Below are 64562 nucleotides of genomic sequence, written 5' to 3'. Positions count from 1 at the left end.
GTTTCCAGGACAGGAGTGGCAGCAACAACAGATAGGTGTTGGGAACAGTTGCTCCTGTTAGACAGATTTGTGGTAGGTGTCTGTGTTGTCCTTTCTCTGTTTTGTCTGTGTGGTGACACAGTTAGGAGTGTTATAATTGTAAGGCTAAGTCTGCTAAAGTACAGATGCAGGTGCTCCTGCAAGTGGCCTCATGTGACCCAGTTTGAATCTGAAAGCAGAGCAGTGGTAGCAATGTCACGAGTGCCTTGGCCAGGTAAACCTTATGGCTTAATTTAGAGTTTCCTCAAGGAAAATGCAATTTGTGCAGCCTTTACACAATTGACTGGGCTGCCAGGAGGCACCTGTGACAAACTGGATGTCGGGAAGCAGCAAGCACAGGGCTACTCCACAAGGGAGGAGGAGCTGGGAGCTGGGGCGGACAATATAAGGAGATAAACCACATGAAGGGCCTATCCAGGAGGCTCAGCAGAACATGGGGTCAGAGACAGGGATAGGATCAGGCACAGCTGTGGTGTCACTGGGGCAGGGACTAATGACCTGTGCTGAGCTGGAACGGTGTCCTGGGCCATGGGCTAGTGTGGGGTGAGGCCCCAGGGGAGGCTCGGCAGGGACAGTCAAGGCTAACAGTGCCCTCAGGGCCATGGTCCTGGGGTTCACAGAAGTTCTCTCTCAAGGTAGGAATCCAACAACCTGCGTTTCAAACAGAGCAATGTTTTAGTCCAGTAAGTAAAGTATATAAGCAGCCTTCATTGCAGAGATCAAAATACCAAGTACTGGAGCAGAAAATCATGTTTTTCTTCTCTCAGGGTATTTGACACTCTTTTCTGTGTGCATCTCATTTCTTCTACCTTGTAGGAGGTATATGGTAGCTGTCACATTAGTTAGATCATCCAGTCAGTCATGCATTCGATCCTGCATTTCTGACATTCTTGTAGCTGAACAAGAACAGAAGAAAATACTACATGAGAAGCCAATTCTGATTATTATCAAGATATAGAGATAGTCACTCCAGCTGTTAACTGAAAGACATTTTTGTGGCCATAGAAGCCAAACAGTGAGTATCTCATTCAGTTGTTGTTTTGGTGAAACCTACAAGTGAAAACACAGTGAAGACTCCAAGATCCAACCTATAGATGGTCACAGAGAAGCCTGGCATACGTAAATCATAAGGGAGCTTATAGCAGTTGAGCACATTTGCTTCTTTTGTACATAACCAAAAGTCTATAGGGTAACTCGGGTAAGAGACAGAAATAACCCAGATAATTGTACTGTCAGAACAGCAACTATATCCATCTTTGGGAAAACTTGCATACAGACATCTGTGGAGCAGGGAAGCCTTTTAAAATCAATGGCTAGTGCAGGACCTCCTGGGAGGCGCATATGCTTTGCGTTATAAATTGGGCTGAGGCCAAGGGTAAAGCAGGGTTCACAACCCACATATCCCTACCTGGCTATAGGTACTACCTTTTATGGTATAAACAGAAACACCCAGTAAAACTAGATTTAGCTGTGCATCACCATACAGCCTTCCGTCATTAAGATTAAAATTGTTATTAGAGGCTTGCATCTGTCTTCATGTCAGGACTTAAATTTGGATTGAGGTGTTCCAGTAGTGACTTATAAAAGTCATTATTTTAGGATTTTATCAACACTGTTTATGTGCTTTGCCTACAAATCTGTGAAAAAGCACCTCATGTCTGCCTATGCTATTGCAATCGAGTTTTGAAATTAATGTGGCTGGTATTTACGTTGATGAGGAGAATGAGATCCACTGCACATAGAAAGTTTTACATATGTCTTACACTGGCATCTTTGCTTTTCCCCAGAATAAATGACTCTATAACTGGGTGAATAAACACCGAATTAGTCTCAAATTACATTTTAGATATTCGGTCTAAAAATTCCTGTAAGTGAATAATAATTGTATGAATTTTGTCAAAATGGCATTGCATGGTAAAAAACAAAATGTTACTACAAAAATGCTTTCGGGGTAAACGGACTTGGAGGAGGCTCCATGTACAGGAAGCAGCATCAAATTCGCTTCGCCCCGCTACAGGGGAAATGAGGTTTCGCCACCAACCTGAGCAAACTGCTCCCTCTCGTGGTGTGAGGTCGGAGATAGAGCAATAGGCGGAGGCCGAGGCGGGGACAGGCTGCCCCCGAGCAGATGCAGCCCAAGTGGGTAGGAATGGGGAGCCCTGAGCTGGTTGTTACGGAGTATGGGTTTGCTGTTGGCTCGTTCTGACGGTGAGCGCGAGGAAGGAGGCGTTCCTCTTGCTAGGCTGATTCTGAAAGAGTAAAATGAAAAGGCCCCTACTTCCCCAGAGTTGGTGCTCCTCATTGATACTGGCTTCTCCTCAGGAAGAAGACCAAACAGCGATCAGACGCAGACATGGAGGTGCTGGGCGATAGGGACAGAGGGATGTTGGTAGGGTGGGAGAAGAGGGGAGGTGGCTGTCTGAGGACTTCAGACTTGCACCATGATAATGCTGAGTTAAGATCTGTGGCTTGTGGCTCTGTTGTCAGATATAACATAATCACAGAGCAAAGAGTTGATTATTAATCAGAAGAACAAACTGAACACGAATTAAAGAGGAAAATGAAAAAAAAACAAAAGAATTTATGATTGGATTTGTTCCCTAAGGGGGAAGATGGAATTATGACAACGGGTGAGACCTGAAAGACAGACAGGGTTAAGCAATGTTGGGACTGAAAGGCTGAAGTTGGAGGGAAAGGCACTGAGATGGAGTAACAGGCAGGAGGTGATAAGAGGGGCTGGCTAAGAAGAGGGAGGTAGCTTGGGTGTTTGTCACAGCAGAATAACAGTGTGGATGTCAGAAAAGCAGTGAACTGTTACATGACACAGAAAGGCCCAAGCGTACTGACATTTCCACAACAGACCTGATTCTCCATATTTTCACAGACATCCCTGTGCAGTGCTCTTTCTTCTTCCTGACAACAACCTTTTCTTTCAAGTCCTTCAACATATGAGGAAAAGGTGGGGATACTTTACACACCCTTTGTTATGACAAAGTTGTTCAAAGGCTGCATAGAATCCCCATTTGGATAAGTGTATCACATTTATCAAACGAGATATCCAGATATGTATGATATCTTGATGCAGCAAAGTAACTAAAGGGAGCATTTGATGAATTCTGAATTTGAGGGGTGTTGTTAGGAGATGCATAATTTAGCATGTAGGTGTATTTGAAAGAATACCAGCTGGTAAACCATGGTTATCATCTCAGCCCTCTAGCTGGTGACAACAGTAAAAGGATCAACATCCTTCTCAAACTGATAGTGGCAATGATTATTTCTGTGCCACTTTTCATTTTACAGGCTTTCTCAAGAAAATGATTCAATAGACACCCAGGAATTCTATTTCTTTGATATACTGGGAGCCTTGTGTAACTTGTCTTTCCTCCATCAAGTCCTCCATCAAGTGCTTGGCTCCATGCAGGCAAACATTCATGGCCTGAGCACACCTTCAAATACAGGCTTAAATACTGGCCTTTCTATTTCTGTCTCTTTCATACTGGTTCTGTAGTGGTTGAGCAATTTTACAGAACAGTCTTGACAATCCAAATGTCATAGCCCTGCAGGCACTGCTAGCCTGGACTGTCCCTGCCCAGCCTAATCTGGAGCTTCCCCAGAACTTTCCCCATGGTCCAGGACCCATTTATGCCCTCAGACCCTGGCTGAGCTATTCTGTGGCCAGGATGCTGTGCTTCGCATGTCTCTCCCTTAATTCCTGCCTGGATTTTGGACCCATCTTGCCTGTCACAGAATCATAGTCACAGAATCACAGAATGAACTATATCGGAAAAGACCTTTAAGATCATCAAGTTCAACCATTACCCTGGGACTGCCAAGACCACCGCTGAACCCTGTCACTGTCAGCCTCACCTATGCGGTTTTTGAACACTTCCAGGGACGGTGACTCCATCACTGCCCTGGGCAGCCTGCTCCAATGCCTGAACACCCTCCCTGTGAAGGAATTTTTCCTAATATCAATCTAAACTTCCCCTGGTGCAGCTTGAGGCTGTTACCTCTTGTTCTATTGCTTGTTACTTGGGAGAAGAGACTGACTCCCACCTCACTATAACCTCCTTTCAGGTAGTTGTAGAGAGCGATAAGGTCCCCCCTGAGCCTTCTCCTCTCCAGACTAAACAACCCCACTTCCTTCAACTGTTCCTCATAAGAGTTGTTCTCCAGAACCTTCACCATCTCTGTTGCCCTTCTCTGGACCCACTCCAGCACCTCAGTGCCTCTCTTGCAGTGAAAGGCCCAGAACTGAACAGAGTGCTCGAGGTGCGGCCTCACCAGCGCAGAGTACAGGGGGTGATCACTGCCCTGGGCCTGCTGGCTGTGCTATTTGTGATACAGGTCAAGGTGCTGTTGATCTTCTTGGCTGCCTGTGCACAAGCTGGCTCATGTTCAATGGCTGTCAGTCAGCACCCCAGGTCCTTTTCTACCAAGCAGCTTTCCAGCCACTCCTCCCTAAGCCTGTAACTTTGTACGGAGTTGTTGTGGTCCAAATGCAGGACCAGGCACTTTACCCTGTTGAACCTCATACCACTGGTGACAGCCCATCCATCCAGCCTGTCCTCATCCCTTTGCAAAGCCCTCCTACCCTCCAGCAGATCAACACTCCTACGCAAATTGGTGTCGACCACAAATTTACTGAGGTTGCACCCAATCCCCTCGCTCCTCTCCAGCCCTGCCTCACAAATACGCGTGGCTCAGGAACAAAAAAAAAAATGGAATGAGGGATTTTCCTCCCTGCACCTTGCAGCAGGCCACCGACGGGCAGCGCCGGTGCTACTGCTCCCTCTGCAGGGTCGCTCCCGGGAAAACGAGAGGATAGACAGCAACTAGCCCAGGCTGCGCTCGGAGCGGGAGGCTGGGCTGGGCGGGTTGGGGGGATGCTCCTCGGCCTCTTCTTTTTAACTCGATTACGCAATTTAACAGTAAACCGCTGCTTGGCTCACAGTCGCACTCGCACCCATCAGCCCATTACCGTGATGCGCAGGGGTGTGGCGGTAGGGCTCCGGGGGGGGGGTCCCGCCTGCTCTCCCTCCCTTCCCCGGCTGCGGCAGGGTTCAGCCAGCCGCGCCCCGCGCCTGAAAAGGGGGTGTGTGATGCTGCATTTAGGCAGGTGTTGCACGGCGAGCTGCTGCGCCCCACAGCTGCAGAGCGAGGTTAAACCGCCGCGGAAACAACGGAGATGCGGAGGATAATTTAGGGGAGGGGGCGAAGGAGAGGAAAAGGCTGAAGTAAAGGCTGGCATGTGAAGGTTTGCACGAAAACATGGGGAATCGTCCCTACAGTGGCTTGAGGAACCCGCCATGCCCAAGCTCTCCCCTTCCTCTCTCCCTCCCTCCACGACCGGGGCTTTTTTGTGACCGTGGGGGAGGACAGCGGGGGCTCCCGCCGCACTGCCCTCGGGTCCTCGAACCCCAAGTCTCCGAGGCGGAGGCTGGATTCTCGGGGCGGCCACGGCTGCATGCTGTTGTGCGCGGAACACAGAAATCCCACATGCGTTTTATTGCCCGACAGTTTTCCTACATGGGAATGTATGGGAAGCGTAACTCCTCGCCCCGCACACGCCGTCCCTGCAGCAAGACATCCTCGCCTCCGCTGCCGCGCCCACCCTCTCCACATGCCCTGAGCCCTTTTCGCTCGGTCTCTGTCGAAAATGCAACCCGGGGTTATCCTTATCACGGGCCAGCCATGCATCTCTCACTCGGTCCTTGTCCTCAAATGAATAGGATATAGCTTTCATTGTCCCTGCTGAAAGATAGGGCTGCTGGCTCTGAAGCCGCGGCGCAGCCCCACCGCGCTCCTGAGCGTCCCCGAGGAGATGCCAGCGGGTCCCTTCCACCGGCCTCCCCTGGCAGTGGGGCCAAGGGGGGCGGTCGTCCGCCCGGGAGCAGTGGCCGGCCCGGCCGAGCAACCGCTGCAGCCCGGGAGCAGAGGGCGCCCCAGCCCCGCGCACCGCCAGGCTCCCGCAGCCAGAGCGGCGGGCTGGGCTATGCCCGGCAGCGGAGCTTTAAAACGAGGGAGGTGAGAAGGTGCGGACGGTGCCCTGCGTTGTGGCGGAGGTGCGGGGGTGCTGTGGCCGGCCCCAGGGAGGCTTTTGGACGGGGTGTAGTGGGCTGGAGGGATACCAGACCTGAAGCCCCCAGCGACGTTCAAGCCAGCTCTTCAGCTGCAGGAGAGCCTGAGAAAGATCCGTTCTCTTCGAAAACGAGTTGCTTCCCTCTATTTCATTTTCCTTTTGTGTTTAACGTGCAGACGGTCTCCTTAAGCGTGCCCAAAGCATAAACATCTGGGATTTTTCAATCCCTTCCGCCCATGCAGCCCCCCTCGGGCGGTGAAGCGGGCTCCCGCGCCCCCCGAAAGGGCTGCACCTGTAGACAAGCGGCTCTACTTGCCCGTTCCTTCCGCCGCGCAGCTTCCAAGCTCGACCGGGACCGAACCCGCCGCCGCCCCACGGGACACGGCCCTGCCGCGGAGAGGAGGGTGGCGGAGTGCCCGCTCCCCTCGGGACGGGGAGGCTGTCTTTCCCTTTCCCGGTCCCCATCCTCTCCTCGCCGGCATCCTCCCTGAGAGTGTTTTTAAGGGGGGGGGGGGGAGGGCAAGGTGCGTTCGCGGGCCTGGGGGCGATTCTCTCCCTCCCACCCCCCAATATTTAAAGGCCAATATTTAAAACCTCGGGTCCGTGCGCCCCCTAAGCGCGAGCGCGGAGCAGCGCATCCCCCGCCCGCGGGCCCGGGAAAGGGAAAAAAAATAAATAAATAAGTGCGTGTGGCTTTTGAACTGCCCACAGACTGTCACAGGGAAGGGGGGAGGGAGGGAAAGAGGGAGGGGGAGAGAGCGAGAAATGCAGAGGCAGCAGCCGCGGCAGCGGCGGCATTGCTCCAGCAGGCACTAGTCACTCCGGTCCCGGCGAGCGAGCGGGGGAGCGGCGCGGCGCCGAGAGCAAGCGGAGCGGGCTCCGGGGTGCCTGGGACTCTCTTGGTGATAGCCCAGCGCGCAGACACACAGAGCGGGGGCACAGGAGAACCACAGCGAGGTAAGCAGCGGTGTATCTATCGCACTTGTGGCATTTTACGCAGCAGACCCCGAGAGCTGCGCGATTTTTCTCATTTCTACTCCTTCTCCCCTTGGTGTCCCGGGTGTGGGGGAAGAAGCCTTGCGTTTGAACCTGAGAATGGGGAGAGCGGAGCGAGAGGAGCCGCCTGTCCGGGCATGCTGCTGCAGGGATATCACTGCGAGGAGCTGGATTCCTCGAGAGGGAAGGAGGAAGGGAGGGAGGGATGGAGGGAGCCCGCCCGGGAGAGACTTCGAGGCACAGATCGGGCTGACGGCTCTGCCTTGGGATTTAAATGCCCGACGAAGCTTTCCTGGGGGAGAGGACGTGGGGCAGCGGGGGGGTGTGCTGGGAATAACCTTGGGTTATATGCCCCGTTTCTTTTCGGCGCCTCGACTCTGTTTCCAAAGGGAGGCTGCTTAAAAAATAAATTAAAAAAGGAAAATAAAAATAGAATACCCCCCCCAACCTCGCAACGAAAGGAAGCGCTCGGAGGATGCAACGCACCACGCGAGGAAGATGGCAGGGCGGCTGGCTGGGGGCAGTGGTGGGGCTGGGCTCGGTGGGGCGGGCGCCCCGCTGCCGGGAGAGCGGTGGTGCAGTGCAGGGAGCCCGGCGGGCGGGACGCGGTGCGCGGAGGCGCGCAGCCCGCGGTGGGGACGAGGCGAGGCGCGGGGCGGCGTGTGCCCATTGTGGCTGGCAACAATAGGATTGTTCTCGGCGGGGCGGAGGGGAAGGAGCAGCCCTGACCGCGCCGTAAACGCGTGTGCCCGTTTTAATCCCTGCTCTCGGCGGGGCGTTAGGGCACTGTTCTAGGGGTAGGGGCTGCCGACCGGCAGCCACTGCCTACCCCCCCCCCCAGTCTCCCCCGCCCCTCCGCCGGTGCCGCTGCGCTCGTAGCGCCCGGTGCTCCAGTTCATGAATATTCATCGAATGCCGCCCCCCTCTTACCACGGCTCCCCCCGTTTTGTCTCCCCACCACCGAAACGAGCTGCACCTCCCCGCGGCCTTTTTGCCTTCCTCCTCCCGCCCCGCCTCCGCTGTGCCTCCTCTCCCCACGCACACGCGTGTCTTTGGAGCACGGCTCTCGCCGGGAACTTCCCCGTGCCTCGGCTGGGCGCGGCGCCTCACACGGGGGAACGAGAACGACCGGGGGGGAGGTACGGAGGAACACACACGACACGCAGCAAACACACACCCACCCTCCCGCCACACGCGGGTGGAGCCGCTGCCCGCGCCTTTGTCTGTGCCCGGCGCATGCGTGAAGGCGGGGATGGGGCTGGCGGCGGAACAAAGGCGATGCGCTGCGGCGCGCTGTGATTCTCAGCTCGGCCCCTCCCGCAACCTCCCCTTAACCTCCCCTTAGGCTTTGCCGGGGCTTCAGCCGGCCCCGGTGCGGGAAATCGGTCTCTACGCTGAGCCCGGTTTAACTTTGGCACTGAGACCGTGCGCGACGGCAGAGGGGACTCCGACGCCCCCTCGCAGCGCAACCCCCACCTCGCCGAGACAAAAATCCGTCATTTTTGAAGAGGAAAAGGACGGCGGTGCTGCCGCCCCGCCCGCAGTCAGATTTCGCTCGAGGTGCTCTGCGTGTCCGGGCCGCCTCCTCCTGGAGCATCCCCCTCTGCCGAGGAGGAGCAGCCCTCCAAGAGAAAGATTCATTTATTTATTTATTTAGTGTGTGCGTTAGTGCGACATCTTGAAATCTCTTTTGTTCGAATCGTTGCATCTCGATGCCGGTTGGCACCGGCGCTCGTTCCTCCTCCTCCCCTTTTTCCTTCCCAGCAGATGCTGTTGTTCAAAATTAGGCTATATGTTTCTCTTTTAGGGTGTTCATGCATAAGCCGTTTGGAAACGGGTAATTTTGCGAGCTAACGACTTGTTAGTTTCAGAGCAGAGTCAACTGGTGTATTTGTGAAGCTGAGGTTAAAGATGACAAAAGAATAATGAAGGAGGGCAATGGGTGCAGTGGGCTGTGGGGATGCAGTGGATGCAATGGGAGCAGAGGATAGCAATAGGGTTTATTGTTTCCCCTCTAGCGTGATGAGCACTCGTTGGAAAGCATACCCCTCCAAGGCCCCTCCGTGCATGGCGATTACTTGATATTTTGAGTGTTTTCAATTAAAGTCCCTTCTGAAGAAGCGCTGCCATCAGAGCCCTAAAATTTGGCTTAATATCCCCTCTCTTCTTGCCAGATGCTTGCCAGGCACCACCTAGACCTGTGGCCAGGCTTCAAACGCTGAGGGATTTTTCCTGGTGTAGCTGTTCCCCGTTACAGCAGTGAGGGCGTGGGGTGGGAGTGCCAGACCAGGGCAAGATGCAGCATCTGTTGCTGCTGCTGTCTCCAGATACCTTGACCCACACAATCCTTTTGTATTCAGTGGGATTCTGAGAATTTTGGGCAGACCATCAAAGCTTTAGGGGCGAGGGAACAGGAAGAAGTAAGGACATGACCGAAGGTTTTTCACTTGCTTCTCTCCGCTCGTATGAGAGAGAAGCTTTGCTTTGTGATCTTCCTATCTGCTTATTTGGATGCAGTGCATATTTTCTTTTTGTCCGGCTCTTTTAGTTTTAGTGGAGACCACCAGCTCTGGTCTGTGAACAAAATAAACCCAAAGCATTGGGAAACTCGTGGTGGCTCTGTCTGTTCTTGTACGCTTCATGTATGAAATAGCTGATTGTGTAATTTAGGAAAATGGTATGTAGCTTCCAAAAAGCAATCAAAAAGCAATCATGCAGCAGTTTTTGCTGTTGATACAACCTCTGAGCATATCCAATTAAAATAAAATCAACATTAAAAGGTAAAACTGGTAAAATTACCCTTCCAGTTATTGCATGAAGCAATGATCAGGTGCTTTTTCTCTTCTTCCCCCCACCCCCTCCCTTTCCAGGCTTCTTTGCGTATGAAATGCAACACCCACTGAAATAACCTGCTAATAAAAGATTGATTTATTTCAGAGAGTGTCATGCCTTCAGAGCATGCCCTTTCACTGAGATTATAGATTGTGCACACTCCATAATTTCAGAACCATCCCTAGAGCAATCTCTAGTCTTAATTATTTGTGTGTTTCGATCTCTCTGGAATAAAATCTTGTGTTTGTGCTGCATTCTGCTGGTGGATTTGCCCCATGCAGTGAACCATGAAGTCCTTCAGCAGAGCCTCCTGTGTACAGGGCAGCTTCCATCTGAGCAATGCTGAATTCTTTTCTTGTGCAGGCATCCACCCATGCCCCGACAGGATACATGCTGAGGGACAGAAGCTGGTTGCAGGGCAGAAACAGGCCTTCCCGTGAAGTCTTGGGAGAGCTCTGTGTGGCTACATTTTCAGGCATCCAGCTACCATTGAGCTACTAATTGTTCAGACAATTGCCATTAAAAGCTAATTTTTCATTTATTTTGGAAAGAAGAACTTCAGAATACTTATTATTTCTCCTCCTCCTGCAAGAAGAGGGTGCTACATGCATATGTACACATTTGTGCCCGAATCCCAGGTCTTGATATAGGTCTGTAGGTGTAAATGAAGTGTCCTTGGGTACACTGTGAATTTAAAGGTCAAAATCTGATTTCTTCAAGTCAGAAAACTGGATGCTATTCAAACATCATGAAGAGCTGTCAACCAATATTCATGTCCCTTCATTACTACAAGGGTAGTGAAGGGCAGGCCATTTTGGTGTACTGTACAGATGCACAAAGACAGCTTCATAAGCAAAGAAAGAAAACTTAGGAGGGGCTTGAGTTGCTGCTTTTGTGTCAATCAGGAATGATAAGAATGAGGTAAGAACTAGAGCAACTGAATGCATTAGAGACTTCAAAATAGAAACCATATGCAGCATAATAGAGTTTTTATGCATTAGTAGGAAACACTTTCAAGATTAAAAAATGCAGGGGGAAGAAGGGGGGAAACACTCCATGCAGAATGGAAAGGACTAAAATCTTTTCTACAGCATCTTGTATCTCACAGCTGTCTTTCTTAAAAGCGTGATGCCAGCTAAGCTTTTTACTACAAGATGGAGAGGTGCGGTTAGTATAAAAATGTAGCTGTTGGTTATTTGATATGAAAATTCATAAGTTTAAAATAGAAACCGATTGATAGCAACATGATTCCTCAAACATGAAAGATTCCTGACTTGCCAGAATCTGAAAACAAAATCCTTTGACTTTCTTCAGCATACCAATAAATGTAAAGAGATACTGATTCGTAACACATGTGGAATGGTCAGGTTTTGCCTGGGAGCAAGATGTGTAGTAATTCCTTCTTAAGTATAGTTAATGGAATTTAACTCCAAGGAAACAGTTTTCTTAATAAAAACCTTCTGTCTAAGGATATAAATCAGAGTCTGATCTCTTTTGATGTGTTTGGTATTGTGTTCTGCAGAATAGAAATTAAGTAGGCTGTATAGCTGATCTGACTTGTTGGGTGTAGGCTGCCAAGAGCCTCACCAGTGCTGTAGCATTGGGAAAGCCACATGCCTTTTAGTCACATGTTGCATAGTTTAGATTTTAGCTCGGTAAGTAGTGGAACATATGATAATGATCTGCTGATTGAGGGATTTTTTATTTTTTAAGTATTCTTTTTTTTTTTTTTTTTTTTACTCTGTAGGAATTTGAATGTCTTTTCAAAAAGTTTAAATTTATGTACACTGCCCTAGCTATTGTTCAGATAGTATGCAGTGGGTGCTTAACGTAAACCATAGGACTGAAGGTAGGAGCTTCTTTTTGATTAGAGACTTGCTCTCCTTACAAAGGATATAACACTGAATATGTACTAAGGTTGGGCCTTAACCACCTACCTTTTGCTACTTATAAAAGTATGTTGATGAATGCTTGCTAATGATTGGCATGAAGGAGATGTGAACGCAGTGTTGAAGCACAACTTGTTACTCTAGACAAAAGCCTAGTAACTGTAATGGCAAAGCTTCCTATAGGACTAATTTTAATAACAGAAATCTGTGCCGTTATGACTTTACATGCAAAATGGAAGCCACTTCTGTTCAAAAAGAAAACAAGGGAGCTGCTGGCCGTCTCCTGTTTCAATAGTCCTTAAACACTCTATGGGATGTAGAGCATAACCCCTGCAAAAGAACAGGATCTGGTTGTAGCTTGTGAATTTACTGTCTTCTATTACTGTTTTCTTTATGTGATTGCTTGGTGAAGGAGGGGCTCATATTCAAAATTACAGCTTGACCTTATTAACTGTTTTAGGATGGAGTAAAAAATGGTCACATAGCAGGATGCTATAGAAGTGTATCTGCTAGACAAATTTAAGATGATTGCTGAGCTATGAAGAAGAAATGATGCAAAGTTAGACAAAACAAAGTATGGATCAACAATAATAGAACTAATAAATGACTCTCTCATTTAACTACCTTAGAAAAGCACATACAGAACAAATGCAAATAAGGATGTAGAAAGCAGTGAAACCCAGTTGCAAACACATAATCAACACAGAAGAGTGAAACCATGAGAAACACTTTGGTACATCTGTTTGTCCAAGATAGGCTGGAGCTTAGAATTGCTACATCAGTTTCCTGCAATCGTCCTTCCTCAAAGCAGTGAAACGCGTCATTCAGGGAGAAAGAAAATAAAACCAAAAACAGGTTAGAAGTGGTATAAAACTAGGAGTTTGAAAAAGGATAGGGTGAAACCTGTCACTACGAGATGTGGTACTCAGATGGTTTTAGAATTCCCCATTCATACATAAAGTTGCCCGTTACTTGTATTTTGGCCAGCACTGGTAAGTGCATGGTTGACTTCTGCAACTGACTGCTGAGCTGGTGGGAGGAAGCACATTCAGTAAGCTCTGAGGTGGTGAAAACAGCCCTTCTGAGTTTCTTGCCGTCACCACAAAAGCCGAGGCAAATGGGGGAGATGTGCTAGCTGCACTAACCAACAGGTTTTGGAACCAGATGGGCTGAGAAAGTAGTGCTCATTATCCTCCAGCAGTACTGCTCAGCCCTGTGTGTGAACTCTTCGCCGCTGAATATACAGCCTGCTCTGGGAATAGATGCTTTCACTGAAGAGTGGGTGAAAGCTGCCTGTTGACGATCGCTCTCCTTTTCAGGTCTACAAGCCCTGTGAAGCAAGGGAGATAACTGTTCCCTAGAGCGTAAAAATGAAATCTGGCCAGATTTTCCAGGCTCTTCCATTCCATACTTTGCTTGGGATGGGGGAGAGCATACTGTTGGTTTGTTACTTTCTTCTGCTAGGAACTTTCACCAGGACCGTATGAGGCCTCTGTAGTGTAACTGTGTTCAGGATAGACCCTGGGCCTTTAATTCAAATGCCTAAATTAGCAGACTAAAGCAAATGTGGAAATGTGGAAGATCTTTCCTTGTTTGCAGTCCATACATGCTCTGCATAAATCCATCATTCATAGCTAAGAGCATCCTGATGCCTCTAGAAAGCTGCATGTGGTATGTGAGAATTCAAGGAGAGTGACAAGTTGTCCATGCAGACAATTTTTTCTGATGGATCTGGTGTCATTCGCAGGGAAGGATTTTGGTAAGAAGGGTTTATCCATTCTCTGTCCCTGTATGCTGTTCTCTTTTCTCATTTCCTGCCTTCAGGGGTCTTCACCTTGAAGAAAACCATCCTACAGTGCAGAGGTGTAAGCAGAGCCCTTTTAAGCTGCTTGTGGCCATCTGATATTCCACCAGTAATGTACATTTTCATAATTTTGTCAGTGCTGGTTTCCTGATGCTTTCTGCATAGTGGCCCATCCTTTACATCCAGTTGCCTTGAACTGATAACATTGTCCTAATAAATAATAAGAATCAAGCCAAGTAAGAGCTGCCACATGCACTGAAAAATGATAACTCACCTGAGTGTACTCTTTTGCCATGCGTGTAATATTGAGTAAAAGCTTCTTCAGAGCTCAAAAAGACTAATATTACAGTATTTTTTTATAAGCACTAGAATAATTATTGGGTCATTGAAAGTTCAGCTGTCATCCTCTTGTGTGGATGACTCAGTGACTGACAGATTCATGAACAAATTGTTGGTGGTAATGGCGGGAGAAATGTGGCACTCCTTATGGTGTCTCATTCCTGACAGAACAATACACTGTATTGACAGTTCACTACATCACAATGTCTTGAAAGCGACCTTCAGTGCTGAGGTAGGTTCTCTTACCAAGGGTTCAAATGATACTGCAAATCACCCACAGGTGTTTTTTGTAAACATCTCTTAAAGCAACACTGTTACCAAGGCATTATGGAGAAAAGCAACCATATCAGTCAACAGATGACAAATAGAATGGATCCCCCTTGCCTGAAGCAGGATAAATATTGTGTCTTTAAATACTTGCCATCTCTGTTCTAACTTGGGGTTGATATATAGAGGATGGCGTTGAGGGAGATGGACTGGCTTTGCATGCCCTCCCAACAGCCATTGTCTGTGTGAGGCGAGAGACTGAACATCTGAGCGCCTCACCATTGGAAACACAGAGGCCATAAGGAGTGAAGGAAGTTCTGCACTGTCAGATTTGTGGTTCAGAAAAAATGTCTGTCCAGGAGTTTGCTGTGAAACAATGACATTAAATTTACAGTCTGAGAATAGAAATATTTCTCTCAACAGCTTTTATTTCATTTCTATTTAAACCCCTAAGTTGTTTGGCACATTTTCCCCTAGTTTAAGCCATTCAGTGTGCTTCTTGGTAGAAACTTTGTATTCTAACATGTTGAGATATACCTTATTATCTCTGTGAATGCGTCACAGTTTAAAAACTTTCAGTGTCTTCAAGCTAGTACTTACATTTTTTTTCAGCTAGCTTTGGCTCTGTATTCTTCCTTGCCATGTTCCTGTAGGTTATTTATCTGTATTTTGAGTAAATTATCCCAGTGACTGTGTTGCCTTTTCCCTTGGTTATTTTTTCCAGAAGTCCGTATTTTTTGCCTATTTCAAAGAACACCTTGTGAATCACACAGTAACATGTGATGTGTGCATTAGCAGATATGCAGAACACAGTAAGATCTGTGTCATAAGCTCAAGAGTGTGCTGTCATTCCTGTGTGATAGACTAAGATATGAGAACAGAACCACTTATTGCAAAGCTTTAAAAACTCTCAGAATTGCAAAGCTTTAAAAACTCTCAGACTACTAGACCCCAACCGTTTGCATGGCTGTGAACATCTAGATATTCACTAAAGTGAGATCATAATCACCATGAGAACTTGGTCTTAAAAGTTTTATGCAAATACTGTACAATATGGAAATCTTGGAGCTCTGCCAAACAAAAGCTTTCAACACTTTCAACTTCTTATCACTTGAAGAAATATTAATGTGATTTCTTCTCCCGCTGACTGAAAGGGAATAGATTCTTTTCTTTTTTACATGTTGTTTTTAAGCAAAACTGGCTTTTGAATAAATGAAAAAAAAATCAACAAAACCCAAAAAAAACAAACCCCCATGAATGTGATAGCTTACATTGTCGGTCTTCTTTTCAAGAAGAACTAGATCTGTCTGATTCCTGTAGAACATAAACCAAATTGCTGCAAAATCATAATTAAACTACATTAGTGAGTTGCAAAACCTTCCAAAATGTACTTTTAGGGAAAACATTTGCTATTATATTAGACAAAGCTTGTCTGTTAAGCTGTGGCTTTGCTGGCCTGCCTATTGCATAAAGGCCAGTAGCTGTCACAGTCATACTGGCATGAGTTTCTTTCATATAGAAACCCTTCTTTGGACCCACTTCTAATTGCTTGAGATTTTAATTGTGTTCAGATAAAGCATAACATCTATAAATAATGGAGACAACAACATGATTGCTGTGCAAATTCACTATGAATGCCGTCAAGGTGAGGGCCATGTTCAGGCCAAATGAGTTCATGATGGCAACTATGTATGCCTTTTTTGCTGAAGTATAACTTTGTGGCAACAGAGTGAAGGCAAAATAGCCTTTGGTCACTGTGGAGGTTCACCAAGTAGGGGGCCAGAAAACAGTGGATTGATTTAGGTCATCTCCTGTACATTTTGCTCCCAGAGGAGACCAAAAAACTCAAAGAATGTTATTTTCATTAGAATTACAACTAGTCATCTCAGTTAATTAACCTCTTAAATAGAGAAAACTTACAGCAATAAGAGAAGCAAAATAATAGATGAAGGTTTTATTCACAGCCTGATCTCTGCCCATGAGCCCTTGCAAGTTTTGAATACTAATGCTGGTTTCGAGTACACAGTGGTTTTTTGCATTGAAACAAACTTCCACAGTCATCCCTGGTCCCCAGCTTCCTTTTCAACACCTCTGGGGTGCGACTGGGGGCTGCTACATGCTCCTCACAGCAATTTTATAGTTTTGTTTCCGAGCTGCACATTCCTGGCTTGAATCTTTTGCCCGTCTCACCCTGCCATCTTTGGAAGCCTTCCCTCCTCTGAGCAGACTCAAAGACTTCTCCAGGGAAGGAGCTCTTCTGGACACTGGGTCTTCTTCTTAAAACAAACAAATAAAATGAGGCTGTCCGCTGGAGCCTTCTGTGTTGTCTTGCAAATACAGTGGCTTTGGTGGGACTGCATCCATGGGGCGTATGTGGTCTGTAGTGCCAGTCATCGGCTGTTGCGCTGATGATGTTTGTTGACTCCCTGCACTGGAAAGGAGACCAAATAGCTAACTTAATTATTACAAATGCCCTGTTTTATCTTAATTAATCTAGACATATGAGTCTGGTTCCCTGATCTAATTATCTAGGGAGATAGTTATATATAACTTCATGTATCTAGGCACATTCAGCTATTTGTGGTTAAATCTGCTCATGGTTCCTAAGAGACTATATATTCAAAGTTATGGAGTCACAGACAGGAATACCTTCCAGCTGCCCTTCATCTGCAATAAAAAATACAGAGAGTTCTTCTTAATTAACATGGTTGAATATTTTTTTTTTATGTTAGAAGTACACCTCATAACTTATAATCACATTAAAGTCTTCCATGGAAACAAGGAGGCATCTTTCTCTGTTGTGCCACTAAGGACTAGCAAGTAACTGGGTCTCACACAAGAAATGGGATTTCCACTGTCGGAATAGATAAACATAACTTTAGACTGTGTTTGGAAAATATCTGCCCTTTGCTCTGTAACAGATCAGGTCAGTAACTTGAGTAAAAATAATTTGAATGATTTGAAATTAATAAATCAGATTAAAAATTCCCTGTCTGTGAAATTATTTCAAATAAAGATGAAATGTGGTAGCCATAAAGAATGTGATCAGAATTACCATAAAGAAGATTATGTTCACCAGAAAGGGACAAGAAGAATAACAGAGGTCCACTCCATAGTCTGCAAATGAAATACATTGCCTTTTAACTGTCCTAAAATGGACATCTAAAAATTTTCTTTCATATACTATGCATTGAACATACAAAGATAATACGTCCATGGGTCATGTGCCACATAAAAGAGAGGTACCATTCAAGTGGATTTACCTGTAAACAATAAGAGGGATCAAACAGGATCTATGAAGGGGAAAAAGGAATACATTGATTCTCTGCAGTGTAAAGAATAGAATTATTATTTTAAGAAGAGATAAGAAAATAACCAGCGAGAGATCACTCAAATGTAACTCAAGAAGAGTTACAAGAAGAGAGACTACCTAGACTTCTCTTGAGGTTTCTTCCAGCCCTGTGGTTTGTGGGACCGGGCATATGGAGATCCTTTGGAGCAAGCTTGTTCATGAGTGCAGAGATTAGTTCAGTTGAAGCAAAATCATTCCCAAGCATGCTAATTTATTAGCAGTATGTATGAGTTCGATTAAAACAGAGACCAAAAGATAAACTGTCTGCTGAGATGCTTTATGGACATGGTGTATGTTAGAAATAAATATAAAAATAAGGTTTTTCTAGAGCTGGCAAAAGGAGATTAAATTTATTGATCCTGAACAGCATATGTTGTTCATCAGAGATTTCTCATACCACTTTTGACAGAATTCCTGAAATATGCTGTAAGTTTGAGGCTATTCTTCACATTTGGGCTAATGTGCAAGAAGAAGCTTACTAAAATGGTTGAGGCTTTTCAGCTCCTAAAGTTTGTTTCAAGACGGTGATGTGTGATCATGGGGGTGTATTTGAAAATTATAGTCTGTAAGCACAGGATGAAATTCTGTGACTGCATCTGAAGACAGCTGTGTAATTCTGATTAATATGACACTAGGATGTCTTTTGTTACTTAATCCATAGGCTGCAGAGACGTTTGCTGGGTTGTTCTGCAGATGAGTTGAGAATCTTAACTGTGTAGCAAAGGCTATACACACGTTTTCAACACATGGTTGCTCAAACTTAATGGCAAAATAACAATAGCTTTGAAGGTTAAGCCTGATATAAATTAGGCTAATTTCTAAAGAAATCCTTGGTATGTATTCATAAATAGGTTTGAATAGACTTAATGTTTAGCTGAACAAATATCTTTGTGCAGTCTATCTTTTTGTGTGCAGGTGGGCAGCTGCCATTGAAGCTCCTGGTTCAATACTAGGGGCTATCCATGCTGTGGCTGCTGTGGATTACGTGTTTGAAATCAGTCAACACTTCTGTACTTGAGGACAACCTGATATTTATGCACATATTCCATATGCGCTTACTGGAAATAATGTTGTGCCCTTAAGAAGCACTTGTAGAATTTGTAGGTTTCTGTTTAATGGAACAGATTATTGGCTAGCTGCCCAAATATTGGTATTATTAGAGATGAGGGAATGCTCACCTTCGTTTAGCTGTTAATTGTTAGATTATTCAGCAATGTATGGATTTTGAGCCATGCACAGTGGTGTTTTGGCATTTTATAAGGTGAACCTTTCAATGTGGGATGCATGTTTGGGAACAGAGCTAGAGCTGTGGGCTTTATTCCAGTTTTATTCATGTTGTTGATCAGTAAGTATTTGCTTTGGATCTAATTAAGTTGTACTAATAAAGTCAGAGTTGTGAGCCACTAGAATTCCACAGTAATTTGGATGATTAGGTGGGCAGCACTGATTGGGTCTGATGCTCGTATGTGATATAACAGTGCTTGTGTTTGCAATCATTAATACACACTGCTTTACCAAAACGTTAAATCCTGGTGTTGTCATCTGTTTGCTTTTGTTCCTGTCTTCCTCCTTGGTTCATTTGGGAAACCAGTGGTAGGCTAATTTGGATAGTATCGATATTGCAGGTGAGTTTCATACTGCCTGAAGAGGAAGAAGGATTATCTTTTTAAACTGTAAAAGGTAAGTGTGTGCAGTTTTCATGTTGAGTAGATAGGTCAGAAAAAAAATATGCCTTAGGTTAGGATTATTTTGATCAGAGACAAAATCCCTGGCATTAGGTCTTATTAGTAGGCTCATATAAACTGGCACAAAGCACTGCAGTATAGTCTGTAGAGCAGAGAATATTTTTTTGTTTCTAGTATATGGGCCTATAGATGAGAAACAGCAGACCTAGTGATTACGGCAGTGAGGGAAGGGAGTGTGTCCTACATATGCTGGGCTATGCAAGCGCATATTACTGTGCAGTAGTATATACTAGGGTAGGTAAGGAGTGTGTACTAGTCTATATACAGGCAGTACCCTCTTTTCTGCAGTAGATCTCTGTGTGGGAGCTATTGAATGAGGGTGCTGGGTTAGGGTGGTTTTGGGGCTTTCACTGCTTGTCACCGGTTTGAGTCAACATTCTGCATCAGAACTGGCTTCAGCTGTGTTTTGGTGATGAATCTGGTTTCGGTAAAAACTATCCACAAGTGATCTAACCAAGCCTGTTTCATCAGCTGCCTTATGGAGCTGTGCGTCACAAGCTGTGGGTAAGCAACATGGAGTACTAAAAATGACCATGCTGGAACTTCATTCATGGGTTGATATGCTCTAGAAAATCGTTTTTATCTTCAAGTACTATGTGCATGCTGATGTTTGAACTCCAGAGATGAGTGGATTTGTCATAGAGAAATATTTGACATGTATAAACTGAACATGGCTGGCATAATTAGTCTGCTTCTACAAAAACCTTTTTTACTTAAAAGACAGGCCAATGAAAATAAACATGAACTTTAAAATCAACCCTCAAGTTTATATTACAGGATTACAGTACGCTTTTGAGACTACTATGTGCAATAGTAGGATAGTAGAAACATTTCCATTTTTTACCATAAAGTAACTAGCTACTTAATAAAAAGTGCAGTTCGAAGAGTTTTGAAGTTTAAGACCTAAAACATGCAATAGCGTACAAACCCTATGGACTAATGAGTGTTAATTAAAGAAGAGCATACATCACATGCCTATTGGTAAAGCACCCCAAGGACGTGCAGCAATAAGAAAATTTGTTGCAAAATCAATAATGTGAATTACTTGAAATCTGAACATATTTTAATAGATTTTACAGCTTCCTGTGTAGTGCCACATCCTTTACATTTTTCCATCAAATGGTAAGTGTAATACTGATAAGAGGAAAAAATGAAATAAAATGCAGCAGCAGTTTCTAGTCGAGTGAAGAGTACTTTTGACTTTATAATTTTTATTTTCTTTTACTTTTTTAAAAAGATTGTCTCAAAAAGGTATGTGATTTGGCCATGACAATGGAGCTGTCTGGGAGTCTTTCAATGAGATGTTTTCTACTGAGATGTTTTCTACTGGAAAACATCTGAGTATTTGTAGCTCAAATTGAAGTTTTTATTTCTAGCTGAAAGAAAAAACATGAGACTTACCAACTTTGAGCTAGCTAATCATTTCATGTGTGAGAAACCCATGTGGACAACCAAGATTCAAATTTTCACTCTTGCTGGGGTATTAGAGTTGTCTCCTGTAAAACAAATGAGTAACATATTCAGCAGACTCTTGTCCAGTTTTGGTGAGGTCGGTCTCAGTCTCTACTAATGGAGTTGGTTCCATGCTATGTAAACAACCAATTGGCGAGAGAACATCTCGGTTCAGAGCACTCACAGAGGTATTGAAAGCTGAGCTTCAGGTAGGAACTGGACAGAGATGAGCTGAAACATGCATTTTTAATAGTTAAAGTAACTCTCTTTAAGAAAAGGTTTTAAATCTATGGTTAATTTTTTGCTTGTCTGACTCCAGAAGCTGATATAAAAATGCGATAAATACCAATATTTTGGGAGACTGGACAGCTTTTTATCATGTAGCTCTAGTATAATGTCAATGTCTTTGTTTGGAGTCACAAATTAAATATCTACCCCTTCTGCCATTTTGCAGTATATTATTTGTAGGAGTTTCTGGGAAGATGTTCAAGTCCCCACTGCCAATTAAGTGCCTGGCATGAATCTTAACCACGGAGCTGGTCTCGCTTCCTTATGCTAGAGGCAAATTACATAGCATCAAAATTTTAAATTTATGTTATGAGTGGGATTTTTTCCTTATTTGAGAACTAATCCCATCTATGGTGTTTGATACTTAAGGGTGCAGATAGGACAGCTGAACTGAATCAGCAGCTCCTCAGGGTGGGCTGGCTGCATGCTCTCCCTTTTGCTTTGTTGGATTTTTTTGCTGGCTGGGCTCCTTTTCTCCCAGCTCAGTGAGCTGAATCACCTCGCCCAGGGCTCAGCTGAGAGCCAGACCAGCTGCAAAAGAAGAAGAGTGGGCGGTGGGCCCATCCCACTTGAAAAAGCAAGCTATTTAATTTCCCTTTGTTCTATCACCTAAATACACCTTAATTTCAAGATTTTAATGATTTTTAATGCTATTCCTCTAAGCATTTCTTTTTTTCATCTAAATCCATGTGTTTAAGACTATCCATCTTATTACTAGAACATGAAGACGTTGCATTATGGAATTAAAAAAAAAAAAAAAAAAACAAAAAATTGCACAAACTTTTGCAGATTAAAACCAATTGTGAAGTCTTCCAGTAAAATGCTTTTTGGTTTTAAATCTAGTAGGTAAACTGCCTCAGTGCCAAAGGGCTAAATCTGCCCAAAGATCACTCTATGTCTGAACTGACAAGGGAGTTTCAGTGTGGGAAATCAGAAGTGAGTTAACTCAAACTGACCTGTAATGACCATCTACATCTCTTAACATCTGTATCTATTTTGAGTAAATGAAGACTGACTCAAATCTCGAGCTTCCTTTTTTTTTTGTCTTTTTTTAAGCTGGTTCGGTTCCTGTAAAAGCAAGCAAGAACCCTTCTGGTTTACGATGCAATCCTTTTGTTTACATTTGAATGGAGATGCATGTGTAAAACTCAGGTGTGAGTAAAGTGGTATGCTAGTAAAGGGACGCCTCAGCCTATTCGACACTTCTGTGCCTTGGGTGGGAGCCAGACCTCTCAAGGGATGTTGTGATCTGGCACTGCAGGACAGCTGCAGAAGGCTTAGAAAATTGTTACTTTAATGTTGTCTTTTAATTTGAATATTAAAAATAGTGAGTAGGTTGTTATGATGAAACTGTTACATTGGACTGGAAACTTGGCTTCATACTTTCAAGTGTTTCTTAAAGTTCATTTAATGCTGACTTGGGAGAGTTGGGGGATTTCCATCAATTTTAATCTAGGAGACTACATTTTAATTCCTAATACATATTTATGATCTCTTCAAAGGATTTTTTTTCTTTTCATTAATGTAAGAGACACTCATAGTTTGCTTCAAAAGATAAAGGATATTTTAGTTCAGCTAGTTCATCTTTAATTCCTGATTCCCACTTCAAAACAGCTTGTTGAGACTACAGGTTGTGATCCTTGATAGAATTAGATCAGTAAAGCAGCAGTGAAAATGTGTTGCATGTAACAAATTGCTACACCAATGCTGAAATCCTTTGTAAAGAGGAACTCAGCACTTGTTGTGAAATGTCTTATGCTGTAGATAGCTCAGCATAATTTATGAATATGTGTAGTTTTCTCACTCTGTACTTATAAGATGGCTATAAAACTGAGCGTCATTTTGTACAGGTTTTTCATATCTATGTCTACTGTGTCAGCCATTTGGCTGCAGGAAAACGGTACCACTTGCTCGTGGGAGGGGAAGTTAGCACTGTAGGAGACAGTTTGTCAGGACAGCGAGGCAAGTGTGCTGTTCTTACGTAAAGCTGTATTTTATGAGGTGAGCCCAGCTATCATACTGGTTTTTCATACAGTAACTCATTGGGTACTTCCTGCCTACCGAAACTTGCTGAGAAGTCTTGTTTTTACCATGTCCTGAGGCAATGCAGTATAAAAGAAAGGACTGTTGATGGGATTTTCTAGAAACCAAGCTGCAAGTAAATTTCTGATCTTATCTGGAAGTGAAGAAGAGTTGGACCAATCCTAATTCATCAGATCTACAGCTATAGATCCACAATTTTCTGCTCATTTATACTGCTGCTGTAAAAGTGGGAATATGTCCGTAGTGCATTTAGTAGCTTTAGAAATGTGGGAGTTAGCTATGTTCCCAGCAGCACCATAACCACATTCATGAGGAAGTTCTGTGGAAGCTAATTTTGTCCTTCTGAGAAGGTTTAGACACTTCCTGCAGAATTTCACATGTATTTTACTCTACTGCTTCCACTAACATGGGCGCCAGTATCTTACTGTGCCCCATGGTTTTGCCTTCCAGTTGTTTCAGTACTAGTTTCAGTGTTGCATTGCCTGGAGCAGTAGGTATCCATTTTTCTCAATAGAATTAAATTGAATAAAAATGGCATTAAAAAAAAAAAAAAGTGTTAAATATATCAGTTTTATCTTTCTTAATAAATCTTTTTTGTGCACATAGCTCTTCAGAAATGCTTATAAAATCCAACAGTCCCTCTTCAACCTTAAATGACTGAATAATTACAAAATGGCAACATGAGATATGACAGTAATGGTGGCAATCCTGCTACCTTATATTTGCACATGTCTACAAATGAATGGCACTGTAAAGACTGAATCTGTCATACAAAACATTAATGGGTCCAATGTCATTCCTTCAGCACAGATAGTTAGCATATACATCATCTATAGCAGACTGACGTCTTTCTGTTACAGGGAACAGGACATCAACTCCTGTTTTCTGGTGCTTTTGCATCTGTAAAACAAGCTCACATTGAACAAAATAATTTAAGCCTTTAAAAATGCAATGTAATTTATACTCAGATAAAAAGTATATGGCTAAATGTATAAATTCTGGTATAAATATTAAAAGCCATCAAGGAGAACAGGCTGGAAAAAGTACTTTGTGATTTGGAGTGAAACTGTGATCCCATGAAGCTTCCTGGTTGACCATTCCTGGGTGATACCATGTGCCTTCTTAGTGGTGAAGCTACCCAGCCTTGGGAGCATGAGGGCTCACCTGCTCTCCCTGCCAGGCAAACTCCACAACTGCACTGCTGAATTGAAAGCTGGTGCATTCTCCTTCTGCCTGTGAATTTTATGGCACATTTATACTGCTGGTGCTGCTGTGATGGCTTTGTGGTACGCCACATGCACCACTTGAGCTAGCTCAATTCATGTGCTAGAGTTTCATGGCAGCATGGAATGGAGCTCAGCAACCTGCAGAAACCATGCAAGCAGCAGAGTGAATACACAAATAGTTGGCCGACGCTGTGCTTTGAAGGAATGGCCACACAACTACCAGCACCTGCTGCAGCTGGTGTTAAAGCTAAGTAGCATGCATCTGTGCTGCAGATGGTCTTATATGAACCTGTGCCCAATGAGGTGTCAGAGCACTTCAGCTTCTCACCTAATGCAGGTCTGATTGAAAATCCATTTGCTAAAAAGACTTTACTGTCTATAAAGGTTACTGCCTTTGAGAGGAAGAAAGGTGACACCTTGAGAAGAACTTCTTGAAACAACGAAGAAATTATATTAAATTTGAGCTGAAACTCAAGTGCAAATAATACCTAATCACTGCAGAAATCTAATCTAAATATTAACAGCCCCCTGTGCCCTTCTGCAAGGACAAACATTTCTTTCTAAATCTCAACAAGGCAAGCTTCTTATGTGGGTCAAATGGAAATCCTGTTTATTAAAAAGCTGTTAAAGACAACTAGATTTTTAATTTCAATAGAAGAGGCTTCTCTGTGACCCTTGAAGGCATGCCAGTGGACTCTTCCAGCAGATGCCTCAGTAAACAACAAATGAATCACTGAGGTGCTCTAACAAGGACTGATGTGTCCACCCAATTAGAGGGATATAAAGAGTGCTCCCTTGAAATTCTGGGTTCATTTGGGTTGCTCTGCTATTTCCGCAATCTAGCGCTGAAGCACTGCTTCAGGGGTATTGTTGGCCTCAGCAACTTGCTTGTGTGCATTGTCCCAGCTAACAAGTCCAGATTTCGTACAAATACTTCTATGAAGACTCAAACATCAAAATAAAAAAAAAGCTCTCAATATCTAAGTCAAATCAGTCACTGGTGTCTTTTTAAGCTAAGAGCAAGATCTTCAAACTTAGCACTGCTATAAGCATGATTGACAAGAATCTTTGAACACCTGTTTTCAGAGGCTTGCAATTCCTCAATTTCACATGGGTTTAATTTTCTCATGCCTAAAATATGTGCAGTTTTGAGAGGTGAGAAGGTGTAATGAATCTTGTATGGTGTGATTTGTACAACTGGTCAGATGGAGCAATGCATGGAAAATTCATTAAGTATTTTGAGACTGTTTCCTCTTTCTCTTGGAACAATGTTTCCATTTTCCATTTCAACTGTACATGTAACTTGCACTGCTTCAGAACGAATTTCCTCACGTCATCTTAAAAGAAAATTAAAAATTAGACCATTTTCTCGCTATACAGAATATTTATATTCCCAGACAAATAGTTCAATTGTTTGCACAGAACAACACATAAAGTAGCCAAAAGAAGGACATCATGCAGATCAACAACAGAGCAAAGATCAGAGTATGTTTTGTTTTTCAACCAGCTGCTGCATCAACAATCATGGAGCTCTTCAAGACATTAAAGGGTATGTTGCAGGTACTATTTATTTAAGGATTCTCTCTGACAAGTATGGTGGCAACTTGAAATTCCCTGACCATGCTTCCAGGAAAACTGTATCAGTTATTATATCTTAAGACAGTTAGATACGGGCACCTGAAATTTCATTTCCTTGACCACAAACAAAACCCCAGTGCTTTTAACAAATTGCCTAGGCCAAGCAACAAATCATACAGTACAGCTGATTAAGATATTCAGCTAACTGTTATAAAGGATGTTTTAACTCCTGCCTTCTTATTGCTTGTTTTTATCCATTTGATGTGATCTGGGTCTTAACAGTGAATTTGAACTTATCTGTGGTTAGCAGGTGTTTGAATTCAACTATAGTTATTTGCCTGGTTGTATGACGATTTGAAGCCTTAGTTACCATGTGTGAAGTTCCTTACAACAAAGGACTAGTAGTGCTCTGAAATACATCATTATTATTACTTTAAAGATTTTGCTCTGTTCTGTAGCTTTTATAAAAATTGATAACGTGGTGTTGCAGTTCTCACTGAGTAGCTTAAGAAACAAACTTGAATGCCTAAATTAAAAGCCTTGACATCTACCACTGGTGGAGAAAGCCAAGTTCCTCAGTTCTCCTAATTAGCTCCTGGAGATAATTAGCTGACTGTACTTGGATGTGGTTATCGTACCTCAGGTATGACAGAGTTTAAAACAATCGGAGGATTTCTTTGAAACAAAGATGAGAAATGTGAGTTAGAAACAGATTCTGTCAGGTACTGCCTTTCCTCTTTGTGTGCCCGGAGTCCTAACACACCATATGTTCAGTGAAGCTGTGGATGATATTTCAAAAAAGTTATAGATATTGAAGATTGATTTAAGCCAAGTATACTGGAGACAGTAACTTCAAACTCAGGTCTGTGCTGTCTTTTAAGCCAGGGAACCTTCCTAGCTTGTCTTTTGCCAACTCCTGATTTTTCATGCCCAACAAGGCTTTATTTAAATAATAGGTTGGCTGTGTTGGGGATGATTTGATCTCTTATTTCCACTGTTTATGTAATCAAGTCACTGACCCACCATGGAATTCAGGAGCAGGCAGCTGTCATTCAGTGTATGTGCCTTATGTCACTGGCCTTCGTGTCCATAAACTTAAAAGTTGCTGCCTTGCCATGACTCTGCTGCTTGCCAAATCTGCCTGCTTGCCAAATCCTTGAGGACATAAAAGAATTGACCTTTTTTTTTTTTTTTTTTTTTTTTTCTGTGAGGCTTTCCCATTAGAATGGAAAAACAGAAAAAAAATCAGCACAGTAAAAATATTCTGGAACAACTTCAAAAAATATCTCACTACAGTAGTGAGTGAGGCCTCTGTATTTAAAATAATCTTAATAGAATTAAATACTAAAGTGAATGGAAAAACAGAAATCCTGTGCTTGTATTTAATCCATTTCTGTCTGCCAACATGTCAGGGTTTTTTTTGCAGTACTGGAGACTGTTTCACCTCTGTTCCCTTTGGGCAACTGCTTTGGGGCTGGACCAACATAATGAACAATTCTTCATTAGCTCAGATAATGGGAAAGGGGAAAAAAATAGTTAAGGGGGGCTTTGTAGAGGGAAGTTTGATTGTAAAAAACTCCTTGATTTTAACTCCTGTTCAGTGCTAGACCTAATCCAGCTGCCTGCAAGCCATCCTGTATCTTGACACAACCTTTTTCAGCCCTTTGGGAGGCAGCATGCAGGTGCAGACACTTACTCTTCCTCGCTAAGAGGATTGGAACAGAGACCATAATCTGTTTGCATGAATTAAGGATGGCCTTGCTGCCTTGAACAATCTCCTGCCTCTTTTATCTTCCTCCCTCCTGAGCCCCTCAACCCCCCAAACTCCAAACCAACATGAGGTAGTAAAGACTGTTTTGTGCGGGAGGCTGTCAACACACCATGTAATGTCTTCCAGTTCTGAGCAGGGTGATTTTCCCCTGTCTGGCACTTCTGTTTTGTTGCTGTGGGGACATTGCCCTTGCAGTTTGGCATGATTGTCCTACCTCTTATCACGCAACGGCTTCTTTCAAAGATGTTGATTTCATATGCTGAGCCCTCTCTACTTAATTATTGGCACAGACATCTCTGCCATGGGAATCCCTCTTGAGTGGTTTCCTCATCCTTCCCCCAAGACCTTCATGTCTTTGGATCTCAGACCTTTCTTGTAATCAGTTCCCATCCCAGTTCTACTTCTTGTAGTCCCATATGGTGTGAGATAGTCCCTGCCTGACTATAGGCTCCCCTTCATGCTCAGCTCCTCACCTTCACCCCTTTGCCGTGTGTTCACTCCTGCTTTGTCATAGCTAGGTGAGAGACTGCCTGGTGCTGCCAGGGTTCATCGAAAATATACTTCCAATAGACACAGCAAAGCTTGCAAAACCCTTGTGCCAGGGCACAGGATAGTTTGTTCTGGCAGGCTATCTGTCCCATAGTCTGCCAGCTGGCAATGATTCTTTTGTGTACTTGTAGTATTTCTAGAAGTACTGGTCCTTCCTTACTTTTGGTTTATTTTGAGTCCTTGCTTACTCATCCTAAACTTTATCACATCATTTTTTCCATTAAGGGCTCTAGCAATGAATGGAGCCTGGTAGGCATGCACCACATACTGTAACAAGTGCAGCACGTCTTTGAGCAAGGAGTTCATTTTGTTCATTGACCATTAGCCACTTCTTCAGTTGCACTGAGTTGAAATTCTCCCATGGGTTAAAAAATTCTCTGGGATAGTTCACTCCACTCCCACCAGGACAATTGCAAGTGAGTGCCTCAAACTGCAAACACTTTCATTTAAATATTAAAGTTTTCTATGTGCTTAGTATGTTGAAAGTAGTAAATAATTAAGCATGTAAAATGGAAACAAATTACATAACAGTTTCACGGGCATGTGGGGAGACCTGAATTTGCTCAATCCTGCTCTGCTGCCTAAAGATCCTTTTTTACCTTGCAAATGCAGATGGAAACATAGAAGTGTATAAGACCATTCATCTCTTGGCAACTTCTAGATCTGTTACAAACTTTTGCTATTGTCTTAAGACATTTTTCGTTCTTAAGTGAACATTTTCAGCTGCTGCTTTTGGTTGGGTTTTCTTTTGCTTTTTTGGATACATTCTTAGAAACAAATGACTTCGCCCATATCAGGAACTCCTAATTCTTTTCCCTCCTATTCCTGGATCACCTCACTGTGGCCACTGTCAATGTTGAGTAATAATGAGTTTTCCTGCAGTCATTTCAGGTCATTCACTATAAACAGCTTCTGTTCACATCGATTTGGCTCTTTAAGGACTTTCTATTCCAATCTGTAGGTACACACACACACACACATAAAAAAACACAATAAAAAAAAAAAAAAAGATGGAGCTGTCTGACTATATTTCTGTCCTATCAAGATGGCGTGGCTGATTCCTTCAAGGTAATACTGATTAACTATTGTCCACATCACTTTTTAAATTTTACTTTTCTTTACTGAAGACGCAATAGAGCTGCGTCACTTAAAATTGCAGACTTCTTTTAAACTATGTCAGGGCTACTGAGATGAGTATTTCTGGGATGAACTTCCATGCTGCCTCTCTCATTTGCAGATTCCATATCAAAATACCAGTTAGGACTAATTCTCTCGCTGAGTGCTATTTTTACTGGATGAGTGCAGACCACCTGCTGTTTATGCTTGAATTTTCATTACTGTCTATGTAAGCTTCATTCTGACACAGTAATCAGAAGGTGACAGTTGCTTGCTTGAAAATACTTATCAAATAACTCTATGGAACTGATGTCTTTGCATGTAAAACACCTTTCTTATAGCATAGGTGGACAAGACCATGTTACTTAATTTCTCCCCATAAATGCAGGATGGAAGTCATAAGATTTACCATGTCTGTGAGGTGCTACTTTCTCTTTCAGCTTGTTGTGTTGAGCCTCTGTTGATGCACTGGGAGTCCATTGCATTACTTTGAGAAAGCACTGCTTATGTTGAATGCACTGGAATGTAATTCAGATGCGTGGAAGGTCTTTTTCAAGTTACTCCAAGGATCAGAGTATAAAAATTAAGGAGTCAATTTAATGAAGAACAGAGGAAATGTAATTCTGGATCTCTCATTTTTATTGTGTACAGTGGAGTAAACACCATAACTGTTTTTAGTAATAAGACCAGTGCTTCTATGATAGAGTGGCAGTTCATTTTAGGTTCTTTTGAACTTGGAGGATTTCTTTTTCTAAATATATTTTATATTTCACAGTGTATGATTTATTCCCTATTGCTAGTCTTCATACTGCCTTTCTGGCATTGTAATCCAATTCACCAAGGTAATTTCCATCTCTCCTTCAGGAAGAAGTAGCAATGGCACTCCTTTATTTTAGCATGCCTGGGACAAATTATTTTCCAGCTTCGTACTTCACTTTTACAGGGTTTATTACTAATATTGAAATGGTCATATTCATTTGGAGTTTCTGTCTTTATCCCTTTGCAATGGTCAGCATGTAGGAGGGAAGCTTATGTTTCTTTGGAACCTGGGGGTTTCTCTGTCATCTGGGGACGCTTAATTTCAAAGTCTTTTCAAGTCAATAGAGCAATCTAAATCCAGATGAGGCAGGGCTAACTTCTTATAACATTTAGTTGTTAGTTTCACAGAATGGACACAGCTTGAAGAAGAGGCAGTTCTGATCCCCCAGCTCATTCATTCTTGCAGGATCTGATGTTAAACCTGATGTTAAAATTGAGGTTTGAACCAGTTTACGTCAGGAAGCAGCACACATGCCCTCTGGATCCTCTTTTCTTGCTCAGGCTTGTACCAGCCGTATTTCAGACTACTCTGGTATGCAGGTGGAATTTTGTATGTTGAAAGATGAAATGTTGATGATTTCCTACACTTATTACTTTTCACCTCAGAACTGTTACATGCAGGGTGATGGCAAAGACTTCTGTGCAGCCTTTAGGTAGCTTTTCCTGGTTCTGATTCAAATTCCAGTGGTGCCTGTGCGGCTGCTTGTATGGAGAGTTTGTATGGAACAGCCAATCTGCTTTTCTGCTGTTAATTCATCCAGAGCTTACAATCATCCCAAATTTGCAGATATTGAGGCCTCTAGCAGTGCAACCTGATAGCTGGCCTTAGATGTTTAAATGAGTTCTGCTGCAGTACTTTAAAGGTGTTCCAACACCAAGGTTAATGATGACCTGGTGACCTACCAAACTCCTATTTTCTTAGATTGCCCAGTGCTGATAGAGATCTTTAGATAAAATGTAGATTGGCTTAAAAGAACTTAATACACATGAAATGTCAAGCTGTTTAGGTACTCATAAAGCGATTTTTAAAAATGTCAGTTCTTTACTGTGCATTTTTCTGTCTCATACTATGTTGCATGAACCCTATCTACTTTTCTTCCACTTTTCGGTTAGCTTGTATCTATATTCAGCTCTGTTATTTGAAAACTTTCGAATTTACCATGGTTTCATTTCCTGCACAATTCCTGTCATCCCAGGCCGGTGTGCAGTATGCATGCCTGCTCTGCTGATGCTGTGTTGTGAAACTTTCCTTTCAGAAGCTGTGCCTTGGGAAGTGGGAAAGATAGGCTGTTATACTGGGAGGTTAAAAAAAAGCCAAGCCAGCCTCCTCTATAAAGTGGTTGTTTCTCAGAACCGGTGTGGTCATCTTCTCCTCTGAAAAAGGTGAAACCTGGGCTGTGTTGGTATCCTTTCTTCACTTACTTTTTAGTGGAACACTCTTGTCTAATGCCACATGCTGAAGGAGTAACTGCATATGTGCTACCTGTGCTGTACCTTTCCTGGATAGAAAAAAAATTATCCCAACATTAACCGATAGTCTCTGCAAGCCTTAGCAATTGTGACCTGACAAAAAGACAGGGTCTGGAAAGACAGTTCTCTGCAATATTTACTTGAGCCTTCCTTCTGTTCACACAAACCAAAATTAGCAATGTCAATGTAGACGACATTGGGTAGTTATGGCACAAATGGAGTAACGGGCTTTCATAAACATCTTGCTATTAAAACTTCAAATATTTACCCTGAGATTCCACTGCCTTCTGGACTCTCATGAGCACTGAGTTGTTTTTTTTTTTTAATTGAGAATATTCTAGGATTGGCATTTTAACATAAAACTCCCTCAGTGTTTTTCTAATCGATGGTTACAGATTAATTTACATTGCTTAATCCTTTTATAGTTTTAGCAAAGACTGACCATTTGGGTACAATTATGTAGCTTTGAAAAAGGAAGTTTGAAATAGGACATTGAAGCAAAATTAGGTAGAGCTCAGGGTGTTGGCTTTTTCTGATATCTCCATGTTTGGATTCTGCAACAATAGGGCATATTTCTGTGTGGGGCCCTTAGGAAATCAAGGCTTGTGCTGACTGTTCCTCTTACGGGCCCAGTATAAATTTCCCTAAGTGTGACTCCTATTGGTTTTGGTGAGACTTGAATTGGGGCATTAAGGCAGAAATCATTATAGTAGGTTAAACTTTAAAGTTTTTTTTTCTGTTTAGCCTTACATGCATATAACAAAACATGCCCTCGGCTTGCCAAACATTATCCAGTTGACAATCACCTGGCAAACAACATGCTGAAGATTAAAAGACTCTGTTTTAAACAACACTTTCCATGCTTGATGCAGTATTTCCCTTTTAATTATGTAGGAAATTAGCACTGTTAAGTAGAGGCAAATAATTGCCATGTAAATGTGCAGATTTTCTGAGTAGAGGTATTCCTTTAAAATATTAGTGGGGTAGAAATGGTGGGTGGTGGGAAATAAGAAGCAAATGAGTATCCTGATGGAAGGACTGGCTTATAAACAACTGGGTGCTACACTTGAATATGGTGGGACCTGGATGAGCCACATAGTGCCAAACATCACTTGCGTAATGCAATGACAGCTCTTTTTAGCACAGCAGCAGTGGCCCAGTCAGTGTGGAGAGGGGGATCATGGAATGATGCAACTTGTGCCAGGAAAGCAAAATTATAGCTCTAGTTGTCTGCAGTGGATCTTTTAATTTTAATATTTTTAGTATAATTTCAATTCGTTCAAAGAACAAGCTAACCTAACCCTATCTTTTCCCTCTTTCAGAAATTTGGAGGGAGGTAAAAGAAGAATTAAGTAATGACCTAGGAATTTTACAGTGAACATAGATGTTGGCTCTGTTGCTGTAGCTACATCGTCCATCTCAACGTACAGTAGCTATGGGAACAGAGCTATTGGGCCTTGCAAAAGGAATGCAAACATTTCACTTCTGGTTTGCCATTTGTCAGAGTCCTTTTTTCAGAAGTCTTAACATAATTTCCATTCTGGTCTTAGCTTGCTCAAGCTTAAAACTCTTAGCTGTGGCATCTCCCTCCTACAGAGTCATTCTCAAGGCAAACAGGTCTCTTTTCTCCACATTCTTACAAGTCTTTCTATTGAATTCTACTTTGTTGACCTAGTTTTCTTGGGATTTCTTCCTCCTTGACTGAGCAAGGACACTGAGTATAATATAGCTATAGACAACAGAGGAAACCAAATGGCCAAACCAAAATGAATAGTTTCTCTAGCATCACAAATAGCTTCGCTGCTTGGGACACACCTGTAGTTGGGCTGCTTAGTCACAGTATTGCATGTGTGCTGCTAGCACAAATGCTCTGTTTATCCTGGATCTCAGAGAACATGGTGCTGGTGAACAATTAAAAAATGCTTGATGTAATAAGAATAGCTTGTTAAAATAAAAAGTAATAATAAACTTACTGTGTTTCAGAAAATGTAGCAATCAGCTGCAAGGAATAAGGGCCTATATATATATATAAATTCTTAAAAATAATGTAATTTAAGTTAAAACAAATGAAAGTTATAACTGTTCAGTGTTTTTTTTTTTTTTGCACAGCATCCTGACCTATGCCGCAAAATTCTTGTATTTTCCTGGCTGAAAGATTTACAAAATTAGGTATATGTTATAGGTATATTAGGCTACTTTACCTGAGCACTATTAAACATCTGTAGCCTCAGGAAAGAATAGAAGTACCATAAATATTGTTCTCTCAGAAAGCTACAGGAAAAGAAGTAGGGCAGTTGAAGCAAGATCTTAAGTTGATAAAATTAATGTTCATAGCATGACACTGTCAAAACTTGGCCTAATACATTGTAAGCAATTTACCAAAGAGAACTATTATATTCAAGATAAAGACAGCCGCAATGTCCTGGTTTCTGAGAGCAGGATCTAGTTGAATTTGAACCCCAAGAACTTGATCCAGGCTTACAATTTTGGCTCCAAATCGAAACAGTAACATCCTACTTCCTAGGAGATGAATTAAATAAATCACCCGTGAAGCCTTATTCTGTTTCTCGCTTCTATCTATCCTACTGCAACTAAGATTTCTTATTAAAATCACCATGGATACATGATCCTTATAATCCTGTGAATTTTTTTCTGATTGTCTGCCTAGCTGCCGAAAGTGAACTAACTCTGTGCCTAAGAGAAATGAGCTGCTGCCCCTCTCCCAGAATACCAAATCAAGGCAGCTCACTTTTGAATCAACCGTGGGCATTTTGACCCAGTTCCACCATGACAGATGCATTTCACAGTACTTCATGTCTATCCCAGTGGCATCTGGGGTATGTGCTCTGTCCTGCATGGTGTTTTGCAGTAGCAGAGAAACAAAAAATGGTGTGGGAAGTGGCTTAGGCTTCTTTGGAAAGACTGAAGTAAGGATTCAGAAGCAATTCCCCTGACTCAGCTCTTTCACAGAGACCTGTCCATACTTCAGCAAAAAAACCCAACAAACCCCATTATTCAAACAGTATGATTGCTATGGATCAGTTGATTTACTGCTAAAATCAGTTCCTGCTGTGAAAACACGAATGTGTAGCCTCTGATTTCCTACCCTGTTGCTTATATGCATGAATTCAAGGCCCTTAAGCTTGGTGACATACAGTACATTGGGCAACTCAGGCAATGTTGAAAGCATCTCCTGGGCTGCCCACAGCCAGCTGCTGGACAGGCAACAATCAGGAAAAAAGGGCAAGGACTGAAGATCCCTTTCTAAGTAACTGGAGCAGTATTTTGTACATCACCGTACTGCTGTCATTACCTTCTACTGGTATGGGCTTTTTGTGAAAATTAGCATAAATGACTTATGCTGTATGTGTCCTTTCATGGTTCCTCCTTAGCAGCACAGATGCCGTGTCATTACGTGCTTCTCAGTGGAAGGGACTGCATTAAAAATGACTTCTCTTACTGCTTAATGTACTGCAACAAATGCTGTGTAGATCTGTAAATTGAGACATTTGTTCTTCATTTTTAGCAATGCCCTTTCCCTGAACTCGTTTAGTGAGACAGAGTTGTAAGATGTTTGTATGTTATCCAGCTGGACTGGGCTCATGATTTTTGAACTCTGACTCTTACTACATTCTCATTTTAAAGTGTCCTGTGTCAACAGACAGTGGCAGCTACACTCAAGGCAGCCTTGTTTCACATAATACCACTCTAATGTTGTAAGACAGCAAAATGCCTGAGACTGGGAGAATTTGGGAATTTCTTTGTAACTGAAGTCCTTGACAGCTGTGTTTCATGAAAGTGATGGGGCACTGTAAGTGAAGGGGGAGGGTAATCTATGAAAAGTAGTTTATGAACGGAAATGTGACATGCAGCAGAAGGTGACAGTGAAGAACAGAAGGCTGTGCAATTTATTATCCCTGTTTGTCACAGAAAACATGACCAGAAATCAGTTCCAGCATATAAATGCAGTTTATGTAATTATAGCAATATGAACAGTTATAAAAGTAGAGATGTATAGATTATTGCCTCAGATATCTGTTAAAATAATAAGAATAAAAAGTATGTTGCTGAGTGACCAAACCATTTTCTGTCTGCTCTAGATTAAACTCAAAGTGAGAGTTTGTTAACTCTTAGCAACTTTTATGCCCCTTTCCTGCTGAATGTAGTGACAAATACAGATTGCTCAAATTCGTAGGTCAGCTATACATCTCAACTCAATTACACTGAATAACAATTTATCAAGATTAAGTATGCTGCTTTTTTCTGAATACTTTGCTGTTAAATTTCATTTGATATCTTGCTGGGCCTAATCTTTTACACTCAGACTGTGCCACTGTCTCAGGGACACCAGGCGCTTTGAGCAAGCCAGGCTTGTGTCCAAGCAGATGCAGAGATCCAGTTCTGGAGTTGATACCACTGGTCTAGAGAGCTTTTGTTTGCTGTTTTGCTGTTTTGTTTTGGTGTTTTGCTAATGCTGTACCTTTCTTACCTCATCCTAGACAATGTCTTACACCTTTGTACAATGTCAAATGTAATGGTACATTATCTGACTTACAGCTGTAGGTGGGGAATGCTTTTTGTTTGCAAGGACCCCATGGAAAATAAGGTGAAGGGTGGTCTTGTGGCAGAATATTCTTGTTCTTTTTGAACATGAGAAAGATAGATTTCCTATATATCATTTTATCTAGTTATGTATTCTCTCTTCTGACCCTCTCCTCAATCTCATTCTCTGAGTGTTTTCATCTAGTAACTCCAGCTTCTTCTGTGGGGTCTTTTGCTTCATGCCAGTGCAAATGAAGCAGGAAGATGATGTTAACTGGTACCAGGAAGAGGAGAACCAGGCACTTTTCATGCTGAACGTGCATAGGACAGTTTGGAGCAAAGGTACTCTGTCATGGTAATAGAGAGCTAAGCAACAATACAGGCCATCCTTACCCTATATATAAGCTGCTTTGGGTCCTTAGTTATAACAAAGGACCTCTTGTCTTCTTTGTGTGATGGTCCACACTACTCTGCATGTGAGGATAATTTCCTGGATATTCCTTCAGTGAGTGACACAGCAAAAAAAGGAGGAAAGACAGTGGAAGGGAGGTGATATCCCATGTTCCAGTATCTGCTGTAGAAGCAGATGAAACATCCTTTCTAAAGGGAAAGGATCACTCTTTTGTCCTTTCCCCTTCTCTTGCAGACTCTGTTGGACATAAGAATAGTTTCACTCTTTAACGTTTACATATATTAACCTCAGAAAATAATCAGTGGCATCCTAAAATGACTTCTAATCCTGGAGGTTGCAGAGATGTCTACCATTTGTCAGATACTTACACAGCATTTGAATAATCAGAAAAGCATAGGAAAAAATTAGTAACCTTTTCCTGGCATTGCTTGTTACGTATTTTCTGTTAGACCATGCTTAGTATGGACAATTGCAGTGATTAACTTTATTTTTTCTGAATTATAGTATTTCCTTGTGCTTCAGTACCTGATGTTCTGGCTATTGGTTTCAGTTTAAATGTGTATTTTAACTTTCCTTAGTACCTTCAGCTCTCAGATTCTACACATCAGACTTCCTTGACAGCTATGCTTGTAATGTCAGGATTGATTCCCTAATACCTCAATATTTCTGAGATCTAAAACACTGATTAGAAAAGAATTAAGGCATAGCTAGAATGAAAGAACTATTTCACAATTTTTATGCCCCTTTTTTATGGAATGTATTCGCAAGTATAGATTGTTCAGACTCCGAGGTCTGCTATGCGCTGTGATCCAATGATACTGAATAGTTATTTACAGCTCAGATGCAAAATACTGTAGCTTCTCAGGGAAAAAGAAACAAAAAGGAAGGATTGCTTGCCTTTTTTATTATTATTATTATTTTCTTTTTGCATTTAAAGTAGTGTTAAATTTTTTCATTTTGGGAGGATTTAGGTAGATAGGAATAATAACTTTCATGAACCTATTGTACCAATTCTATGCTAGCATCTGATCAGAGAATAGTCTTCTTAGCGCTATAGAAACTTCCCAGCAGCATTATACTCCAAGAACAAAAGTACACCTTGGAAGTGTTCACACAATAATTCTGTGGCAGTATCTCCATCTAGATGCCAATGGTCAGGCTGGGACTGATTGCTCAGCCCACAGTGTCTATAAATCTGCACAGTGTCCTTGAGTGCTGGTTGTCTCTCAAATATTAGCAAGATCAGCAATGGAGCAGGAAGCCATTCAGAGCTCTAAGACTGCTGATCTTTCTAGGTGGACTGTTAAATTGGAAATAATCAACTCTGTGATGCATTCCCATTTTCTGTGGGTAAACATTTTTGGGTTTTGATTAGTTTAGAATGTGTATGTGCACAAAGTTGCTCTCTTGTCGCTCTCTTCTATTTGTTAACAGTACAGTCAACTGCTTGATAATGTCACATTAGGAAAGACAGGGCTCTATATTCTCTTAGATGTTATTCCAAGTTAGAGTTACGGAGTGCTAATGGAAAGTCAGGCTTTTACTATCATCTTACTGTAGCCAAATATTTAATTAAATGTTGCTTGTTTTTGCAGCTGAGCATTAAGACTTTTGTTCCACATGCTTAAACACACGTGCCGAATCTTCATAAGCCCCCTGGTTCATTCTGCTCCGCAGCGTTGTGCTGAGGTGCTAGTCAAGGGGATGCTGTAAATCTCAGCAATTTACAGTAAGAAAATGGTATTGTACCTTGCAAATGTAAAGAATACGCTTTCAATAACCTTCTAAACAGTGTTTTAAAGTCATTAAAGCAGTCTGAGGAAGGTGATGCTCAGTTGAGAAGAGAGTTAATCGCTTTCAGTCTGTGCAGGCAGGTGGCCATGTACAGCTGTAATGCTGCTTTTCTCTGGCTATTAGCTTGCAGATATTGATATCCATCCAGGTTTACCATTGATACTAATGTTTTCCAGCTGCTGCTTGCTAGTGTGAGCATATTTCTGGTAACTGAGGAGCATATTTGAGTAAGTGTAGATGTCATACAGTTGAGCTGCATATGAAACACTTCATTTTTGAAAAAATGAAAAAAGAAGTTGAATCTGAGGTTCAGCAAAGCCAGCTGGCTTCAGGGCCACCGGTTCCGTGTTCTGTGATTTACCTTCTAACTTCATTCATGGGGCTACCAAACAGTGCTGGAGTCTTTCTGTCTCTCTTCTTGTTTTTTATTGAGAGAATTGTACTGGCAAATGCTAGAGATGTGATCAAAGATCCCAGCTAAATTTCACTCTTCTACATGTAAAACTTAGTATTTTAATACTCATTTGAAAGTAGTGAATTATAGACAGTCATTGCAGGTTAACTTTTGTTTAGCATTTCTAAGAATTTCTTTGTAGTTCTTAGAATGACATTGCAAAAATATTCTTAATGACGATGACATTTTGTAAGGACTGAGTTCTTGCTTCACACTGTTCTCTATAGTTACCTTTGAGGGAAAGATTGTAAGGAGAAACTCTTAAGAGCACTTTAGTGAATTCAGAAATTGTAACTCATGAAAATAAAATTTGGAACTTCAAAAGAAATGAGAAAACTCCCATGTCTCCAGCAATATTGAAATTGCACGTTGATTTGTATCTGAATTACTTGGTATAGCAGATAATATTAGCACATTATCCTGAACAAGTTTTAGAACTGCTTTTATTTTAATCTAGCTTGATAGTAAATAGTTATTTGCCAGTTGATGAAAATAGGAATGAAGAAGGAAAAAAGTGGTCAAAAATGTGCAAGCAAAACAGTTCAAGTGGCTTAATAGGCAGCCAATTTAAAATTCTCATGTTTTCATTAATTCTATGCTATAAATAACATAAATAAAATCAAACGATTGTTTTAGTGCTCCAGCTGGAAAACCACTCAAAGCACCAAAAATACCAGTTATGTGCAAATGAGCAAAGGATTTTATGTCAAAACACTCCAGAAGCTCTGCACATTGAGAGCTAAGAGCATGGAGCATCTTGCAGTGATGCTAGCTTGTAGACAGCAAAATTGTTCTTGACTTTTTCAACTTAACTTATTTCTTTAGGGCAGTTTTGGATTCTGCCTGTCATTTTGAAATAGAAGAGATGTTGGGAATGCCTCTTTTCTCTACCTGTACTGATTTTGGCAGACTCCCTCTTTTTTGCACTCCTGACATACCAGTTTACCAGAGACACAGTTTTCTTCTTTTCCATACACAATTCTGTCTTCCCTGTGGCCTTGTTGAACAGTCCTTTATCAGGTTTATTTCAAATGGTGCTAGATGTCTCGACTCCTGAATACGTAAGCTTGTTAGGACTAAGCGTGCTAAGGAGAAACACTCACACAAATTTTTAAATGAATTTAAAAAAATCTTGTGTTTCTTGAATTTATCTGAACACCGGGCTAATAGATTCGAATGACTGAAATAAACAGACACTCATTTTTTAAATGAATTTTTCAGATATCTTTCCTTGCAAACGTGCAGTTTTCCCAGTCTTAAGCATTTAAAACGAATGATGTCATAAGAAACCATGAGACAAAAATGCCTTCTGGGTTGAGGAGTCTTTTCAGACTTTTCTTGCTAAAATGAGGATTAGAAATGAAACATTAGGTTATTTTTGTAATAAATACTAGAGTTGATACTTAAAAAAAAATCCAGATACTCCAAGTTTATGATAAAATGATGAACTGACAATTCACAAATATAAGAGTTCATCTGAAACCAAGTGTTGTATGGCTATGATCCCATGCTATTTAGTTACTTTAACCTCATTTCTTTCCCAGGCTAGACTCTTTAAAATTATTTGGCACATATAACGTTTTTCCTGACTGGCCTTTGACAAATGCGATAATGAAAGTAGTTTTCTTTTAGTTTAAAAGAAAAAAAAAAATCCTCTTAGTCTTTTTTTCTTCCTCTGTAACAGATATTTGAGTTCTTTACATGGGAAATATGCTTATTTTTTAAATTCATTCCTGAACTTTATTTGCTTTTAAGGTAAATATATCCAACCAATGACTACAAAAATAGGTTGTGAATCTTCTCAACTGACACTGATGTGAAATTTTTCAAAAGCCTTGTGTTTACACAATTGCCATGATGGAACGTGCATGGAAGCAGAAGTCTCTGCAACAACGTGTGTATGCCCTTCACCTACCCGTAATGAAAATACCTGATAAGATAAAAATGTATTAAAAAAATTACATCAAAGTCAATGGGTACAAAGTTAGAGGTTTGCAAATTCAGTCTGTGACTTCAAGCTCAGTCCTTTGTAACCACTTGGCCCTTGGTGGGGGTACTGAGAACTGAGACCTTCCTGGCCATTCTTTAGTCCCCTGGTATTATTTCTCTGGGCACATTTGCACTGCTGATCTTAATTTACTTAACAGGCTTTTGGAACTCCAGAATAGAGGCTAGTTTGAGTAGACAATATGAAAATGCTGCTACTCAACGGAATCTACCTAAACTTGTCACCCTTCAGATCTCTAATTCTTGCTATTCCTTGCAGATGATCCTTTCATATCCTGCTCTGTTGAGCATCATCTCCAACAATACTGCATTACTACGTCTAGTTGATACTTTGTTGCACATTAAAGGGAGGCATTTATAATTGCCATGACTTTCTCTGACTGAAATAATTGCCACAGCTGAGATCTGTAGGTAGGAAAGGCAGCTTCTGCAGTATGTGACAAATATAACTCAGTAGTTGTAGTCTTTAAAAAGTCTTTAAAAAGGTCTTGGAAAGTTAGTGAACCAGTTTAGAACTTCCTCGTGCATCTATTCAAATTTGAGTAATTTCTCCTAAAAGGGGTGTCTTTTTAACAAAGAAAGGCATGCATATAGTTAATAAACATAGAATAAACATAGCATTGAGCATGATGCATCAGTCCAACACCTGAAACCCTAATGAAAGCAGGTTAAAATGGGTTTACTGTAGTTTTTCAAGCATTCACAGTGTTCTGTTTAGGCAAAATTACTTTGTTTTCTTATATCTGTAAGATGTAAGAATAAAGCACTAAGATGGATGCCAAGCAGTAGCTTCATCTTCATCCAGCTGGATACACCTGAGATTTCTTAGCTTGAGAAAATATCCTTATCATCAAGTGAACTGAAACTGAGTGAACTGTGCATATTTGGAACTATAAATCATGATGTCCATGTACAGATGTTCTCAGCCTAGAGGCATAAATGCAAAGGAGCTTGGGTCCAGGAAGAGCTTTCAGCAATACCTGAAAATGTTAGGAGATGCTTTACAGTTCTGCATTACAAAATTAGCACAGTACTATAAAATCTAGATGAGTGACTTGCTCATTATGCTATTCTAGTATGTGTGATACAATGGTAAGCTTCAGAGACAGTAATTCAGTACAGTGTCGATATGTAGAAGACCAGCATTCTCTAACAGAAATTTGAGAAGTCATATGTAATGAACTTGGGTTTTAAAACAACACCAGCTGGAAGAGACTGAGTAGATTTTGGGCTCTCACATTTTCCCAGATTGCTGTGAACCCCTGAAAACAGGGAACAAGAGATAGTCTCATGATTTTGTACTACGTTGCATTTTTATTGCAGTAATATTTGTCTGTATTTGAGCTTTGAGAGGGAAGGTCCCATCTGTTATTTTTACCATGGTATGTAAAATATACCAGAAACTTAAACCAGGGAAATATCATCTCACTGCTCTAGGGTGGCAGTTTCACCTGGAGAAGATAACTCCTGCTCCCAACAATCATGTGATTTTAAGGATATGAGGTTGGTTCTTTAGATTCGCAGAAAGACGCAGAGCTGCGACAGGCTTCACAGATGAAGCTAAGTGTGAATAGCAGGGTACGACAAAATGTAAAGGTGTGATGGTAGTTTTGCAGTACTTAATCTGTGTTGTCCTGAATAAAGAGAATAATTTCTTCTATATTTGATTTTGAATATTTATATTTGAAGTGTTTGAATGAAGTAGATTATGTCAGATTCTGTCAGAAGTGTGTGATATGAGAGAAGTTTGCAGTCACTGGCAGCTAGCATGAAAGGACCCCTCTTTGTAACCCCATATATTGGCACAGAATAGACTTTGAAAAGAAACCTTGTCTTAATCATTCCTTTGCAAAAGCTAATAAATACTTAAATAGAAGACTTGCCCTTTTATAGTGAAGAGTTGCTGAGCTGAAATTGGTAGTGAAATTGGCCATTTATGGAAAAAAGTTTTTTATTCTGTTTTATGTCTACATCACAGAATAAGCTTAACTATGGCATGGCTTACCAGTTATCTGTGGTTAAAAATAGAAGAAATACAAGAGAGTAAGAGATTGCGGTAGGTAAGAGACTTAAATGAAGATTTGGGGTTGCAAACACCCTTAAAATAGTTATGTATTTCTTGAGAAAAATTCCTTGATACCGGCTCACCTTAATAATTTCTGAAATAATATGAGACCGCTGAAAGTAATATTTCCAAATATGGATATGAGACTTTTATGCACTTGAATCATATTTAGACCCAGCCTCCATTTGAAATGTGTGAATTTAGTGCTTGACTTGTACATGTGGGTGGATTACCCAGAAGACTGCAGTTAGCAGAACTGTATACATGATTTCTGCAGAGCCTCTTGGCTTGTGACAGCCAGCATTTTAAAGTTGATGAAGCACAGCTCCCTCTCCCCAGTGAATTGCCAAACCCTGGGAGACAGAGCTGAGGCAGCAGGGCTGAGGCACTCATTCAGTTCCCATTCCTTGATGAGATCTCGTAGGGGAATGCAGGGCCCCTGTCCCACCAGCTAACCTGCCAGTGAAAAGTAAAAAAATCCCAAACAAATAGAGAATAGATTACCAAAAAACTCAGGAAAATCCAGTTACTGTTGGGAGTCTTGGCAGCTGTGTTCTGTTAACAGCTTTAAAATGAATTGATATCCTCTTTCTTCTAAAATGTGGACATCCTGGTTCATGGATGGGTTCCATGTATGTGCTAATAGGAGGGACAGCAAAATGGGATGCCAGTGCTGGTTTGAAACATGGTCTACTAATGAAGCCTATTAACGCTGAAAGGTCTAACAAAACCTTCCTAGTGGTATTTTGCTTTTTGTTTGTGGATCTGTCTTGAAAAATGAAAATAAATTTTCTGTATTTCTCAAGTCTCCAATGCTTTGATAGACTTCTCTTATTTTAATCCTGAAAAAGCTCAGTTAGATTTTGATGTCTGCCTGCCTTCCTTGGTTAGAATAAATGGTTTTTCAAATAGCCATGGGCTGAAAGCTCTTTAAACTGAAGGAGTGATTCTAAGAGTTCTCTATATATAGCTTTCCATACAGCATGTGGACCTTGGAAAGTAAGCTCTTTTCTGTAATATGGTCTGAGTTGACCAAAATTGCAAATTGGCATACATACAACTGTGATGGAGGGCTAGTCTACCTCAAGGGTAATATAATCTAGAGGCAATTGATATGCATTCTGAACTGCAGAAATTGAATTGTGGCCATATTAAGCATTAACCGCATGCACTGACACAAAATGCAAGTCAGTGCTCAGATGAGAGGGAGGGAAAGGGACTACATCCAACTTCGCAGCTATCCCTGTAAAGTTATTTTTCTTTTGCTTTCATTTGATGAGTTTAAATTTGATAGCTCTAAGATGGACAGATTTCCTACTGATACTTAAATGGAAAAGCGAAACAATATTTTATTGAAAGGAGATAGGCACCTGATGACCTTTCCTGATTTCTAGCTTTTATTTTATTCCTGCTGTATTGTTATTTCTTCTTTTTGAGTAGCTGCTAGCTTGGAATGGTTCTGTCTGAGTAATTATTAAATCAGATTTCTGCCTTTCCTGGTTTGAACATAAATCTCAGTGTAATTCATGGATTGCACTAGCTGCTCACTTCTTGACAAATGGACTTGTTAGCCTCCAGTTATATGTAACCTTCCCTCTAGCAGAGCTGGTCAGCCAATCCAATATAACCCAAACCAAAACCAAGTAAAAGAAAGTAAGTCAGTGAACCTGTCAGAATGAGAGTTAGGCAATCTAGATCTGGTAGTCTTGAGTCCAAGGTGACATATCTAACATCTTAACACATGGCATGTGTTTATTGCCTGGCAGAGCTCTTACTTTGGGATTTTTAGAAACACATTGTATTTTCAAAATTGATTTCTCAAAGCAAACCATCATCCTACTGGGACACAAGACAAAACTCTGTAATAGAGATTGGTTTTATTCTGCAGCCCCCTCTGTCAGCTTGCAACACTAAAACCGAAAAGCAAATTCTGCCTCTTTCCTTTCAATCATCTATGGTACACTCTGAATACATGTTAATTTATTACCAAAATATGGCACTGAAGCAGCATAATAGGCTCCACATGACAGCATACGTATAGTTCTTCATCTGGATCAAGAAATACAGCTCATTCCTCAAGTTTTGGAGAATATTGCCAGTCAGAATAAGAGATTGCCTAAGACAACTTGGCAGTTTGAACAGCCGTTAGAGGAGTGTAAAAGAGTAGTGGTGAAGAAGATGGAGAGAGATATTTGTAAGACACAAATAGGAATCAACTGCTTAATGCTTTTTACTTGCCAGTGATTGTTGTGTACTGGTTCTATGTTATTTTGATAATCCTCCCCAGTGACTAAAGTGACTGGTAAGGCTGGTCATTTGAAGGTACTGCTTGTTTGAAAAATTGAGGGGAGAAAGGGAAAAAAGTAAATATCCAGTATGAACATGCATATTAAGTAAGACAAAGAAAGAAAGTCTGGAACATGAGATTTTCTTTTGTGTTATATGTATGCTGTTCCAAAAAACCCAGTATTGTGCTTGTGTGAGAACCAGGAAGTGAGAATGACCAAAGTGACAAACTTAATAATATAGACCACGCTACAGCCTGGTAGAAAAAGTGTATGCACAAATGAGTGTTGAGGAACAGCAATGTAAAAAGTTTTCCAAGATGCTGAGCTTTCATGCTTACATTTCTCTCATTTATCTTGAGCACGTCTTTACTGCAAGACATTATTACAACAGAGCTGTGAGAAGCTGAAAGCTGATAAAGTTCTGACACTGATACTGTGGTCACGAGGAGGAGTGTTTTCTTAACAACATGAAAAATACTTGTAATTCAGCCCAAAGTCTTGCAGGTTTAATTATAGGTAGTTTTGATGTTACGCAAAACATGTCTTGACTTGTATACATTGACTTCAGTACAGAATTTTTAGTTTAAAATGCAACTCTGTATGCAAGACTAAAAGTCAAAAGTTATTACTTCAAGGAGAAATTCAGCAGCTCTTCAGGAAGTCAGTGTAAAATACCCTGTAAGTGACTGCTGAGGTAGTAAGTGGGTTTTGTGTTTGCTGCTTGCAAGAGTTTAAATTCCACCAGAGGTATGACGTGTAATACTGTCCTAAAGATGTAAGTGTACTTAGCTTTCTAATGCAATGTTAAATTTGCAGGTATTTTCAGAATAACTTTCCAGTTACTAATTTAACTATCATTAGCAGTGGTATTAACTGGATGATTAAATTGGTTTAATCCTGTGCTCTTGCACATACCTTAATTTCTGAGGGATGCTATGTTCAGGGCCCAGGTTATCGGGAAGGTGGGCATGTCACCAGTAACTGAAGCAGCTGCATGTTCTATGGTGGAGATTTGGGAGAAGAAAAGTGTGGGTGTTTTTTAAAATCAGCCAGCCTCTTCTAATGTCAAAACTTGAAGCTGTGGTACCTCCTGGAGCATCAAGTGGATGTGTGTTCATTTCCTTTGGAGGAAAAATAGGGGAAGGCCACTGCTGCAGCTTCATGTAGAGCTGAAACAGATAAAAGCAGATAGAGGAGGTGTTAACTAGATCCTATATCTTAATGGAATGGTAATGGAAGAAGTAATGAAATAAAGAAGTCAACAACAAATACTTAATTTAAACTGCTAATTTTTTTGTTTTGCTGAATAAAATAGATACTGTGTATTTTGAAAAGAAGTGTTTGCAATGTTCTCAGAAACACCATAACAAGCATCACAGCGGTGAGCACTGCTTTAGGTGGCTGGTGGCTGGTATTGCTTCCCTGTTGTACTCTTTGCTGTGGTGTAATTGTAGAGGGAGTCATGTGCTGCAGTCCGAAATGGTGTGCTGCAGTCCATGTGGGTTGTATTTAAAATAGAAAAAAAAGATAATTGGATTTTGTTCACATTTATAAACATGGTTTCATTGCCTGTAGGGAGGGTGTCATGCAACCAGAAGAAGGAAAATACATAGTCTAAGGATTGCCATGATCTATCATAGGCTTGAACTGTCTGTTAGGAATTCTGTTCCTAGCCACAGGATGTTTTCTTACTGCCAGGATGTATGCCCAGTGCTTTTTCCAGTGAGCAGCACCAAGAGCACTCCAGAGATGGGAAAAAAAATAGTCCTGAAGAACTTAGCTGTCACTTGGAGAATCCATTTTCAAAATAAAACTGATAGTTCCAAGATTTCAAAGTTAATGTATCCATTTCCTATAGCACACTGTAACTTTTATTCTAAGGACTGTCCCAAAGTTGATTAAAACTAGTCTGATGAGTGAAATGGGCATTTAAAGTGATACAGGGGTTTTTAAGTGTAGAATGTTAAACAGATATAATGTAAATGTAGATGCCCATAAATAACTATCTCCAGTGACAGTTACCCAGTTAAATACCCTAAGGCCTTTTTCAAAAAGTGAATGTGGCTCTCCACGTTCTTGTTAAGGAAATGGCAGGTAAGTTATTTATGCGAACAGTAACTGAAAGCCTTTGCTATTGAAGAATATACATAAAAAAGGATTGTACAGTAATTTCTTTTGTGGCATAGAAAGCACGAATTTGAAATCTCTTCATGTGCTTTGTACTGTATGTTCTTTGTTCAGGTTGAGACTAGAGAAATACAAGGTATAGGTGTTAGGCTTGAAAATCCTTCTCTAGGATTGTAGTGGGGAGGACGCTAATGTTTTCATTGCTAACTGGCATCTGACTGTTACATTTTTGGAGTGTCTCTTTTGGAGGGACCCAAACCAGTTCAGATGTCTGCAAGCCAAGCATATTTGTGGTATTGAGATCCATGATAAAGATAGCACTAGAGGGACAAAATTCAAGCAAAAGGTGAGTTAGAAGGAAGTCATCCCATTATCTGGGCTTTTATCACTTTGTGTGTTTTTATAATTAGGGATGATGGTGGTGTCTTAGATATTTGAGGGAGGCAAAAAGTGGTTGGCCATAATTGGAATAATATGTGTGGAATCTCACCTCTCCCTCAGTTGGGCAAGTTCGTAGGATCTCAACAGTTTGAAAGATGTGGGTAATAACCACCCCTGAAATTGCACAATTTCCTATTTAGGTACTTTATTCTAGGATACAGGTTAGAAAACTTTAGCTAATATAAAATATTTATTAAACAGCTTCCTGAAGAGTCATGCACAAACCTTAAAGTGATGTGGCAACTTAGAATAAGGAGGAGGCACATGCTTATATTTTTGGCTTAGTCTTACAGGTTATTTTAAAGCCTGCAAACTGTTTCTACAAGAGGTGTTCTTGTAAAATTAATCTCAGTCTCTGCAAAATAGGTGTTTACAGCAGAGTTTCCCCTTCCAACCGTGTGCCTAACAATGGTGCGATTAAGATCTTGGTCTGGGGCAGACTGACTTCTGGCTGCATGTGTGTACCTGCACGATCATGTCTGCAAGCTGCTTTTATTATTCAACAAAAAGAACATATGCAGTTAATCTGAATATAGGAGATATGCTTTGAACATTAGCGCAGTCTCCAGTCTATGGAAAGGCTGATAGACTGAACAGGGCAGCATTTTTAATTTAAGCAGTGAGAGCTTGAGTCAGAACTCAAGGCTGAGCAACACGTACATGGCATCATGAAAATAACACATTTTATGCTGCTCCTGTGTTGCTCTGTTTTTCATATGGCTTGAGTTTCTGTTACAAACAATGCAAAACAGCCTTGGAGGAGCTGTCAGGGATGAAACTGGAGGCACTGGAAATTTTATTTATGCTGCTGGGCAATGTAGTGTTGTGTTGGAAAAAAACCACTTATGGCAAAACAGTGCAATTCTGATTTGAAACCAGAAATAGGAAAGTATCACATAACGTTAAAACCAAGATAGATCAGTTGTAGACAATTGTCTAAAGAGAATAGGTGTGATGTTATTTCTATCCATGTTAGCTGATCTAATAAAAGATATTATCTCAAACTACAAAGCACAGCTTCGCCTGGGATGAGCGGGGAGTTTGCACACAGCAGAGCATTTCTTCCATGTTGCTTGCTGACTCAGGAAGGCAAGGCTGGTCCAAGTTCTGCTCATGTTTGCTGCAAGATGGCTTGCAGATGTAGCTGGAGAAGCTAATGGTGTATCAGCTTAAAGAAATGAGGTATGTTATGTTCAAGAGCACACACATTTCTACAGAGTGGCTCTGCAGCTTCACTTAAAGTGGCTTTAATACAGGGTGACACACACAGAGACTGCACAAGGCAGTACCTTGGTGTGCTTGCTTTTTCAAACTCTCCTACAGCTAAAGTAGTGCTGGTGTCTGACCAGAATCAGGCTGGGAAGTGGATCTTCAGTCACTATATGTCTCCAGGTTCTTCAGTTGTGCAGTAATCCAAGTCAGGAGGATGCAAGTCCAAAGTCTTTGAAAATTGCTTTCAATGTAACCCTCAAAATCTTCATCAATCTTTGATCAAATAATGGATAAATTGTATTTTTACTTAGGAATTTTGCTCAAATTGTTGTAACTGTCATAATTGGCATCTATTAGCAACTATCATAATTCAGATATGTTAAAGACAAATGGCCCATATTAAAAAAGCACATAATCCTTCCCATTTTTGTGTGGTCTGTGTGTCCTCAGGATTTTAAAAATAACATCAAAATTGAAGTTCCTAGTTTTTCTTTCTTTTTTTTTCCTTTAAAAGAAGTAATCTACAGGAAAGGGAAAGATAAAGTGAAAAAGAAAGAGAAAGGGAAAAGGGAAAAGAGAAAAGAGAAAAAGAGAAAAAGAGAGGAAGATGAGACAAGACAGGAAGTCCCTACTACTGAGGTGTGAAGAGGCTTGAACCTGAGTGACAACTAGCATTTCTGTTCTGCTAAAAACAGAAGATGTAAAAAGGAAGATGTGTAAGGATAACTTAGAAAAGAGAAAAACATGGCTTTGTTGCTAAAATACAAGGCTAATGAGTCTAATTCATTCTAGAGGTATGCTACAGAGATCTTCTGACACTCATATAGTAAACTGATTGACCGGGGCTGGTGAGACAGGAGTGTCTCTGAGTGTATGTATGTGTGTAACGGGAAGCAGGAAATTGTACTGCATATTTTGAGAAGTAGTAAGTTAACTTTTTCTTTTTCTTTCATTAAAGTTTCAGAAAATCTGTCAGAAACTATGTCTGGAAATTCCTTGTTGCCTTCAGTTCCTATATATCTCCCTTTGTAAAAACTTGCTTGTTTTTTTTGGGGGGGGTTGTTTTTTCATTTGTTTGTTTTTAAACGGAGGTGTAGGATGAATCAGTGAGTTTCAGAGATATAATGGTTTCTTCAAGATCTTTTTATTTATTTTGAGCAGCTGGGGGTGGGGCAGTTTCTGGGACTGGTATTTCCTTTGATTTGGAGTGTTGAAACCCTGCCCCGGGAGGTTTGTGCATTTTACAACACTTGTCTGCAGGCGATGTGAGATAACTCATGCCTGGGAACAGGCTTGTGCAACGGCTACTTTGGCCTGACCCACCGCACATGCCTACATTGCGCTGAAGGCAGTGGGATTTCAGAAGATACCTATTGTCTTCCTGAACTGGTTTTTCTAGAGGTGGGCTGAGCTCTTCACATGAAGTTGAACAGGAGCTTTGGAAGCTTAGCTTTGGCAATCAGACTACAGTATTATACAGGTGACATCTGTGGTTTTGTGCTTTCCTGGTATACTCTGTACTGAGAATGAGGGTGATAGCCAGACCAGTCTTGTAACAGCCAGACCCTTTCATGGAGTGTGAAAGTGTATGCTAAATGAAACATTTAGATATTTATAAGCATATAAGAAATCTACTTGGACAGACAAAAGAGATAGTAAGAGTCTAATTCTAGAGACTGTTTAAATATCATAGCATAATTTGAAATATAAAACTTCAAAACAACATTTCTTTTCCCAAGCTGTACAAATTTATGCTGCCTGTGTTCCAGGGACTCATGTTCATGAGATCAGCTTAGTCTTCAGGTATAAAATCTGAAATGTTCAGTGAGTTCTTTCTGTTGCATTATGATCTTATGGACATTAACTCATTTTTTGACACAGTTATCTCTCAAAATACTGGTTATCATGAATATTGAATTTTGTAAGTCCTTAACGTGCTCTAGGTCACCTGTAGACATGATATTTGGTAATACAAATATAGTCAGATTATTTCTTTTACATAATAAGAAAGATACTTGTGTAAGCTCTTCGGTTCTTAATGAGCACCATGAACAGCAGCACTTTGAAACTGGAGAAATCCTTGCTTGTGTTGAAGGAGTCTACCTCAGTGGTTTCTGGACCTGTTTCTTCTTCCATGAGAAAAGCAGTATAGTTAAAGAATACTGAGCATGCCGAGAAGTGTTGTATTTAACCTTGCTCTTCTGAAGCACTGGTCTGCCAAATGGTTCATCAAAGTTCCCTGAAAATAACTGATAAATTGCAACTTCTTATACAAAATCTGCTTCTAGGCAGTCTTGTTGTAGATCATTCTCTATCCAGTAATGAAAAGGCACAGCCATTGAGTGCTGTGCCATTTTATAGGAGTGGTGCTCAGCAACAATACTTTAAAGGATCTTCGTTTTGGACACGCTTGCTACAAAGTGCTTTGCACTCAGCTGGTAGCTGCTAGAGCTAGTTCAAAATCACTGCATATCAATGGTAGTGAAAATAACTAAAGCCATACTGAGTTTTAGCCTGTATGCTAAATATCTGTAGGCAATTTTTTTTTTTCCTGGATCTGTCATTCATAACGTGGATGAAGTGGCTTGATCTACATGACACTTTTCTTCCAGGTAGAGCTGGCTGTAATTTTTAAATACTTTTTAAGGTCTGCTTTGTGTCTGCTGCACCCTGAGACACCATGCACTGAATGGTTCAGAGCTGTGCTTCAGGCACAGTTGAGGTGGGACAGGGACCAGATCAGCATCTCTTCGAGGCAGTGGAGCATGTGGGGGCTGTTTCTGGAGATTGTGACGGAGGAGCCCAGATATGTTATCAGGAGGCCTGGGAGACAAAGAGGAGTTTTTTCTAATTCAAACATAGGGCGAAAGGAGCATTGTAGCATTGCTACCTGCAGGGCTGGGTGATGACCGTGATGATATCTGTGCTTTTGCATGATAACCTGGCATAGCTATTATGATGACCATCTAGTTGTCTTTGAAATAGGGAGATGTGAGATGCAGTGTCACAAAGAGTGAATCTATTCTGCTATAAAGTAGTTGAAACTATGATGAAAGGTGGCAGTCCATTTGTAACTGCAAATATTTACTAACAGGTCATAATGATAGTCTGAGCCTCTTCCATCTTCTGCTTCAGTATCTTGAGCCAGCTGGCTGTGAGGCAAATTGAGATGCAGCGATTTCACAGTATACCTCCAAGCAAAGGCGGCGCATGTCTCTTTTCATAGTTTGGGAGCACATTTCTCATACGCATGCTTCTCTGCTTATTAAAGGTCCTTTTGCCTTAAGCATTCTGTAGCAGTACCTGAGGTTAAAAGCTTTTTGTGGAAGAAAATATAAATTGTGGTGAGTTGCTACTACCCGTGAAATAGCAAAACTTGGAAAAATACAAAAGACACGGCAAAAGCAATTATGCTCACAGTACCCGGGCTTTGCTGGGAAACAAATACAGGCTTAATTAAGGATTGGAAACTGTGATACACACGTGACTTCAGTACAAATCCCTGATCCCGCTGACTTGCAAAAGGCTTTTCAAAGTATTTGGTTGTAACTGTACATAAACAATAAGGTGGAGCAATATTTATGGAACATGAAGAAGCCTGTAAATTTCTCAGATAATAAACTAATGTCCATAGCCTGCCCTAAACACCTAAAAAGCTGCTATCTCTGCTATGAAGGTAAAGATTAGCTTGCTCAGCTGCGGCTCTGTGGAAGTTAATCCTTTTATTGCTGTTTGCCATAAAATTCCAGACAGCAAAGTAGTGTTCCAGTAACATTACACTGCCATTTTGCAGGGCTGTGTGCTAACCCTTCAACAGTATTTGCAAATTGTTATTCTTTTTGAAAGCTGAAATCAGAAAGGTCTCTGCTGACCATAAGATCATGGTTTTGCCCAAGACACATGGAAGTCTGCTGCTGGGCTGTGTCCTGGCCTTGTATCTGTGTTAGCAGAAAATCTACTGAGAAGCAGCTGGTTCTTAATGGTATTTAAAATGATTTAATAGTCAGTCTTCTATGAGCGCTCTTATGAATTTTTACTGGTTTGTAGTCACAATTTTGTCAAGTGTTTGAAAAATATAGGGCCTATGTATCTATCTGCCTTTGCAAACCAGAAAATTAGAATGATTCATCTGCCCTGGAGAAGCTCTTAAACATTTGTTTGACAGGACTTTGAAAAAATAATCTTCTCCTATTTTCAGATAGTACAAAACTAGGATTTTTTTTCTTTAAGCTTTCATTGACTGTGAATATTTGTTTTAATACCAGCAGTATAATTCTTTAGCCATAGAGGTTTTCTGTTGTGTCTGTGTCTCCTGTTTAAATAGACAAAGTTTGCTTTGAAATACTGTGAAAGATTTGGTATCTTCTTAGTTAAAACTCTCACATGAAGGGTATATAAATACTGATATGCTTACACACGTGCTCAACTTCCTTTACGCATCTGAACAGTGTACCTCATCGCTTGTCATGCTTGAAAACAGTGAGCAGAAGCTACAAAGCATGCATCCGTCTTGTCTCTCTCCCTAATTTTTTATTGTGTCCTGTCACATGCCACATCTAAGTTTGCAGTCATCAGTGCCCATATTTGCTTCTGTTGTCTTTTGCAGTGGTCTCAGGCTTTCTGTGTTTCCCATCCTGCTGGGGAGGGTTGTGGGGCACTGCTGTATGCAGGAAAGTGGGGCTCCTGGTGAGTGATCCCCATGGGAGCTGTGGGGTGGGAAGGGCTGGATGGGAGTCTGTGCATAGGGATGTCCCCACTGGGAGCTGCTCCTGCTTCTGAGGCTGCTGGAGTGTGGTATGGGAGATACATGTTCCTGGCCTCCAAGGTACCATTTGCTCCTCACATAGGCTGTTTATGCAGTGGGGGCTGGCCGTGTGGGTAACAGACGATGAGAGTGGAGTGAGTAGATGCAGTCTTCTGCATCTCACTGACTCTAGGCTTGCTTTGATTTTCCCAAATCTTCATAAAAAACTTGTTCATAGCCCTTGCTAGAGTGGTAGTGGACTTTGTGTTAACCAGGGGTGAATGCCAAGAATGACCAGTCAAATTTGGTTGCACCCAACCTGAATATAAATACAGCTTTTTCCTGCTTCCATACCTTGTATCAATTTCTCAGGCCACAAGAGATTGTGATGTATATTAGTCCTCCATCATCCTGTTACTCCCTCTCCTCCTTCCTCCCTGAAAGGTAACTAGGGTTAAAGGGATTCAGGGAAGGAATGTTCATAGGGGGATGTAGCAGAAGGGAGTTTGCTGGCTGAAATGCTGCAGGGCTGAGAGGGACATAAGCTGATAACATCTGACCAAACCTGATATGGTCTCCTTTTCAGGAGCCAGCATCCGTTTTTCTTTTGCACCTCAGCTGATCTGGTTTTGATTCTCTTGGTAATAAATACTGGGCTTCCAGTAACCACCTCTTCTCTTTTCTGTTATAGAGCTCCGACATGGGAGGCAAATTGAGCAAGAAGAAGAAGGGGTACAGTGTCAATGATGAAAAAGCTAAAGACAAAGACAAGAAGGCTGAAGGAGCAGCAACTGAGGAAGAGGAGACTCCAAAGGAGGCTGCGGATGCCCAGCAAACTACAGAGACCACAGAAGTGAAGGAGAACAACAAGGAGGAAAAGGGCGAAAAAGATACTCAGGTGGCTGCCAATAAGACAGAAGAAAAAGAAGGGGAGAAGGAGAAACCAGTGACCCAGGAAGAAACCCAGAAACCAGAACCAGAGAAGTCAGAGGCTGTTGTTGATGCGAAAGTAGAGCCACAGAAGAACAATGAACAGGCAACCAAGCAAGAGGAGCCGACTGCAGCCTCTGCTCCTGCTGCCAGTAGCGAAGCACCCAAAACTTCTGAGCCTAGCAATGATGCAAAAGCTTCCCAGCCCTCAGAAGCCACAGCTCCCAGTAAAGCAGATGACAAGAGCAAAGAGGAAGGGGAAGCCAAAAAGACTGAGGCTCCCACAACACCTGCAGCCCAAGAAACTAAAAGCGAAGTGGCCCCAGCTTCAGACTCAAAACCTAGCAGCAGCGAGGCTGCGCCTTCTTCCAAGGAGACCGCGGCAACAGCAGCACCTAGTTCCACTGCTAAAGCCTCGGACCCTGCAGCCCCACCAGAGGAAGCGAAACCTTCTGAAGTTCCAGCGACTAATTCGGATCAAACCATAGCAGTGCAAGATTAAATTGGACAGCCTGTTGAAACAACCACTTAAAACAACCTGTGTCTTTTTTTTATTTTTTCAGCTATACTAACTCGTTTCAGATCTGAAATAACAAATATGTATTGCCCAGAAAGAAAAGGAGAAAAAAAAACCAAAAGAAAAATGAAAAGGATGTCCCATCAAGTTGGGAGGGAGGGAGGGGGGAGAATCCAAATAGTATTTTTGTGGGGAAATATCTAATATACTTTCTGCCAACTTGACACAAGTCCTGGATTTAACAAAATAAAAGTAGAATAAATGGATGTCTGAAAGTACAGCACATCTTTTGTATCTGAACTGCTGTAAATGCATTCCACCAATGTATCAAAATCTTCTTTTTGTTCTGTAATGGGGTTTGGGAGCGATGCGTTTGATTCTGCCCACTAGGTTTGTGCCAAGGCAATCAGATCTTTATGAAAGCAGTATTTTCTGTGTTTTTTTTATTTACAGCCTTTCTTATTTTGATATTTTTTTTATGCAGTGGATGAATGCCAACTTTCAGACAAAACCCACTTAGCTGTCCACATATTTCTCAATGCCAATCCTCCAATTCTTCCTCTCCAAATATTTTTTGGGAGTAAAAAACATTCTCATCCTACTTAGCCTACCTAGATTTCTCATGACGAGTTAATGCATGTCCGTGGTTGGGTGCACCTGTAGTTCTGTTTATTGGTCAGTGGAAATGAAAAAGTCTGCGTTCATTGCAGTTCCAGTTTCTCTTCCATTCTGTGTCACAGACACCAACACACACTCATTGGAAAACAAATGAAAAAACAAAATGTACAATGGATGCATTGAAATTATATGTAATTGTATAAATGGTGCAACAGTAATAAAAGTTAAATAATTTAAAAAATATAAAAGTGTAAAGACTGATTAAATCTTCACTTTTACCCTTGGGAGCTAGATGAAAGAGATTCTTAAGCTCAGAGAAGAAGTGTTAAATCTGGGGCTGTTTACTCTCCAATTTTTAGTGAAGTAGAGGCAAAGAAAGAACCATCAATCTCATGGTCCTAGAAACATACTGCCATAAACTGCTACTTCAACACCCACAAGCATTCACAGGTGAGGCTGGAAGAAGTTGTGAATGAACAGCACATCTTATATATGTTTTGTCCTAGCCAAAGTAGAACTGGCTTTTGCCTGCCTTAACATGTGAAAAAAGTGGTCTCCTGTGATTTCAAAGAGCATGCTGACTGAGTTTTAACTGGGAGTAAGACAGTGTATTTGACAAACTGATCTTTTAAAACGAGGCAATTGAATTTAATCCTAGTCCTATTAAAATACTTCTAGAGCTGATACACTTTGTTATGAGTTTAGGCTAGCACGAACAACATTTTTCAATAGTTGTGCTTGTTTGCCCCATTTTTATACAGCAGAACTGCTGAATAACTGCGGTTTCTGCTGAGTGGTGTCCTTAGTGCATACAGACAATGATTTCAGTGCTGATCCCTGGATTCACAAAAATAGTTAAAAAAGCATGTTTGGTTTGCCCATTAACAAACTCTGTGTCTGAGCAGAAATTCTGGGAGAAGTGGGCAACAGTAAATAGAAACATAGCTTATACAAATACTGAAGGGATGAGTGGACTTGTAGTTAGTAAAAAAAGAAACTGGCGGTTTAAAATTGCATAAATTATTTCACATACACTCTCCATTCAGTGAGGATGATTTACTCTACAGACTTACATAATTCTTATTCTTTATTTTGTTCAGGAATACAAGGTTCCTGTACCATGCTGCAGATACTGATGTGCAGATAGGCATCTATGGAAAGCTTACTGGAGCAGGCAGGAGTAAAGTTCTGTTGGGTTTAGATCAGGTCATTCACTTACATGAATCTTGCACTGTCACCAAGCTTTTACATCCTTAATGTGAAAGAGTCAATTTCATGCATAACATATCAAAATAAAGTGGATTTCTTTGCACAGAGAAAGGTCAGCTAAGTACTTTTTTAGATTAAATAGCTGAAGCATGACAAAGGGCTAGACAGATAACACAGATTTGCAGTAGTTCACCAGACTTTGTGCATATAAAGCTCTCACAGTCTGCAACATCTTTGTGTGGCCAGGTGTGTGGCTTTCATGAAAATCTGTAAGAACCCTCTGTCATTGTTTCCCAGAATAGATGTGCCCTGGAAGGGGAGAACTTCTCTCCACAGCTCCCCTATGAATTTTCTTGAGTCTAGGATTGATAGGAGGAGTGCAGGGATCATGCAGTACCTTGGTGGTGACAGAGAATTGACCTGAAGCTGATGGGACGAAATCCATGCTCTGCCTTTGGTCTGGAAGTGGCTGCCAATGGACAAAAGGTATGTAACTTGTTTACTGGAATTGTACATGAATGTACCTGCTAAAAACATCACACCTTGGCTGGTATCATACCCATTCACTTTCAATAAAATATTCAAAATAGCACTTAATCTCCATTACTGAAATATTTCGACAATCAAAATACGACTTGTTTTCCCCTGAGCTTTCTTCCATTGGCATACTTAAAGATGGCGAGAAGATCTTGAATGCAGTCTTACTTCAATTCTTTGAGGCAATTAAAAATACTCCTGTTGTGTTCCACAGCTGTATCCAAACCCGACAGCCTTTGCAGCAGTTGACAGCAAACAACACACATGCTGTGGTTCTCACAGCTCGCTTGCTGACGGTAGTTTCTTCCCAAGTGTTGATCGTGCAAGGGAGTATTATGGCCCATGTGACTGGAACTCACTAGCATATGGTCAAAGAAAGATGCACTTGTATTTGGGAAGCAGTGCAGCCGAAGATCAATTCACTTTAGGTGCTCAGTATTCTCAAAACATAAAAAGGAAAGTTGCCATATAACACTTTCAATTCTTTTATTGACAAACAGGCCTGCAAAATCAGCCTTGTAGCAATAGTTAAAGTGCTTAGTGTGTAACTAGTAGTGCCAAGGCATCCTGGCTTAGGCCATTGCTCAAGAGTGCTGCTATTCTATACCTACATATGCAAGTAAAGAAATCATCTCTGTTCAAAGAACTTATGAACTAAGCATATATGGTTAATAGAAATATGAAGCATGTCGCTCGCCTGAAGTCGCATGAGAACAGGTTAGACCTTGGAGCCCTGCTTTTCTTCACCTCAGTCCAGTATCTCATCTCCAAGATCTTCTTTTTCTGTGTTATAATCACTCCTTAATAATAGTTAAAGTATGTACAGAGCTAAAAGGCATGTTAATGCTTTGAGTGTAAGCACATTGCAGATAACCTCAAAGGACCCAGGCCTTTTGTGAAAGCGTGCCAAAGGAATAGAGAAACTCAACCCTGGGAAAGAACCTTTGCTATTGTTTAGAGCCCCTACAGAGAGATGTTTGCAAGGTCTCCCTTGTTTTGCCTTGGACACTGTCAAGAATCCATTGCTCTCCCTTGACAATAGGAAGGTCAGTGCCATTGGCTTTGCTCACACTGCTTGCACTTTCACAGCAATGAGAAATGCAGCTGCTGTTAAATGTACAGCAACTTAACTATTCCCTTCTTTTATTTTTTTTTCTTACTGTATTTGAAATGTACCTGATGGTATTCTTATAATGACACTTTGAGGCGTCTAAAGTTACATTAAAATATTCCTAGGAGCAATTCTTGCCACTTGCCCTGTAGCTGGTTTCTGTGCACTCACTTATGAGTCTGTACAGGATAGACACTTCCATGGACTAAAATAAAACATAGGATGTGTTGGTGTCTTATGTGACTACACTTCTAGGCACGTGACTGTGTGACTGTGTGGCTGCCAGTACCTAAACAGTCAGTGACTCCCAAATTTCTGCTGCTTCCTTTGTCCCAGCGCTTAGCTAGGGGGCCTAGCCCTTCTCTGTCTCACCTAACAATTGCCTTCACTGGATCAGCTTGAACTCCAGCTTGATGCTAGTGTACTGAGCTGAACTTGAAGCAGTTGGTGAATCAAGCCCTCAGCCTTGCTTCAGGAGCTTCTCACCACTAGATTGCATTTCTGTGAATTTATGCTTATTTAGCCAAACTGGGGAGTGTGTCTAAGAAATACCTCAGATTTGTTGCCAGTGCTGCAGAACGCATTTTCTCACAGTACATTTCGTTTTTTCATCTACTTTAATTGTTGTCTCCTTGCACTGAATTCATAGTCTTTAAGGCACCTTTTAAAATGATAATCACTTGGTTTGCTCTTTCTTTTTCGGGGCCACATAATTCTCACTGCACCAAACTCTCCACATTTATCCTGTGTCTGCTTTCGTTGACTTTCTGCCTTTCATTTACTCTTTTTTTTTTTTATTTTACATCCTGTTTATATTTAATCTCCTCACCACATTTCATGCAATATGAATGCATATCAGCTGCTAGGGCAGTTGGATTTGGAAATCATGGCTCTCTAGTCATGGGAGAAACACAGCACAAGGAACAGCAACGTGTTTTTTCCGTCACTACTGTGAAAAAAAGAGTTGTCTCCAGGACTGGCAGAGCTTTGCTTGCTGCATTTGTCATGGCAGGAGCAAGACTTAGCCACAGAGTCAGGTAAGCAGGAGGAGGTATTTTTAGGGTTGGTGGGTTTTGTTATTTTCTGTTGGTTTGTTTCGAGATTTTTGGTGCTTTCTTGTTGAGGGAGAGAGGGAAGGACTGGATGTTTCAAAATACAGGAACAAGAGTTGGTACATGGGGTATATGACAGAATGTTTTAGTTTCTTAGAGACAAGACTATTGTATGTTAACTGGCCACCAAAGAGTTACCAAGTCTTGTAAGGATATTTATCTGTCTTTTAGCACAGTTGTGTGGGCACCAAACATTAATTCCAGCTCTTACCCTCATAGCTGTTCAAATGTATTGCCTCCATCCTTAGCTTGTCTTCCTTTCACAATGTCTTACATCTCTGAGAGTCTCCTGTTGCATCAGAAGGTTGACTGTGCTTCTTGATGACTTGGCTTGATCAAGATGAATTTTTTTGGGGTTGTTAAGTCAAGCAAGGTGCAGATTTGATTGAATTGTATCTTTGTTTCATTTACTAAGTAAAAATTCAAAGTCTTTACATGATGTTCCTACGTCATTTAAAGCTGAGGCTAAGGTGATGTATTTGTACAAGCCCTACAAGTCTGGTATTTGGAAACCCACCAGACTGCTGCAAAATGAGTAACTTGCTAAACATCACTACTGGTTCAGCTGGCCAGTAATTTTAGATTAACACTTGGTGAAGTCTGACATTCAGACTTGAAAATTAAGCAAATTGTACTGAGCTCAATAAAAGGACAGAATAAAACTATTCACGTTAGGATTTGGAAAAGTAATCAAATTCCATTTTTTCCCCTCCATATTTTTCTATATATTTCAAGAAAATCAGTGTCCAACAGGAGTCTGTCCCTAGATGGTCTTTTCACTTTGGGAATGGGGCAAATGGTCTTTAAAACTTAACACTACTTTGAAACTCAAACCTGAATAATAGGTGTTTTAATCACAGGCTACACAGCCTCCTTGAGAAACTGGGCTACTATTGATACCAAGTGTGGCAGGAAGCTGCTGGGCTTCTGTTCTATCTATTCCAGTGGCTCTCATTTTTAGCACTCCTTTTCCCCTATCCCTGTCATATTGGCTTTCTACCAGTTTTAGGTTTATTATGTGTTAATGAGACCATACTGATGCTCCATTAATAGCATTTTTCTGGTTTTTAATATTTTTTTGTAGAGTTCTGGCATTACTTGCAGGATTTTGGACTGGGTCTGTAAAAATGTATATGTTTACCAAGTAGAATATGAATTGATCTGGTAGAAAAGAGAAGCTGAAGAAATAATCATATCATTGAAAATTGGTGCAAGCCTGGAAAAGCAGACTCTTTATTCTGCAATGGTTCAGGTTTCTGAAATGGCTTACTGCAAGCTAAAAGGTCCTATGGAAGTTTCAAAAGATATCACGTTAGTATTCTGAGTACATTGTTGGTTTGAGCTCTGCTGCTCTGTCCAATTATCTGAACTTTGTCATCTGCACTTCATTTTTTTTGTTAATAAAAGACAACATTCCCAAGCTAGCATTTTTGTTTCAAAAGGCGAAAACCAGAAGCTCATAATGAGCATGTTCCAAAGGAAAATTTCAGTCCCATTAAACATTGCATAACCTTTCCCAGTAGAAGTTCTAACACCACTTATGAATCTTTTCCAATATTTTATTTAAAAGGAAAAGTTTACTGATAGACAGTTTTTCAAGGACCTATTTGTAAAAGCATAGTTTTACAGCACAATTGTTGTTGATAACTGGATGGACAATCTAATGGAGTCTGGTCACACATTACAGCCTAAGGAACCTGGAACATGGGAGGCCAGTTTACCAGCTAACAAAAATATTGATTCAGGTCCACTGAACTGTATGAAAATAATTTTATTTGCAGTCATTCCATATAGATCTGAAAAAAACTTAGTGATAATAAGTCACATTATAGTAGGTAGCATTGAATGATTGGATATGAGAGAATTAAGCTATTAAACTTAATAATAAACTAATAACAGACACATTTGGATTTGAATTGAAGCAATTAAGGAACTGTAAATGGAATTATAATTAGGAATGTAATATAAGTTCTGAAACAGTAAACTTAAAGGCTTTATTCAAGACTTTAGATAGCATGTATGAATGTTTCACAGTTTCTGTGAAAAAAGGGGGACAATATAAGGAATAGTACATATCTACATTTGCACGTAAAAATGAAATGGAGAAGAAAAGTTAATGATAGCAGGAAGGAGTGATATACACTTTCTAAAAGGTGTTAAATTTACACTGGTGGTGCATCATGCTGTGCTTAAATACCTTGGGTTGAATTTTGCCTTGCACCATATTTTGGTGTTCCAGCTTAGCTGTATCACACACATGCTGGACTAGACTTTTGGATGAGATCTAAAGAGTGGCTCTCTTTTCACTGCACTGCCACTATTTTTGCAGCCATACCTGACCTAATTTTATATCAGTTTTCCTAGTTTAATCTGCCAGGAGCAACATGGCTACATTAGTGGGGATCTGAACAGGTGGTGATCCAAACTCCCAGACAGAGCTCTGTGCTACTGCATTGCAACTGAGCTCTTTACCTCTGGCTTTGATTGTCCTTACCAATAGTAGGCACTGGGGAAAGCTGTCAGTGGACCTTAATGTGCTTCGGATGACCCACATCTCACTGACACCCTCTTGTCCCTGTGCTCAAAAAGTAAGGGTGGCTGATACATTCTAGCATGCTGATCTGGAGAGTGCTTCTCTGGGTCTCAGCAGAAAAGCTGAAAACTTAAAAAAAGCTATACAGTTCCTTGGTCAAGACAAGCAGAGAATGGGAAAGAAAAGGCACAGAGACAATCACACAGTACTATTCTGTTCTCTTTCAGTCCAGCACTCCCATACTGATATTTACTTCCTCCTGAAGGCCTAACCTCTCCCTCAAAGATCTCTTGTCTCCAAGGTATGCTTTAGTCAACAAGTGAGTTTTTCTAAAGTGGCCAAAGCACCTATTTAAAAGGAACGTGACACACATCACATATTTTCCATAGAGTTCCTGCGCTTCTGGAAAGGCTTTGTGTATAGCCTTGCCCTTCAAAGCATCTTGTACGAAACAAAGACATACCAACTTAGCTGATATCTGAAACCATCGTGTGCCTTTCCCTGTTACCACATAGATTTTTTCCAGTGTTTTATCACTGTGCAGGTACAGGTGGGTGTGTAGTGTTTTAGTACTTCCCTGAAACAACAATGGTCCTGTTAACCTAGAGAGATCATTTTATGAGCAACTTCTCTGGCTGCTCTGTGTGCTGTCAGGCCTGGCCTGACTCTGATGGTGCAGGTGACGAGAGCTGCCCACCTTTAGCTCCTGCCTGCACCTGCCTACCAGCTGCAACTTCTTCTGCCTGGGACGTATCTGCACCAGTCTCCTGCTTAAGATGCTTGGCTTGGAAGATAGTAAATCACCTGAGGAGGACATGTAACTGCCTTGGGGGAGCTTAAGAATGGGGACAACTATTTGTCAGGAATTGAGTGGATATGGTAACATCTCCCTCAGGGCAGGGGAATGAGGAGCCCTAAAGGACTTTGAAAGTCATAGACTTTCAAGTTTTCTGTGGTTCTGTGATAACTAAAGATTGTCTCAGTGAGAACTGTTTTTCTTCACCTGAGTTAGAGCTAGATTATGTTGACTTTCATGGTATAATAATTCACTCTACATTACCTTTCGCAAGACTAAGGGAAGTACAAGGTACCATTCAGTCTTAAATGAAAGCCATAGTGCTGTACTTCAATAGCTGTAGATTGTTACTCTGGGATACCGAATATCCCCTTTTTAAATGGATTTTTGAAGTGTTGTCTAAGAGCCCAGAGTGAACTATTTCTCAACTTAACTTTTCTCCACTCTGTTTTCCAGCCATTCTTCTGTCCACCAGGCCATCAATAGGCAAAACCGTTTGCTTTTTCCTGTGCAATCAATCAATCCACAAATGAGAAATAATAACATGCATTTTGGTCACAATCTTCCCTTGGATATATTTTTGCAGCACTTCATGTCTCAGCCTGCTATTGGCAAGGACAGTATTGCTATTTCAACTGGGCAAAATCATCAGCTGATATAAATCGACTCGAGGATACGCAGATGTCCAGCAGTGGTGAGAATTTTCTATCTGTGTGTGCTTTATTTAAAAGTGAAATTCACAATGGATCTCTGATGAAAAGTGCTAGTAACCCTGCAAACTCAGAGTGCTGCCTGCGCAAAACTGGGCAAGGCTTTCTTTTGAGAAGTATTTGTGCTGATTTGGCAGAATTGGACCAGCAAATTGCAGTGATGAACTGGACAAAAATGACCTGGAAAATCCCTGCTTCATGTACAGTGCTGACTGCTGAGCAATGATTGCTGTTCTCTGCTTTTTCCTTTGTGCTCGCCTGTGATAGATACACTAGTACTGAGTTCATTCAGAGCTGGAATAGGCATAGGGGAAACCACAACATTTTAAACTCCTTTTTTTTTTTTTTTTTATCCAGATGGCAAAAAAAATCTTCTAAGCCATTCATTTTTGTTGTGGGGAGGAAGAAACAGGATTAGAAACTGAAGCTAAGTCAGACTTTCTCAAGTCCTTGTGCATCTCCACACAGCCATGTTTGGACACTTGAAGCTGCTCTGCAGTGACTCAGCCATGTGCACAAGAATAATTAGATTCATTTGAAACTCAGGAACTAACAATTTTGAGGATTCTTTCAAACTCTTTCCAGTTAAAAACGCCATGTGTTCATCTCCCTCTGTACTCTGTCTTGACTCCTGGCATCTTTTAACACCCAAACCTCAGAGCAAAGTATCTGAAAAACCTGCTGGTTTTTATATCAAAATCTGGGAAACCACTACAATTTCCATGCTTACCCCACTCCTCCCATCT

At 41.2% G+C, this 64562-nt stretch overlaps 1 protein-coding gene across 1 annotated transcript; it reads left to right on the top strand.

The window, feature by feature from the left end:
* The first annotated feature begins 6942 nt into the window (after positions 1–6942).
* On the top strand, positions 6943–55228 carry BASP1 (brain abundant membrane attached signal protein 1). Its single transcript, XM_080611536.1, has 2 exons — positions 6943–7078; positions 54435–55228. The coding sequence occupies exon 2, from the start codon at positions 54444–54446 to the stop codon at positions 55173–55175; it is 732 nt and encodes a 243-aa protein (XP_080467662.1). The 5' UTR covers positions 6943–7078; positions 54435–54443; the 3' UTR covers positions 55176–55228.
* Positions 55229–64562: the final 9334 nt, after the last annotated feature.

This window comes from Psittacula echo (assembly GCF_963264785.1).
Source record: "Psittacula echo genome assembly, chromosome: 2".
Classification (NCBI taxonomy): domain Eukaryota; kingdom Metazoa; phylum Chordata; class Aves; order Psittaciformes; family Psittacidae; genus Psittacula; species Psittacula echo.
Note: the sequence above shows the minus strand (reverse complement) of the source record. Positions and strands in the feature narration are given on the sequence as shown.

Excerpts from the sequence above, each read along its gene's own strand:
- BASP1 (XM_080611536.1), top strand. The coding sequence starts at position 54,444 with ATGGGAGGCAAATTGAGCAAGAAGAAGAAGGGGTACAGTGTCAATGAT.